The sequence below is a fragment of the Ranitomeya variabilis genome, chromosome 6 (genome assembly GCF_051348905.1).
Source record: "Ranitomeya variabilis isolate aRanVar5 chromosome 6, aRanVar5.hap1, whole genome shotgun sequence".
In the NCBI taxonomy this organism is placed as follows: domain Eukaryota; kingdom Metazoa; phylum Chordata; class Amphibia; order Anura; family Dendrobatidae; genus Ranitomeya; species Ranitomeya variabilis.
In genome coordinates this window covers 447,405,562-447,477,650 of record NC_135237.1, presented here as the reverse complement: position 1 = coordinate 447,477,650, position 72,089 = coordinate 447,405,562, and positions in this window count along the sequence as shown.

The following is a 72,089-nucleotide window of genomic DNA, read 5'->3' as shown; positions in this document are numbered from 1 at the left end:
ATTGTCAAAAATTTCAGAAATGGTCGGTGCTTACTCAATGGAATGAGTGTGCCCTGGCTGCAAATTTCAGAGAAGGTCTTTCTGAAGCCATTAAGAATGTTATGGTGGGGTTCCCCACTCCTGCAAGTCTGAATGACTCAATGGCTTTGGCCATTCAGATTGATCGGCGTTTGCGGGAGCGCAATCTACGCACCATCTGGCGGTGTTTTCTGAACAGAGACCTGAGTCTATGCAATGTGACCGAATTCTGACCAGAATTGAGCGGCAAAATCATAGACGTCAAAATGGGTTGTGCTTTTACTGTGGTGATTCAACTCAGGTTATCTCAGCATGCTCTAAGCGCGTAAAAAAAATCGCTAAATCTGTCACCGTTGGTACTATACAGCCTAAGTTCATTTTGTCTGTTACTTTAATTTGTTCTTTGTCATCCTACTCGGTTATGGCTTTTGTGGATTCAGGTGCTGCCCTGAACGTGATGGATTTGTCGTTTGCCAGGCGCTGTGGTTTTGTCCTGGAGCCTTTGGAATTCCCTATTCCACTGAGGGGTATTGATGCTACACCATTGGCTGAGAATAAGCCTCAGTATTGGACTCAAGTGACCATGTGCATGACTCCTGTACATCAGGAGGTGATTCGCTTTCTTGTGCTGCATAATCTGCATGATGTGGTCGTTTTGGGTCTGCCATGGCTGCATGCCCATAATCCAGTTCTGGATTGGAAAGCTATGTCTGTTTCAAGTTGGGGTTGCCAGGGGATTCATGGCGATGCTCCTTTGGTGTCAATTGCTTCTTCCACTCCTTCTGAGGTCCCTGAGTTTTTGTCGGACTACCAGGATGTATTTGATGAGCCCAGATCCGGTGCCCTGCCTCCTCACAGGGATTGTGATTGTGCTATAAATTTGATTCCTGGTAGTAAGTTCCCTAAGGGACGACTTTTTAATTTGTCTGTACCAGAACATGCCGCAATGCGGAGTTATATAAAGGAGTCTTTAGAGAAGGGACATATTCGCCCGTCCTCCTCCCCTCTTGGTGCAGGATTCTTTTTTGTGGCCAAGAAGGATGGTTCTCTGAGACCTTGTATAGATTATTGTCTTCTAAATAAAATCACGGTCAAATTTCAGTATCCTTTGCCATTATTATCTGATCTGTTTGCTCGGATTAAGGGGTCCAGTTGGTTCACCAAGATAGATCTTCGTGGTGCGTATAACCTTGTGCGTATTAAGCAGGGGGATGAATGGAAAACAGCATTTAATACGCCCGAAGGTCATTTTGAGTACTTGGTGATGCCTTTTGGACTCTCTAATGCTCCTTCTGTGTTCCAGTCCTTCATGCATGACATCTTCCGAGAATATCTGGATAAATTTATGATTGTGTATCTGGATGACATTTTGGTCTTTTCTGAGGACTGGGAGTCCCAAGTGAAGCAGGTCAGGATGGTATTTCAGGTCCTGCGTGCTAATGCCTTATTTGTGAAGGGCTCAAAATGTCTCTTTGGAGTACAGAAGGTTTCCTTTTTGGGTTTTATTTTTTCTCCTTCTACAATTGAGATGGACCCAGTCAAGGTCCAGGCTATTCATGACTGGACTCAGCCTACATCTGCTAATAGTCTTCAGAAGTTCTTGGGTTTTGCTAATTTTTACCGTCGCTTCATTGCTAATTTTTCTGGCGTGGTTAAACCCTTGACTAGTGTTGAGCATTCCGATGCTGCAAGTATCGGGTATCGGCCGATACTTGCTGTATCGGAATTCCGATACCGGGATTCCGATACTCTTGTGGTATCGGGTATCGGGTATCGCAACAACATTAATGTTAAAATGTGTAAAAGAGAGAATTAAAATAAAAAATATTGCTATACTCACCTGTCCGACGCAGCCGGGACTTCAGCGAGGGAACCGGCAGCGTTGTTTGTTTAAAATTCGCGCTATTACTTGGTTACGTGAATTCCCGGCTTGTGATTGGTCAGGTCGGCCACGTTGCCGGGACGCGGACCAATCACAGCAAGCCGTGACGAAATTACGTCACGGCTTGCTGTGATTGGTCCGCGCCCCGGCAATATGGCCGCCCTGACCAATCACAAGCCGTGACGTCACGGGAGGCTGGACACGCGCCCATTTTAAAATGAGCGCGTCCAGCCTCCCGGCTTGTGATTGGTTGACCGCGGCGCAACCAATCACAAGCCGTGACGTCACGGGAGGCTGGACACGCGCCCATTTTAAAATGAGCGCGTCCAGCCTCCCGGCTTGTGATTGGTTGACCGCGGCGCAACCAATCACAAGCCGTGACGTCACGGGAGGCTGGACACGTGCCCATTTTAAAATGAGCGCGTGTCCAGCCTCCCGTGACGTCATGGCTTGTGATTGGTCAGGGCGGCCATATTGCCGGGACGCGGACCAATCACAGCAAGCCGTGACGTAATTTCGTCACGGCTTGCTGTGATTGGTCCGCGTCCCGGCAACATGGCCGACCTGACCAATCACAAGCCGGGAATTCACGTAACCAAGTAATAGCGCGAATTTTAAACAAACAACGCTGCCGGTTCCCTCGCTGAAGTCCCGGCTGCGTCGGAGAGGTGAGTATAGCGATATTTTTTATTTTAATTCTTTCTTTTACACATTTATATGGTTCCCAGGGCCTGAAGGAGAGTTTCCTCTCCTTCAGACCCTGGGAACCATCAGGAATACCGTCCGATACATGAGTCCCATTGACTTGTATTGGTATCGGGTATCGGTATCGGATTGGATCCGATACTTTGCCGGTATCGGCCGATACTTTCCGATACCGATACTTTCAAGTATCGGACGGTATCGCTCAACACTACCCTTGACGGATTTGACCAAGAAGGGTTCTGATGTGACTAATTGGTCTCCTGCGGCCGTGGAAGCCTTTCGGGAGCTGAAGCGCCGGTTTTCTTCGGCTCCAGTTTTGTGTCAGCCTGATGTCTCTCTTCCTTTTCAGGTCGAGGTTGATGCTTCTGAGATTGGAGCAGGGGCTGTTTTGTCGCAGAGAAGCTCTGATTGCTCTGTGATGAAGCCTTGTGCTTTCTTTTCAAGAAAGTTTTCGCCTGCCGAGCGGAATTATGATGTTGGTAATCGGGAGTTGTTGGCTATGAAGTGGGCATTTGAGGAGTGGCGACATTGGCTCGAGGGAGCTAAGCATCGTGTGGTGGTCTTGACTGATCACAAAAATCTGATTTATCTTGAGTCTGCCAAGCGGCTGAATCCTAGACAGGCTCGTTGGTCGTTGTTTTTCTCCCATTTAGATTTTGTGGTCTCGTACCTGCCTGGTTTGAAGAACGTGAAGGCTGATGCTCTTTCTAGGAGTTTTGTGCCTGACTCTCCGGGAGTTTCAGAGCCGGCTGGTATCCTCAGAGAGGGAGTGATATTGTCTGCCATTTCCCCAGATTTGCGACAAGTGCTGCAGAAATTTCAGGCGGATAGACCTGACCGTTGCCCACCAGAGAGACTGTTTGTCCCAGATAGATGTACCAGCAGAGTTATTTCCGAGGTTCATTCTTCAGTGTTGGCAGGCCATCCTGGGATTTTTGGTACCAGGGATTTGGTGGCTAGCTCCTTCTGGTGGCCTTCCTTGTCGTGGGATGTGCGTTCCTTTGTGCAGTCCTGTGGGATTTGTGCTCGGGCTAAGCCTTGCTGTTCTCGTGCCAGCGGTTTGCTTTTGCCTTTGCCTGTCCCGAAGAGGCCTTGGACGCACATTTCCATGGATTTTATTTCGGATCTTCTAGTCTCTCAGAGAATGTCTGTCATCTGGGTGGTTTGTGATCATTTTTCCAAAATGGTCCATTTGGTGCCCTTGCCTAAGTTGCCTTCCTCCTCCGATTTGGTTCCTCTATTTTTTTAGAATGTGGTTCGCTTGCACGGCATCCCTGAAAATATTGTGTCTGACAGAGGATCCCAGTTTGTGTCCAGATTTTGGCAGATCTTTTGTGCTAAGATGGGCATTGATTTGTCTTTTTCGTCGGCCTTCCATCCTCAGACGAATGGCCAAACCGAGCAAACTAATCAGACCTTGGAAACTTATTTAAGATGTTTTGTTTCTGCTGATCAGGATGATTGGGTGACTTTTTTGCCATTGGCCGAGTTTGCCCTTAATAATCGGGCTAGTTCTGCTACTTTGGTTTCGCCTTTTTTCTGCAATTCTGGTTTTCATCCTCGTTTTTCCTTGGGTCAGGTTGAGCCTTCTGACTGTCCTGGGGTGGATTCTGTGGTGGATAGGTAGCAGCAAATTTGGAACCATGTGGTGGACAATTTGAAGTTGTCACAGGAGAAGGCTCAGCGCTTTGCCAACCGCCGTCGCGGTGTGGGTCCCCGACTTCGTGTTGGGGATTTGGTATGGCTGTCTTCTCGGTATGTTCCTATGAAGGTTTCCTCTCCTAAATTCAAGCCTCGCTTCATCGGTCCTTATAAGATTTTGGAAATCCTTAACCCGGTGTCATTTCGTTTGGACCTCCCAGCATCGTTTGCCATTCATAACGCGTTCCATAGGTCTTTGTTGCGGAGGTATGTGGTGCCTGTGGTTCCTTCTGTTGAGCCCCCTGCCCCGGTGCTGGTTGGAGTACGTGGTGGAGAAGATCTTGGATTCTCGTATTTCGAGACGGAGGCTTCAGTATTTGGTTAAGTGGAAGGGCTATGGTCAGGAGGATAATTCCTGGGTTGTCGCCTCTGATGTTCATGCGGCCGATTTGGTTCATGCCTTCCATGTGGCTCATCCTGATCGCCCTGGGGGTTTTGATGAGGGTTCGGTGACCCCTCCTCAAGGGGGGGTACTGTTGTGAACTCTGTTTTTGGGCTCCCTCTTGTGGTCACAAGTGGTACTGTGTGAGTGTTGTCTTTGGGCTCCCTCTGGTGGCTCTTTTGTCATTCTGCAGGTCGGAGGTTGGATCAGCTGTCTCGTTATCTGTTAGCTGGTTCCTATTTAGTTCACCTGGACTCTCAGTGGTTGCCTGCTGTCGTTGTATTCAGTGCTATTCTGATTTCTCCTGTCTACATCCGTTATCAGTCTCTCCAAGAGAAGCTAAGTTTTGTTTGCTTATTTTTGCTCATCTGTGTTCAAGATGTGTCCTAGTATATGATGTGTTTGGTCCAGCTTGCTAATATGTGATTTCCCTGCTTGCTGGTGCTCTGGGGTGCTGAGTTGCTCCCCCCACATCGTTAGTTGGTGTGGGGGTTCTCGCATTCTCTGCGTGGATATTTTTGCATTGGGTTTTTTACTGACCGCACAGATCCCTTGCTATTTTCTGCTATCTAGCGTTAGCGGGCCTCATTTGCTTAACCTGTTTCATCTCTGCGTTTGTCTTTTCCTCTTAACTCACCGTTATTATTTGTGGGGGGCTTCTATATCTTTGGGGTATTTCTCTTAGGCAAGTGAGGTCTTTACTTTCTCTTTAGGGGTAGTCAGTTTGTCAGGCCGTGAAGAGACATCTAGGATTTCAGGAAACGTTCCACGGCTACCTTTAGTGTGTTTGGTTAGAATCAGGTTTGCGGTCAGTCCAGTTACCACATCCCCAGAGCTTGTCCTATTATCTCTGACTTAGCTGGTTAGATTTGTGATCCTAAGCCACTGGGATCATAACAGGTTATCCCTGCAGATTTATCCCGGTTTGTTTTGCGGTTTCCGCTGAGGGTTTACTCCTATACTATTGATGCTGCATATGCAGCAATATGCAGCATCAATAGTAATGTTAAAAATAATTTAAAAAATGGTTTATACTCACCCTCTGACATCCCGATCTCCTCGGCGCTGCACGCGGCGGTCTGGTTCCAAAGATGCTGTGCGAGAAGGACCTTCGTGACGTCACGGTCATGTGACCGCGACGTCACGATCATGTGACCGCGATGTCACCGCAGGTCCTGCTCGCACAGCAACCCTGCGACCGGACGGCCACGTGCAGTGCTGAGAGGTGAGTATATCATTATTTTTTTATTTTATTTCTTTTTTTTTACACAAATATGGTTCCCAGGGCCTGGAGGAGAGTCTCTTCTCCTCCAACCCGGATACCATCTGCACATGATCCGCTTACTTCCCGCATCGTGGGCACAGGCCCATGCGGGAAGTTAGCGGATCAATGCATTCCTATGTGTGCAGAATCACAGTGATTCTGCACAAAGAAGTGACATGCTGCGGAATGTAAACCGCTGCGTTTCTGCGCGGTTTTTCCCGCAGTATGTGCACAGCGGATTGCGGTCTCCATAGGGTTTACATGTAAATGTAAACGCAATGGAAACTGCTGCAGACCCGCAGCTGCAGAAACGCTGCGGATCCGCGGTAAAACCCGCAAAGTGTGAACATGTACAAACAGGAGAAAATAAGGAGCATATAGTATTGCGTATCAAATATCCTTTATTAGTACAAAAAATATATATTAAAAACAGTAATATGTTTCAAATAGATGGTGTCTCCTAATCAAACACGAGAGGGGGAACTCCCCCTATATTGCCCCCATATGTAGATACTGAAATAAACATAAGAGGAGAGCTAGAAAGAAGAACAACAAGCCCCCCACAGTAGAAAATGGAGTTATAAACACACCAGGGTATGTCCTCTGCTAATACGGTAGCCAAAGCAGGGCCACAGTGAAGGTGCATAGTGCATAATAATATAGTGGATACCAAAGGTGAGCTTACCAGTTGAGGGGGCAAAGAAGGGGGGTCGCACCGGAACAAAAGAGCGCCCTGACGCGCGTCTCATGGCTAAACCACGCCGCTTTCTCAAGGGGATAAAGTATGGATGGTGCAGGACCTTTTAATAACCCCCCTGACCCCGGTCACATGTGTGATCCCGGCCAATCCGTGCGGCACCACCGTAAGTAAGTAAAAAAAAAGTAAGTAAGCTTACTTTTAAGATCACTTGTATCTATGCACTCCCTATATGGTTAGACATTTATATGGCCAGACCTTTTCTTCTTTAAATCAGCGGCTGTATTTTTCCTTTCCATAGGCTCACCCGTGTGGCCGTGCGCATCGCGCTGTGTATGGGTGGCTCGGATCTGTGGGCGGGCGTCTCAGTGCCCGATGCGCGATCTCCAGGTCTTTGCCTGGCGCTTGCGCACTGTGTTTGATGCCCGTCCCGCATTCCTGACCCGTCCGTCGCAGTGCGCATGCGCCGGTGGTGCCGCTCAGATTGGCCGGGATCACACATGTGACCGGGGTCGGGGGGGTTATTAAAAGGTCCTGCACATCCATACTTTATCCCCTTGAGAAAGCGGCGTGGTTTAGCCACGAGACGCGCGTCGGGGCGCTCTTTTGTTCCAGTGGGACCCCCCTTCTTTGCCCCCTCAACTGGTAAGCTCACCTTTGGTATCCACTATATTATTATGCACTATGCACCTTCACTGTGGCCCTGCTTTGGCTACCGTATTAGCAGAGGACATACCCTGGTGTGTTTATAACTCCATTTTCTACTGTGGGGGGCTTGTTGTTCTTCTTTCTAGCTCTCCTCTTATGTTTATTTCAGTATCTACATATGGGGGCAATATAGGGGGCAGTTCCCCCTCTCGTGTTTGATTGGGAGACACCATCTATTTGAAACATATTACTGTTTTTAATATATATTTTTTGTACTAATAAAGGATATTTGATACCCAATACTATATGCTCCTTATTTTCTCCTGTTTGTATATGTATTTGATGGAGCTTAATTTGCCTGGAGGCACTTAATATGTATGTGCTTGGATCCAGACTATCGCTATGACTCTGGGAACCCTGTTAATATATTAAGTGTGAACATGGCCTAAAACCTGCAACAAAAACAGCATCAAAAACAGCACCAAAAACTGCATAAAAATCTGCACCAAAAACTGCACCAAAAACCGAACCAAAAACCTGCACCAAAAACTGCACCAAAAACCGCACCAAAACCTGCACCAAAACCTGCACCAAAAACTGCACCAGTTTTTGATGCAGGTTTTGATGCAGTTTTTGGTGCAGTTTTTTTTTTGTGCCGTTTAGATGCGTTTTTGGTGCAGTTTTTTTAAGCAGTTTTTGATGCAGGTTTTGGTGCGGTTTTTGATGCTGTTTTTGATGCAGTTTTTGGTACAGTTTTTGGTGCAGGTTTTGGTGCAGGTTTTTGGTGCAGCTTTTGATGCAGTTTTGATGCAGTTTTGGTGCGGTTTTTGGAAATAAATAAATAAACGGAAGATGTGCATGATTTGAATGGAAACATGCATGAAAAAATGTATTCGGAGGCCGGATTTATCATTTCACATCTCAGTTTCATACGTTTTTTACCGAATCCATGGCTGTGCATTTTATCGTATGTGTTTTCCGTCCGGCGGATACAGCTTTTTTGACGGATCCTGCAAAAAACGGATGAAACGTGTGGCCATTAGGTGCAATCCGGCCCTAATACAACTCTATGAGAAAAAGACGGATCCGGCAGAAAAAAACGGATCCTGCAAATGTGCTCGCAGGATGCGTTTTTTTACCCATAGACTTGTACTAGCAACAGATCACGACGGATGGCCACACGTCGCGTCCATCGTGCAATGGATGCGTTGTGTTTTGGCAGACCGTCGGCACGAAAAAATTTTCAAGTGAACGTTTATTTTGTCCGTCGTGTCCACCATTTTCTACCACGCATGAGAGGATGAAACTCCGCCCCTCCTCCCAGTACTTCAGAATGGGCAGTGGATGCGTTGAAAAACTGTATCTGCTGCCCACGTCATGGACAAATTTCACAACGTGCGTCGGTACGTCAGCCCGACGCATAGCGACGGACCCGTACCGAAGCAAGTATGAAAGAGGCCTTAATGAGCGTTGAATTAAAAAAAAAGAAAAAAAAGCGGAAAAAAATGGCGTGGGCTCCCGTGCAATTTTCTGCAACAGAGGGGGAAAGCTGACGGCCGGGGGCCAATATTTGTAGCCTGGGGTATGAATATCAGCCTGCAGCTGTCTGCGTAGCCTTTACTGACTACTAAAATAGGGGGACCCCCCAAAAAAATGACATGAGGTTCCCCTATATTTTATAGCCAGAAAGGCTATGCAGATGGCTGCGGGATGATATTCATAGCCTAGAGAGGAGCCATGGATATTGCCCCCCCGGCTACAAATACCAGTCCGCAGCTGCCCTGGAAATGGCGCATCTGTAAGATGCACCAATTCTGGCACTTAGCCCCTCTCTATCGTAAGGTGACATTAAGCCAGGTTAATAACGGAGAGGCGTCAATAAGAGGCCTATCCATTATTAATCCAATACTAGTAAAGGGTTAATAAAACACACACACATTAGGAAAAAAGTATTTTAATATTCTTCATTTCACCATACTTACCATACTTCAGCGACTGCAAAAAAACGTAAAATAATAAACCGTATACTACCTGTCCGCCGTAGTCCAATTAATAACGAGTGTCCCACGATGATCTCCCCTATAGAACAGTGACATCGGGTGATGTCACTGCTCTATAGGACCTTCAGTGACACACTGACAGGAGACAATGGCTCCTGCAGTGCATCACTGAACTATAGTAACCTCTGAGTCTTAGTTTATGTCAATTGCTGCGTGGGAAAATTTCTCACACAGCAATGGCATAAAGTGAGACTAGGGACTTTTTTTTTACAGCGGCAGAGGAATACAGTGCGGAAGGATACCTTCCTCCCGTCATTGTGTTCCTGAAGCCCCTAGAGAGCAGTCGCATCAGCTGATGCTGCCGTTCTCCACAGGAGATCGTCGTGGGACACTCGTGGATTTCTGCGGACAGGGAGTATATTTGTTTTTTTGTTATTTTAATCTTTTTTACAGATGACACTGGCTTCGGAGAACAAAGTGTCAAGTGATGGTGAGTATGAACTCTATGTTTAATGTACTTTATGTCTATATGTATTGTGATGCAGTGACCCCTGTAACAGGTAGGGGGCGCTGCATGGTCTCCCCGGTATGTGCACGGAGTCGTGTTGAGGCCGTGAGAATCGACCTGCAGTGATGTCAGGATCACGTGACCAGCCCAGGTGATCCATTACTGTGGGTGTGCTTACGGGTACATAATGTGGCCAGGGTGTGGGTCACATGGTCTTCTGTGTGGTTCCTGTGTGGTTCCAGTGTTTGGACCTGATAGGTCCAAGTGCAAGGTCCTGGAAGCGTGTGCATGGGCTCTGTATGCTCCTGTGTTGGAAGCCCTGGGAGGAGGCTTCCTGTGTATTCACACGGTTTGGACCTGGTGGCCTGGGTGTTGGACTAAGTCCTGAATAGCACCCAGACAGGCCACATGCGTCTGTGTTGAACGGTCCCAGGTGGGATGGACGTTCTGAAGACCACAGTGTGATCATGGTCCTGGACAGTCTGTGGTAGAAGCTCCTGTGAGTGGAGTCTTCTCGGAGCACCTGAGAGACTGTGGACCTGGATGATCTGTGCTGGGGAAGCTACCGGCCTTCGGTGGCTCTGGACTGACTGATGTATGCCGGCCAGGCAAGTTGGTGAACCCCGTAAGGCAGTTTCCCCAGGAGAGAGGACTGACACGGAGTCAGCAGATGGAGCAGGAGCTCCTATAAGGTACCTCCATAAGCTTTTGGTGCTTGTAACAGGAACTGTGTGGTAACCCACGGCAACTGAATGGAGTGAGAGATCCAGCATGTTCAGTGTCCGTGAGTCAAAGCTGTAAATGAAGTGTTTAAAGCTGCAGGTTAATATCACCAGTTGGTGCCTGTTGTGTTTCATGAGATGTACATAAGGAACTGTGCATAACCGGTTTATGATACCTTAATAAACCAAATAGACTGTTTTGTTTTAAAAACCCGTGCCCGTGTGCTGAATATCGCGGTCAAGCGAGTGTCCCCCAATACACTCAGTAGGAATAGTCTTACATTTGGTGGAGAATGCGGGCAACGATCCAGCACGCACACGTGGAGTTGATTGCTGTAACTCGGCGGGGTTACGAAGCTGACAAGCATCTGGCTGTAACTTGGCGGGGTTACGAAGCTGACAAGCATCTGACTGTAACTCGGCAGGGTTACGAAGGGGACAAGCGGCGTCCTGTGGATTGGCGGGTCCACGAAGCCGGTGGTAGAGCCTTGTGGAGCGTAGCTGCAGTGGCAGCAAGAGGTTCCACAGCAGACGGAGCTGCAGTGGCTTGTGGTTGGCAGCCGGAGGTGCCAGTTGTGTGTGACTGCAGCGGGAGCTGTGGCAGTACCAGCAGGAGCTGGTGAAGTGACATATAAAAGAAAAAAAAAAAATTTTTGATTTTTCTTTCTCTCCCTTTTTCTGCCAAGTTGTGCTGACTCTTAAAGGGCCAGTACAAGCCCAGAGACAAAGGGGTGTACTGTGCCAACTGGGGCTTGGGTGCCGTGGGGAAGTCCACGGGGTGTATCCCAGGGTGGGGAGTATCCCTAATAGTGAGCGGTGACCCCAAATGGAGATGGTTGCCCAAAAGGGGGCGGAGTCCCAAAAAGGGGCGGTAACCAGAATAGGGGTAATGGCCCAAAAAGAGGTGGAATCCCGAAGGGGGGCTGAATCCCGAACCAGGGTGGTGTTAAAAAGCGGAGCACTTGCCCAAAAAGGGGGCGGAGCCAAAAAAGGGGCGGCAATCAGTGAGGTGTCACGACTGTGTCCTTTTTGGCTTGATGGAAAGTGTGTGTGCGGGTTGATAGACCCGGGGAGAGAAGCGTCTTTGCTGAGAACCCTTCCAGGAAGTTCTGTGTCACCTGGGGACACTAAATGTCTTCAGGTAGCCACTATCTACATTGTCGCAGCGGAGGTTTCCACATACCATGAGGTGGCTGTAGTCCCGATCTTGCCGTATCCTATGGTAATAGGACAAGATTTGGAAGCACTGTGGGAAAAAGCTGAAGTGTTTGTGGATATAATGTGGATGTCAGTTAGTAATGTTGAGAAGGCGCCCCCTAGAGTTGAAAGTCCTAAGGTAGGCTTGACCAGAGGTAAAGGTGCGACTGCCGAACTAACTGACCTGACGTCGCCTGAAGTGTGCCACAATACGACTGGTAGTGGTCTGGTGGATAAAACAAGTGGAGCTGACACCCAGACAGAGAGTGACTTGCGGGGTCATCGTACTGTGGGGTGTGACACAGACTATGGGGGTGACTGTGACAAGTCATGGCCAGTAACAAGCGCATGTGCCATGGTGACAGGTGGAGGACGGGGTCCAGGACCTGTGGTGACGGGTGGAGGACGGGGTCCAGGACCTGTGGTGACAGGTGGAGGACGGGGTCCAGGACCTGTGGTGACAGGTGGAGGACGGGGTCCAGGACCTGTGGTGACAGGTGGTGGTGACTCCCATTCAGACGGTGATGCCAGTGAGAAAGAGTGCAATAAGGTTGACTCAGGCAAGTCTTCTTCCCGTCGCCGGAGACGTAAAAGAGGCAAAGGGGCTGAACCAGTTGCACCGTGTGAAGAATTGACGGAAGATGCTGAGGACCTGGGGTGTATGAAGTACTCTGAAGTCCCAGGGAAAAGGGACAAACCTAATGATGTCACCGCTGAGACCCAAGAGGGGGCCGACCCTGACAGTGCAGAGTCTGAGGGTGCCGAAGTAGAGGAGGCTACCAAGGAAGTGGTGCTTGAAGTGAATACCTCCTCAAGTGATGGATGTTCCACCAGTCCAGAGGATGGGAAAAGCGTGATAGAATTGATTAAAGAGATGGTGAAAGACCATGTTGAATGAGAAAGGGTCCTGAGACAAGCGGCTGAGCACAGGGTGGATGAGCTGGAGAAGGAAGTCTCTGAGCTCAGTGGTCACCTGTTCACATGGCAAAGTGTGTATCAGACCCTAAAGGAAGACATTGTAGTGCTCAGAGAAGCACTAAAAGGCCCTCTACAAGAGAAAGAGGTGGTGGTCGCAGACTTCCCGTGCCAGTACCAGAGTGGTAACGAGGTGAAGCTGCTAATGCCCATCTTGACCCGGGGTCTGGAAGAGGGTAAAGCTGAAGAGGAGTTGGCGCTAAAAGCAGAACAAGATAGTCACCCGGTTGTGACAGGTGTCTTGATGGAAAGGTCCATGGCAAAGCAGGAGCCATCCGTTCCTGAAGAAAGTGAGACTCCGCTCTTCAAGTGCGTGATAGATGTACCCGAAGAGGCGCAAGATGCATGTACCCGCGAGGGTGTGCATGAGGCCTTTAAAAAGGCAGTAGAAGCGTGTAGTGTGCACTGGGCACTGGAGACGAAACAGTTGGTGATACTGTCTACTAAGGAAGTCACAGTGAAGAGGGTGGCTGTCCTGAGGGACATGCACTTACAGTGCCTCCGCACGAAACAGATGATCCTCTTGAGGAATGATGAAGCCACTCGATGTTTGGAGCAAGCCAGGAAATCTCAAAGTCGTCTTGGCTTGGTAGAGGACACAGTCCAAGTGCCCAAAGCTCTAGTAGCGAAGCTCATTGGCCGATTTGGGAAAGTGATGCAGGAGATGGTGAATATATCCGGTGTGAAGAGACTGAGGATTCCGGCTGATGACGAGGCCCAGGTGGGTGAAGATGGAATGGTGTCATTCCTGGTTGTCGGGTCCAAGGAGAGTCTAGGGAATATCCGGATGCTCCTGAGGTATCGCGTGGCCTACCTGAGAGAAATAGAGCAGCTAAGACTGTACAGATGGCAGGTCAATAAACAGCTGCAGAACATAAGGTGGCGGCCGCCTTCTTCCCAAGGAAAAGGAAACAAAAGGGACATGTACAGTAGTAGACGTAGTGATGGAGGGTCAGACTCTGATCAGTTGCTAGTCTCGACTGTATGTGGGACTAATGACCGCACCAACCGTGGGTGGCGACCCGGGAGAGAAAGGTCGAGTAAAGAGACAAACTTGACTTAGGGTACCGTCACACATTGAAATTTTCATCGCTGCGACGGCACGATTCGTGACGTCGCAGCGTCGTATAATCATCGCTCCAGCGTCGTTGACTGCGGTCACACGTTGCAATCACGGCGCTGGAGCGATGCCGAAGTCCCCGGGTAACCAGGGTAAACATCGGGTAACTAAGCGCAGGGCCGCGCTTAGTAACCCGATGTTTACCCTGGTTACCAGCGTAAACGTAAAAAAACAAATAGTACATACTCACCCGTCGGTGTCCTTCAGGTCCCTTGCCGTCTGCTTCCTGCTCTGAGTGCAGCCGTACAGTGAGAGCAGATCGCAGCACCGCTGCGCTCTGCTCTCACTTTCCGGCCGGCACTCAGAGCAGGAAGCAGACGGCAAGGGACCTGAAGGACACCGACGGGTGAGTATGTACGGTTTGTTTTTTTACGTTTACGCTTGTAACCAGGGTAAACATCGGGTTACTAAGCGCGGCCCTGCGCTTAGTTACCCGATGTTTACCCTGGTTACAAGCGAAGACATCGCTGGATCGCTGTCACACACAACGATCCAGTGATGTCAGCGGGTGATCAAGCGACGAAAGAAAGTTCCAAACGATCTGCTACGATGTACGATTCTCAGCAGGGTGTCTGATCGCAGTAGCGTGTCAGACACAGCGATATCGTAACGATATCGCTAGAACGTCACGAATCGTAACGTCGTAGCGATGGAAATTTCAATGTGTGACGGTACCCTAAAGGTTTGGTGACACAGACAGACTGTGACTTAAAGGCCAAAGCTCAAGGCCTACATGTTGACCGCTGGGGGCGGGGTAAACTCAACAACTGGATGGTTGTGTGTGATGCTCAAAACCGACTGAGACGGTTCTCTCGACAGGTAGGGCAAGGTAACGTACGTGACATATCCCGTGACCCCACGTGTATGACAGGTGTTCAACCCCACAAGCTTGAACAGAGGGGGGGATATGTGATGCAGTGACCCCTATAACAGGTAGGGGGCGCGGCATGGTCTCCCCGGTATGTGCACGGAGTCGTGTTGAGGCCGTGAGAATCGACCTGCAGTGATGTCAGGATCACGTGACCAGCCCAGGTGATCCATTACTGTGGGTGTGCTTACGGGTACATAACGTGGCCAGGGTTTGGGTCACATGGTCTTCTGTGTGGTTCCTGTGTGGTTCCAGTGTTTGGACCTGATAGGTCCAAGTGCAAGGTCCTGGAAGCGTGTGCATGGGCTGTGTATGCTCCTGTGTTGGAAGCCCTGGGAGGAGGATTCCTGTGTATGCACACGGTTTGGACCTGGTGGCCTGGGTGTTGGACTAAGTCCTGAATAGCACCCAGACAGGCCACATGCCTCTATGTTGAACGGTCCCAGGTGGGATGGACGTTCTGAAGACCACAGTGTGATCATGGTCCTGGACAGTCTGTGGTAGAAACTCCTGTGAGTGGAGTCTTCTTGGAGCACCTGAGAGACTGTGGTCCTGGATGATCGGTGCTGGGGAAGCTACCGGCCTTCGGTGGCTCTGGACTGACTGATGTGTGTCGGCCAGGCAAGTTGGTGAAACCCGTAAGGCAGTTTCCCCAGGAGAGAGGACTGACACGGAGTCAGCAGATGGAGCAGGAGCTCCTATAAGGTACCTCCATAAGCTTTTGGTGCTTGTAACAGGAACTGTGTGGTAACCCACGGCAACTGAACGGAGTGAGAGATCCAGCATGTTCAGTGTCCGTGAGTCAAAGCTGTAAATGAAGTGTTTAAAGCTGCAAGTTAATATCACCAGTTGGTGCCTGTTGTGTTTCATGAGATGTAGATAAGGAACTGTGCATAACCCGGTTTATGATACCTTAATAAACCAAATAGACTGTTTTGTTTTAAAAACCCGTGCCCGTGTGCTGAATATCGCGGTCAAGCGAGTGTCCCCCAATACACTCAGTAGGAATAGTCTTACATTATGTATTGTATGTAATGTGTGAATGTATTGTATGTAGTGTGTATGTATGTAGTATGTATGTAGTATGTATGTGGCATGTAGTATGTATGTATGTAGTATGTATGTATGTATCTAGTATGTATGTAGTATGTAGTATGTATGTAGCATGTATGTAGCATATATGTAGCATGTAGTATGTTTGTAGCATGTATGTAGCATGTAGTATGTATGTAGTATGTATGTAGCATGTATGTAGCATATAGTATGTATGTAGCATGTATGTAGTATGTATGTATGTAGTATGTATGTAGCATGTATGTAGCATGTATGCAGCATGTATGTATGTAGTATTTTTTTACATTTAACACATTAGCCGGATGATGGGACTACTACTGTCCCATCATTGGCTAATGTGTCAATCACTGTCACTGTAGCAGGCATTGTCCGATGGGACTTGTATTCCCATCGGACGATGTCTGCACACATGCACACTACCCCGGTAGCCCGCACAGAGCCCCGGCACGCCGCACAGAGCCCCGCACAGAGCCCCGGCAGCCCGCACAGAGCCCCGACACGCCACACAGAGCCCCGGCAGCCCACACAGAGCCCCGGCACGCCGCACAGAGCCCCGCACAGAACCCTGGCACACCACACAGAGCCCCGGCAGCCCACACAGAGCCCCGGCACGCCGCACAGAGCCCCGGCACGCCGCACAGAGTCCCTGTACGCCACACAGAGCCCTGGAAGCCCGCGCAGTGCCCCGGCACGCCGCACAGGGCCCCGGAACACCGCAAAGAGCCCCGCACAGAGCCCCAGCACGCCACACAGAACCCCGTACAGAGCCCCGGCAGGCCGCACAGAGCCCCGGCAGGCAGCACAGAGCCCCGGCAGCCCGCACAGAGCCCCGGCAGCCCGCACAGACCCCCGGCAGGCACGCACAGTCCCCCGGCAGCCCGCAGAGATCCCCGAGACACCTGTACAGATCCCCGGCAGGCACGCACAGACCCCACCCGCACACACAGACACGCACTGCCATCCGCCCACGCACCGCCCACACTCTCCCCCCTCCAGAACAGGATGTAGAAGCACAGAAAGGGCTTATTTACATTCCGATATTTGTTTCCCATTGACTTGTATTGGTATCGGGTATCGGTATCGGCGATATCTGATATTTTTTGGATATCGGCTGATCCAATCCAATACCGATACTTCTGGATATTGGACGGTATCACTCAACACTAGTGATGAGCAAATATACTCGTTACTCGAGATTTCCCGAGCACGCTCGGGTGACCTCCGAGTATTTTTTAATGCTCAGAGATTTAGTTTTCATCGCCGCAGCTGAATTATTTACATCTGTTAGCCAGCATAAGTACATGTGGGGGTTGCCTGGTTGCTAGGGAATCCCCTCATGTAATCAAGATGGCTAAGAGATCTCCGAGCACTAAAAAATACTCGGATGACACCCGAGCGTGCTCGGGAAATCTCAAGTAACAAGTATATTCACTCATCACTACTGGTTACACACCATATTTCAGATGAATGGTACGTTGCTATACTGGAGCCTTGCAATCTAGCAGTTTCACTTCATCATTCACCAGAAGAAGGGCCGTGACCATGGTAATGCTGATGTGTTATCCCAATGCAGATTGGCGCACTCTCAAAAGGGGAAGGTGTGAAGAATATTGGAGATATAATTTCATGCCAATCATTTGCATCCTATGTGACATGGGATTATAAATCCTCCTTCAGTGTGCAGCTGTAATAGAATACCTAAATCTGCAGGAGGTTCAAGAGTCAAAGGCTAAGGGTACCGTCACACATTGAAATTTCCATCGCTACGACGTTACGATTCGTGACGTTCTAGCGATATCGTTACGATATCGCTGTGTCTGACACGCTACTGCGATCAGACACCCTCAGATCAGACACCAGACGGGTGAGTATGTACTGTTTGTTTTTTTACGTTTACGCTGGTAACCAGGGTAAACATCGGGTTACTAAGCGCGGCCCTGCGCTTAGTTACCCGATGTTTACCCTGGTTACCCGGGGACTTCGGCATCGCTCCAGCGCCGTGATTGCAACGTGTGACCGCAGTCTACGACGCTGGAGCGATGATTATACGACGCTGCGACGTCACGAATCGTGCCGTTGCAGCGCTGAAAATTTCAATGTGTGACGGTACCCTAAGAGTGACAGATCTCACACCTTGAGTCAGCTCAGAGCAGAACAAAAGGCTTGCTTGCCATGTGGATACCATGTGGTCTAAACTGCTTTGTTGAGACAGCTCTAGTTTCATATAGGGTTATGGAGATACTATACGTCCTAGCCATGCATCGTTTATATTTTAGAATTCCCCAGAACACGGCAAATGTTCTAACACTCAGAGGCATGGAGCTACATAGAACAGCCAGCAGAAACCAGATAGCAAAACTGTGTTTGGTTTTAATACATTGCAGGGGCCCGGCCAGATCTGATGGTGCCAAAACTGCCTTCCTAAGACATTTATTGAAGAATTATGACTCATTTTAGGATTTGGAGGTTTTAGATGCCAGAGGCATGGGAAGGGGATTTAGCTTAAGCCCAAAGGGCAGGAGGGGAGTGACATAAAGAGGATAAAGGCTAGTGTAAGGCCATATAGTCCCTCTTTCTGTTATGCTTGTGGTCCACTTCGACAGTGGGGGTCATATAGAGTAATGTGCTGTGAAGGCCCTACGAACCAGCCAGCACATGCCCCTTTTGCGGCCCAGAACACCCATGATTTAACATGACCTGGTAATTGACATATATTCTGCTTATATATTTTGTCCTAGCAATATCTTTATTTGCATGTCTGACAATTGTATATATGTAACCATAATGTATATAGTGTATTGTGTATTGTGCCCTTAACCCCTTCCTGACATCCGACGTACTATCCCGTCGAGGTGGGGTGGGCCCGTATGACCGCCGACGGGATAGTACGTCCAGCGCGATCAGCGGCGCTCACGGGGGGAGCGCGGCCGATCGCGGCCGGGTGTCAGCTGCCTATCGCAGCTGACATCCGGCACTATGTGCCAGGAGCGGTCACGGACCGCTCCCGGCACATTAACCCCCGGCACACCGCGATCAAACATGATCGCGATGTGCCGGAGGTGCAGGGAAGCATCGCGCAGGGAGGGGGCTCCCTGCGGGCTTCCCTGAGCCCCCCGCAGCAACGCGATGTGATCGCGTTGCTGCGAGGGTCTTACCTCCCTCCCTGCCAGCTCCAGACCCGGATCCAAGATGGCCGCGGATCCGGGTCCTGCAGGGAGGGAGGTGGCTTCACAGAAGCCTGCTCAGAGCAGGCACTGTGAAGCAGCCTGCACTTCTCTCAGATCGGTGATCTGTCAGAGTGCTATGCAAACTGGCAGATCACCGATCTGTATTGTCCCCCCCTGGGGCAAAGTAAAAAAGTTAAAAAAAAATTTTCCAAATGTGTAAAAAAAAATTAAAAAAAATATTCCAAAATAGTGAAAAAAAAAAAAATTATTCCCATAAATACATTTCTTTATCTAAATAAAAAAAAAAACAATAAAAGTACACATATTTAGTATCGCCGCGTCCGTAACGACCCGACCTATAAAACTGGCCTACTAGTTAACCCCTTCAGTAAACACCGTAAGAAAAAGAAGAAAAAAAAACGAGGCAAAAAACAACGCTTTATTATCATACCGCCGAACAAAAAGTGGAATAACACGCGATCAAAAAGACACATATAAATAACCATGGTACCGCTGAAAGCATCATCTTGTCCCGCAAATAACGAGCCACCATACAGCATGATGAGCAAAAAAATAAAAAAGTTATAGTCCTGAGAATAAAGCGATGCAAAAATAATTATTTTTTCCATAAAATAGTTTTTATCGTATAAAAGCGCCAAAGCATAAAAAAATAATATAAATGAGGTATCGCTGTAATCGTACTGACCCGAAGAATAAAACTGCTTTATCAATTTTACCAAACGCGGAACAGTATAAACGCCTCTCCCAAAAGAAATTCATGAATAGCTGGTTTTTGGTCATTCTGCCTCACAAAAATCGGAATAAAAAGCGATCAAAAAATGTGACGTGCCCAAAAAGTTACCAATAAAAACGTCAACTCGTCCCGCAAAAAACAAGACCTCACATGACTCTGTGGACCAAAATATGGAAAATTTATAGCTCTCGAAATGTGGTAACGCAAAAAATATTTTTTGCAATAAAAAGCGTCTTTCAGTGTGTGACGGCTGCCAATCATAAAAATCCGCTAAAAAACTCGCTATAAAAGTAAATCAAACCCCCCTTCATCACCCCCTTAGTTAGGGAAAAATAAAAAAAATGTATTTATTTCCATTTTCCCATTAGGGTTAGGGTTAGGGCTAGGGTTGGGGCTAGGGTTAAGGCTACAGTTAGGGTTGGGGCTAAAGTTACGGTTAGGGTTTAGATTACATTTACGGTTGGGAATAGGGTTGGGATTAGGGTTAGGGGTGTGTCAGGGTTAGATGTGTGGTTAGGGTTACTGTTGGCATTAGGGTTAGGGGTGTGTTTGGATTAGGGTTTCAGTTATAATTGGGGGGTTTCCACTGTTTCGGCACATCAGGGGCTCTCCAAACGCGACATGGCGTCCGATCTCAATTCCAGCCAATTCTGCGTTGAAAAAGTAAAACAGTGCTCCTTCCCTTCCGAGCTCTCCCGTGTGCCCAAACAGGGGTTTACCCCAACATATTGGGTATCAGCGTACTCAGGACAAATAGGACAACAACCTTTGGGGTCCAATTTCTCCTGATACCCCTGGAAAAATACAAAACTGGGGGCTAAAAAATAATTTTTGTGGGAAAAAAAAGGATTTTTTATTTTCACGGCTCTGCGTTATAAACTGTAGTGAAACACTTGGGGTTCAAAGTTCTTACAACACATCTAGATAAGTTCCTTGGGGGGTCTAGTTTCCAAAATGGGGTCACTTGTGTGGGGCTTCTACTGTTTAGGTACATTAGGGGCTCTGCAAACGCAATGTGACGCCTGCAGACCATTCCATCTAAGTCTGCATTCCAAATGGCGTTCCTTCCCTTCCGAGCCCTCCCATGCATCCAAACGGTGGTTCCCCCCACATATGGGGTATCAGCGTACTCAGGACAAATTGGACAACAACTTTTGGGGTCCAATTTCTCCTGTTACCCTCGGGAAAATACAAAACTGGGGGCTGAAAAATAATTTTTGTGGGAAAAAATTTTTGTTTTATTTTTACGGCTCTGCATTATTAACTTCTGTGAAGCCCTTGGTGGGTCAAAGCGCTCAAAACACATCTAGATAAGTTCCTTAGGGGGTCTACTTTCCAAAATGGTGTCACTTGTGGGGGGTTTCAATGTTTAGGCACATCAGTGGCTCTCCAAACGCAACATGGCGTCCCATCTCAATTCCTGTCAATTTTGCATTGAAAAGTCAAACGGTGCTACTTCCCTTCCGAGCTCTCCCATGCACCCAAACAGTGGTTTACCCCCACATATGGGGTATCAGCGTACTCAGGACAAATTGTACAACAACTTTTGCGGTCCAATTTCTTCTCTTACCCTTGGGAAAATAAAAAATTGGGGGTGAAAAATAATTTTTGTGAAAAAATATGATTTTTTATTTTTACGGTTCTGCATTATAAACTTCTGTGAAGCACTTGGTGGGTCAAAGTGCTCACCACACCTCTAGATAAGTTCCTTATGGGGTCTAATTTCCAAAATGGTGTCACTTGTGGGGGGTTTCAATGTTTACGCACATCAGGGGCTCTCCAAACGCAACATGACGTCCCATCTCAATTCCTGTCAATTTTGCATTGAAAAGTCAAACGGCGCTCCTTCCCTTCCGAGGTCACCCATGCGCCCAAACAGTGGTTTATCCCCACATATGGGGTATCAGCATACTCAGGACAAATTGTACAACAACTTTTGGGGTCCAATTTCTTCTCTTACCCTTGGGAAAATATAAAATTGGGGGTGAAAAGATAATTTTTGTGAAAAAATATGATTTTTTATTTTTACGGTTCTGCATTATAAACTTCTGTGAAGCACTTGGTGGGTCAAAGTTCTCACCACACCTCTAGATAAGTTCCTTAGGGGGTCTACTTTCCAAAATGGTGTCACTTGTGGGGGGTTTCAATGTTTACGCACATCAGGGGCTCTCCAAACGCAACATGACGTCCCATCTCAATTCCTGTCAATTTTGCATTGAAAAGTCAAACGGCGCTCCTTCCCTTCCGAGGTCTCCCATGCGCCCACACAGTGGTTTATCCCCACATATGGGGTATCAGCGTACTCAGGACAAATTGTACAACAACTTTTGGGGTCCAATTTCTTCTCTTACCCTTGGGAAAATAAAAAATTGGGGGCAAAAAATAATTTTTGTGAAAAAATATGATTTTTTATTTTTACGGTTCTGCATTATAAACTTCTGTGAAGCACTTGGTGGGTCAAAGTGCTCACCACACCTCTAGATAAGTTCTTTAGGGGGTCTACTTTCCAAAATGGTGTCACTTGTGGGGGGTTTCAATGTTTAGGCACATCAGGGGCTCCCCAAACGCAACATGGCGTCCCATCTCAATTCCAGTCAATTTTGCATTGAAAAGTCAAATGGCGCTCCTTCGCTTCCGAGCTCTGTCATGCGCCCAAACAGTGGTTTACCCCCACATATGGAGTATCGGTGTACTCAGGACAAATTGTACAACAACTTTTGGGGTCCATTTTCTCCTGTTACCCTTGGTAAAATAAAACAAATTGGAGCTGAAGTAAATTTTTTGTGAAAAAAAGTTAAATGTTCATTTTTATTTAAACATTCCAAAAATTCCTGTGAAGCACCAGAAGGGTTAATAAACTTCTTGAATGTGGTTTTGAGCACCTTGAGGGGTGCAGTTTTTAGAATGGTGTCACACTTGGTTATTTTCTATCATATAGACCCCTCAAAGTGACTTCAATTGAGATGTGGTCCCTAAAAAAAATGGTGTTGTAAAAATGAGAAATTGCTGGTCAACTTTTAACCCTTATAACTTCCTAACAAAAAAAAATTTTGGTTCCAAAATTGTGCTGATGTAAAGTAAACATGTGGGAAATGTTACTTATTAAGTATTTTGTGTGACATATCTCTGTGATTTAAGGGCATAAAAATTCAAAGTTGGAAAATTGCAAAATTTTCAAAATTTTCGCCAAATTTCCATTTTTTTTGCAAATAAACGCAGGTAATATCAAAGAAATGTTACCACTATCATGAAGTACAATATGTCATGAGAAAACAATGTCAGAATCGCCAAGATCCGTTGAAGCGTTCCAGAGTTATAACCTCATAAAGGGACAGTGGTCAGAATTGTAAAAATTGGCCCGGTCATTAACGTGCAAACCACCCTTGGGGGTGAAGGGGTTAAGGCAATAAAATATATAATTTAACCTTGGACTGCTATTTTATCTCGATCCACCAATCCATACGCCCATTCCTCGGTTTAACTTTCCATGCTACTGGGGCTGTCTTCTGGCCCAATATAATTCTGTTAACAGACTGGATTTATATCTAACAAAGAACTAGTGGCAGTCGTACTGGGCTGGCAGCACTCTGTTTCACTGGTGCTAGTGAAAGAGATCTCTCAGCCTGTCAGGGTTGTGAGCGAATGTGGTGCCACATCAGCGACTGTGTGGGCCACATCCTTTCACTCCCCGTGCCTCCCTGGATCTGTGTGGACAGAGGGTGGCTGTGTGTAAAACTGCACCAAGGTGACCTTATGTGTCCCCAGGGGGTGCAGAACATCACGTGGGTGCAAGTTAGGAGACCATACTCTGTGATCTCGATAACATAATAGTGATGTTAGGCGAGGTGGTGAGATGCGTCTTCATCACATGGGGTGGCAGCGGAGAGATTCTGCGTGATCCCTCCGGTGTCATCCTTCACACAGGCATTTTTTGATAATAGCTTAAAAGGAGTTGCTATGACACATTACATATCCAGATGAAACAACTTTTTCTTACTTTAGTAAATATCTGAAAGAACTGTACAGAGCTTACTTAGTTGGGAACATAGTAAGAAGGTGGCAAATGATCATGATTAAATAGAGATGACTGGATTGATCCATGGAGGATCAAGTTTGAGTAAAAATTCCTGAAATTCAGTTTCATGCAAATTTGAATATTTTGAGATTCGCTTCACAGCAAAAAATAAAACTTCCCTGCACAATTTCCCACACTGCTGAAGATTCAGAATGATAGCTAATATCACTCATTTTGCATTGCTGTGGGCCTCCCATTAATGCCCTGCAGTCATGACATCTTTCAGATTATCACACCTTGTTCAATGGTGGTCAGTATCTGGGCCATCACAGATCAGTGGTCCCCAGTTGAGCACAGTTTATACAGCAGAGATGTTCTCCATCTCCAGAGTCACTAGGTAAGAGTGAATTCTATAGTATACAGTTAAGACCAAAAGTTTAGCATTTTTTTAAAGTGTGATTACTTCTGTCAGGTGAGTTTAGTAAACTGGAAGCAAATGGTTGTCAGCTACAAGGATGAAAATTGTGTTCCCTTCAGCTGTTAGTTTTTAACCTTTGTTGAGCCAAATGTTTTGCATATTTTGCTAAGAGTAGCCAAATTTGTCCTAAAATGTTTATTTTTTGTTTGTGTGTTTTTCAGTTAAAACATGGCAAAAACAAAACCAAATTTATCACCAGATGTTAGGAAGCTTATATTTCTGAGAGTGACGTCAGACAAAAGCCAAAAAGAGGAAGCTATGGAATTCTACTGCTCTCAGAGTAAAGTGTAACATATAATAAAGAAAGAAAAAAAAGGTTATGGAACAGATGACAAACCTAGAAGTGGACGACCACAGAAAACTTCCTCCAAAGTTGATCATAATAATAAGAAAAAGTGAGTTTCTGATGTCTATAAAAGTGCTGTACAGATTTCGCACAAAAAGAGCACAATGATGGGATCAAAGTCAGTCGCCAAACTGTGGAGCGATGGCTAAGAGGAGTAGGGTTGTATGCATGAGTCCAGTCAAGAAGCATTTCATCTCTGCAAAGAAACAGAAGTTCCGACTTAAGTGTGCCAAAGAACACAGCCAAAGGAAAGAGACAGATTGGTCTAAAGTGTTGTGGTCGGATGAATCCACGTTTATTCTGTTTAGTAGTGATAGCAAGCAATATATACTGTATACCGAAAAGTCCAGCATGACAATGATCCTAAGCACACATCCAATTTTGTCAAAAGAAGGATAGCAAAGAAAAAATGTTCACCTGTTGCAATGGCCAAGCCAATCACCTGATGTAAACCCTATAGAGCAACTTTGGGATGAATTAGGGCAATGAGTTGGGGCCCGTACCTATAGCAATAAAGATGAAATGTTAGCAGATGTGCTAATGGAATGGAGAAAGATCCCTCAGGATGTTTTGAATACCCAAGTGGTTTCAATGCCCCGTAGTTGTGATGCAGTAATTAAAGCAAGAGGTTATGCTACAAAATACAAAATGTTATGGCATTGTAAATCATGAATAGTTACTCTCCATGTTGTGATTAATAAATAGTATATGCCAAACTTTTGGCAGTGAGCTTTCTTTAATTAAATTATATGCAGTGAGCTTTCTTTAATTAAATTATATTCTAAAACATTTTAGCTAAAAATAAGGTCTTCCATGATGACAACTTCATGCACTTTCAATTCATCACCAGGAAAATGGTATCAAGAACCAGACAGAAATTATCACACTATTTAAAAAAAATGCTAAACTTTTGGTCGCCACTGTATGTTGGAGTTGTGGACTTGCACTTCTGCTGTCATTTTTCCACTTCAAGTTATTTAACTATAACCGGTTTTAAAAACATTTAAGGTGTGAATTCTTTATTCTATTTTATTCTTTCCATAAGTTTGTTTAAACTGTATTTCAGGTCTTCTACCCACTGATGTAAGCAATTTTGCAGAGTCAAAACCGATGTCAAACTCTATTCAAGATAATAAACATTCAATGAAACAAGTTATGAAGAAAGCTATAATAATTTTAATCACTAGTGCATCATGGTGACATGGTGAGTTGTTAGCACTTTTGTCTTGCAGCGTTGGGGTCCTGGATTCAATTCCCATGAAGGACAACATCTGCAAGGAGTTGGCGTCCTCTACCCGTGTCTGCGTGGGTTTCCTCTGGGTATTCTTGTTTTGTCACACACTTCAAAGACATACTGATGGGGAATTTCGATCGTGAACCCCCCCAACAAAAAAAATTGTGATGATGATGTTTATGAAGTGCTGTAGAAATTAATTGAACTACTGTATTTAAGTGAATGGTATAAAGACTCTCCATAAGGAGAAACGTTACCCCTTAGACCCCAGTCCAGAGCCTCTCACCTAGCTTCACACTGACGAGGACCAACAGTGCTCGAAACACCATGTCTGCGAATTGAGATACTAAGTTGGCTTTTATCCTAAGTCATATTACAAGACGTGTTAAAGTGTTGATTTTGACTTGTAGGATCGCTACTTCCAACAGGTGGCGCTATAAAGTTTAAGTCCTCTTTTTCTCAGAAGAGGCAATTTGCATATATGGTATAAAGAAGTAATTCACTGACAGTGAAATGAATATTTCCATGTTAGTGATCTCCTGTTGCTACCGTATGCCATTAATTAGTCATTGCTGGGAGAGAGCATGGAAGGCTAGCACTCGACTGTTGTGAACGCGACGGTGCCAGTGAACGGAGCCAACGGTTCCATCAATCATAAAGCCGTATAATCACTGCACTCGTACTATAGAAGATGCTTATTTCAAGTGAAAAAGTTTATTGCAACAGTGTTGTGGTGGAGCGATAGGCAAAAAACGTTTCAGCCAACCTGTGGCCTTGATCACAATATCGCTGCAACAAACAAAACAAAAAACAATAAATAACTATATACAGAACAGAATTTACCTATATACAGTTTTGAAAGCATGTCAAGACAAATGGCGAAATAAAGTTGTATCAAAAAAAGATGCCGGTGCAAATTAGTACATTATACATCAGGGGTGTCAAACTGCATTCCTCAAGGGCTGCAAACAGGTCATGTTTTCAGGATTTCCTTGTATTGCACAGGTGATCATTTAATCACCTGCACAGAATGATTCCAGCACCTTGTGCAATGAGAAGGAAATCTTGAAAACACGCATGGTTTGAGGCCCTCGAGGAATGCAGTTTGACACCCCTGTTATACATGATGCAAGGACATAAAATATAAAAAATGGGTTACAGGCATACAGGGTACACAGAGATGCTTCACAAGAGACGGTAAAAGCAATTTAGCATACCCTTATTTGAAGTTCCTCTTTTCGATTAATCTACGGTGTTGCTGAGGATATCAGCCAGAGTTAGAAACATACAGTCCTGCAGAGGGCAATAGGGAATAGTGAGCACTAGAAATACAGGTTGAAACAGGCTGAACAAATGGATTGGTCTCTTGGAAAGAGTATATGTAGGGTGGTCTGACATTTGTGTTTATGTGTTAGAGGGCCCAATACCACAAATGGGCTAACCTTATAAAACATGATATACCACGTAGAATATTGCTGTACAATGACCATTGATCATACATGTCCCTAATTGTGATCAGAGCAAGGATGTGGTGGTATATCAACTGTATGTTTCTAACTCTGGCTAATATCCTCAGCAACACCGTAGATTAATCGAAAAGAGGAACTTCAAATAAGGGTATGCTAAATTGCTTTTACCATCTCGTGTGAAGCATCTCTATGTACCCTATATCTCTGCAACCCATTTTTTCTATTTTATGTCCTTGCATCATGTATAACAGGGGTGTCAAACTGCATTCCTCGAGGGCCTCAAACCATGCGTGTTTTCAAGATTTCCTTCTCATTGCACAAGGTGCTGGAATCATTCTGTGCAGGTGATTAAATGATCACCTGTGCAATACAAGGAAATCCTGAAAACATGACCTGTTTGCAGCCCTTGAGGAATGCAGTTTGACACCGCTGATGTATAATGTACTAATTTGCACTGGCATCTTTTTTAGATACAACTTTATTTCGCCATTTGTCTTGACATGCTTTCGAAACTGTATATATGTAAATTCTGTTCTGTATATAGTTATTTATTGTTTTTTGTTTTGTTTGTTGCAGCAATATTGTGATCAAGGCCACAGGTTGGCTGAAACGTTTTTTGCCTATCGCTCCACCACAACACTGTTCCAATAAACTTTTTCACTTGAAATAAGCATCTTCTATAGTACGAGTGCAGTGATTATATGGCTTTATAGTCATTGCTGGGAGTCTGACATCTTGGACCCCCAATTATGCTTCATAGCTGCCTGGAATGGTTGGCCAGAATGCTCCTGTGCAGAGGAAAAACTGAAGAGGACATAGCGCTACAGCTATGCAATTACTGACTGGGTGGAATATTCATTTGATATTTTATTTTATAATATCAGGTAAAACACAATTACAGACATTCTTATTGAAGTCGTAAGATTCCTTCTGAGAGAATACAATGATCCAATGCAGCACTTATGAGCTCACTTCAATACTAAGGAATAATAAGAAAAATGCTGTATGTCATGAACTTTGCTAAACCGACCAGAATACAAAGAATTATACATTCAGAACTATTGTAATTTTATCAGAACAGGTAACCATTGTAATTTCATCAAAATAGGCAACCAAAGACAGCACTTAACAGAAATGTAATTCAATATTCCCAGATTACAAATACACCATGTTTTTCTCTGCCAATACAACAAAAGCTTTTATTAGATATAAATGAAATGATGTCCGAACATTAGAGAACGTATAAATAATAATTCTATCTCTGTCCTTAACAAGCAGGAAGACTCTAATATAATAGTACAGGAGCACATGGGAATTTATATTCTCAGCAGCTACCCCATGAAAAAGTCAGTAGCGCCACAATATTATACACTTGGACAGAAAACACAGGTGAGAATTTATTAGGATTGACATTTCCTACACCAGTCTGAATCTAAAGTGCACTTGGGTAAGGTGAGCCTAATCTATAGGCAAATCTCACTGGCATGAATTTAAAGGGCATCTCCAGTGCTGCTTACTTCTACTATATGTTGTACATCATTATGTAGGAAGTGTGGATAATGTCAAAAGGACACATAATTGCTGGAGTGCATGCACGATCACCAAGTATCATGCACCTATCCATATTCATCACATGTAAATTAGTAGCTATTTGGGCACATGACCCAAACAGTCCGCCATCTTAATACTTCGCTTATTATTCAGAGGTGACATGGAAGAACTGGAAGCAGAAAAATCTACATGTAACTATGACATAGTGTGAATAACCGAGACATGGTTAGATGAAAGCTATGACTGGGCAGTTAACTTACAGGGTTACAGTCTGTTTAGAAAGGATCACAAAATTCAGAGAGCAGGAGGGGTTTGTTTTTATGTAAAGTCCTGTCTAAAGTCCACTTTAAGGGAAGATATTAGCGAAGGGAATAAGGATGTCGAGTCCATATGGGTCGAAATACATGGAGGGAAAAATAATAACAAAATTCTCATTGGGGTCTGTTACAAACTGCCCAAATATAACAGAAATCATGGAAAGTCTACTGCTAAGGCAGATATATCTCTAGTAACTTTGGTTCTGTTATGGTATCTATTTAATAATCTTGGTTCTGATATTGTATTTATATAGTAAGCTTGGTTCTGTTACTGTAACAGAACCAAGTTTTTGCATAAGTACAGGAATAGATCATAATTTAATACATACATAAAGTAACAAAACAAGGTTACTGCATAGATACCTTAACAGAACTTGGTTTACTACATAGATACAGTAAGAGAACAAAGTTTACTGCAGTATATAGCTAGAGTAAAACAACTAAGGGTATTAGATGAACACTTTATTTTCTGGAGCAAATTCACTGAAATGTGCTTGTTAAAAGTAGAGATCGATTGCTATATTTTAAAATCTAATATGCCTAATACTTACAATAGCCATACACCCTAAAAAACTGTTTTATATATACAGTGGGTACAGAAAATATTCATACCCTTTTAAATTTTTCACTCTCTGTTTCATTGCAGTCATTTGGTAAATTAAAAAAAAATAATTTCTTTCTCATTACTGTACACTCTGCATGCCATCTTGACTGAATAAAACAGAAATGTAGTAATTTTTACAAATTTATTAAAAAATAAAAACTGAAATATCACATGGTCATAAGTATTCAGACCATTTGCTCAGTATTGAATAGAAGCACCCTTTTGAGCTAGTACTGATGCAATAAGCTTTTCACACCTGGATTTGGCGATCCTCTGCCATTCTTCATTGCAGATCCTCTCCAGTTCCGTCAGGTTGGATGTTGAACATTGGTGGACAGCCATTTTCAGGTCTCTCCAGAGTTGCTCAATTGGGTTTTGGTCATGGCTCTGGCTGGGCCAGTCAAGAATGGTCACAGAGTTGTTCTGAAGCCACTCCTTTGTTATTTTAGCTGTGTGCTTAGGGTCATTGTCTTGTTGGAAGGTGAACCTTCAGCCAAGTCTAAGGTCCAAATCACTCTGGAAGAGGTTTTCATCCAGGATATCTCTGTACTTGGCCGTATTCATATTTCTGTTGTGAATTTGGATTCTGGGCTCCCCCGGTGGCCGCTTGTGGAATTGGACTTGTCATCCTTTTTCCTGTTTCACCTGGTTCCATCAGTAGTGGGTGTCGCTATTTAAGCTCATTTCTCTGGTGGTTTCTTGCCGGTCAACAATGTTATCTGATGCCTCTCAGTGCTTGTTCCTGCTTCTAGACTACTACTAGATAAGTTGGACTTTTGTCCATGTTTTGTTTTGCCTATTTGTTCCAGTTCACAGCTGAAGTTTTGTTACTGTGTCTGGAAAGCTCTCGTTGATCAGGGATTGCTACTCTGGCGTTATGAGTTAATGCCAGAGTTTAAGGTAATCTCTGGATGGTGTTTTGTTAGTGTTTTTCTGCTGACCATGAAAGTATACTATCTGTCTTCTGCTATCTAGTAAGCGGACCTCAAATTTGCTATGACTATTTTCCTGCTGCGTTTGTTGTTTCATCTGAACTCACCGTCATTATATGTGGGGGGCTACTGTCTTCTTTGGAATATTTCTCTAGAGGTGAGCCAGGTCTTATATTTCCCTCTGCTAGCTATTTAGGTCTTAGGCCAGAGCTGGGCATCTAGCGATAAATAGGAAATGCTACCTGGCTATTTCTAGTTGCGCGGCAGGCTTAGTTCATGGTCAGTATAGTTCCATCTTCCGAGAGCTTGTCCCTCTATAGGCTTGCTATGATCTCTGCCTGCAGAGATCATGACAGTTTGACCGGCCAATAAAGTGTTAAAGACCCAGGTTGAGAAAGGAGAGTTATAAGAAGTCTGCTGGAATTTTTTTTTTTTTTTTTCCTCCAGTCTGCCTTGCTGCAGTCTTTTTTCTCTCTCTCCTCCTAATCTCTGTATGGCTCTGTGTGCACCTGACAATAATGGATCTCCAGAGTGTAACTGCGGGTTTGAATAATCTCATCACGAAAGTACAAAATTTACAAGATTTTGTGGTACATGCTCCGGTATCTGAGCCGAGAATTCCTTTGCCGGAGTTCTTCACAGGGAATAGAGCTAGCTTCCAGAATTTCCGAAATAATTGTAAGCTTTATTTGTCCCTGAAGTCTCGTTCAGCTGGAGACCCTGCTCAGCAGGTTAGGATTGTGATTTCCTTGCTCAGGGGTGACCCTCAAGATTGGGCCTTCTCATTGCCAGCAGGGGATCCTGCGTTACGCGATGTGGATGCGTTTTTTCTGGCCTTGGGCTTGCTTTATGAGGAACCTCATTTGGAACTTCAGGCAGAAAAAACTTTGATGGCACTATCTCAGGGGCAAGACGAAGCTGAAGTTTTCTGCCAAAAATTCCGTAAATGGTCTGTGCTTACTCAGTGGAATGAGTGCGCCTTGGCGGCAACTTTCAGAGAAGGTCTCTCTGATGCCGTTAAGGATGTTATGGTGGGGTTCCCTGTGCCTGCAGGTCTGAATGAGTCCATGACAATGGCTATTCAGATTGATAGGCGTCTGCGGGAGCGCAAACCGGTGCACCATCTGGCGGTGTCTATGGAAAAGACGCCAGAAAGTATGCAGTGTGATAGAATTCTGTCCAGGAGCGAGCGACAGAATTTTAGACGGAAGAATGGATTGTGTTTCTATTGTGGGGATTCTACTCATGTTATATCAGCATGCTCTAGGCGTACAAAGAAGCTTGATAAGTCTGTTTCCATTGGCACCATTCAGTCTAAGTTTATTTTGTCTGTAACCCTGATTTGCTCTTTGTCATCCATTGCCACGGACGCCTATGTTGACTCTGGCGCCGCTCTGAGTCTTATGGATTGGTCCTTTGCCAATCGTTGTGGTTTTGATTTAGAGCCTTTGGAGACTCTTATTCCTCTGAAGGGGATTGACTCCACCCCATTGAATAATAATAAACCACAATACTGGACACAAGTAACCATGCGTATCAATCCGGATCACCAGGAGATTATTCGTTTCCTGGTGCTGTATAATTTACATGACGATTTGGTACTGGGATTGCCATGGTTGCAGTCTCACAACCCAGTCTTGGACTGGAGAGCAATGTCTGTGTTGAGCTGGGGATGTAAGGGTATTCATGGGGACTTACCTTTGGTTTCTATTTCGTCGTCCATTCCCTCTGAAGTCCCTGAGTTCCTCTCTGATTATCAAGACGTCTTTGACGAACCCAAGCTTGGGTCGTTACCTCCGCACCGTGAGTGCGATTGTGCCATAGATTTGATACCGGGTTGTAAATATCCCAAGGGTCGTTTGTTTAATCTGTCTGTGCCGGAACATGCTGCTATGCGGGAATATATAAAGGAGTCTTTGGAAAAGGGACATATTCGTCCATCTTCTTCTCCCTTGGGAGCTGGGTTTTTCTTTGTCTCAAAAAAAGACGGCTCTTTGAGACCATGTATTGATTATCGGCTTCTGAATAAGATCACTGTTAAGTATCAATACCCATTGCCATTGCTTACTGATTTGTTTGCTCGTATAGAGGGTGCTAAGTGGTTCTCTAAAATTGATCTTCGTGGGGCGTATAATTTGGTGCGGATCAGGCAGGGGGATGAGTGGAAGACCGCATTTAATACGCCCGAGGGCCACTTTGAGTATTTGGTCATGCCTTTTGGTCTTTCTAATGCCCCTTCAGTTTTCCAGTCTTTTATGCATGATATTTTCCGCGATTTTCTGGATAAATTTATGATAATATATCTGGATGATATTCTGATTTTTTCTGATGACTGGGACTCTCATGTCCAGCAGGTCAGGAGAGTTTTTCAGGTTCTGCGGTCTAATTCTTTATGTGTGAAGGGGTCTAAGTGCGTTTTTGGGGTCCAGAAAATTTCCTTTTTGGGGTATATTTTTTCTCCCTCTTCCATTGAGATGGATCCCGTCAAGGTGCAAGCTATTTGTGACTGGACTCAGCCCTCCTCTCTTAAGGGTCTTCAGAGATTTTTGGGCTTTGCCAACTTTTACCGCCGATTTATTGCTGGTTTTTCGGATGTCGTTAAACCACTGACTGATTTGACCAGACAAGGCGCTGATGTTGCTAATTGGTCCCCTCATGCTGTAGAGGCCTTTCAGGAGCTTAAGCGCCGTTTTGCCTCTGCCCCTGTGTTGCGTCAGCCTGATGTGAATCTGCCTTTTCAGGTTGAGGTTGACGCTTCGGAGATCGGAGCTGGGGCAGTGTTGTCGCAGAAAGGTTCCGACTGCTCCGTCATTAGGCCTTGTGCCTTCTTTTCTCGCAAATTTTCGCCCGCAGAGCGGAATTATGATGTTGGGAATCGGGAGCTTTTGGCCATGAAGTGGGCGTTTGAGGAGTGGCGCCATTGGCTCGAGGGGGCTAGGCATCAGGTGGTGGTATTGACTGACCACAAAAATTTGATTTATCTTGAGACTGCCAGACGCCTGAATCCTAGACAGGCGCGCTGGTCTTTATTTTTTTCTCGCTTTAATTTTGTGGTGTCATACCTACCGGGTTCTAAGAATGTTAAGGCAGATGCCCTTTCTAGGAGTTTTGACCCGGACTCTCCTGGTAATTCTGAACCCACAGGTATCCTTAGGGAGGGAGTAATTTTGTCGGCCGTTTCTCCTGATCTGCGGCGGTCCTTGCAAGAGTTTCAGGCGGATAGACCGGATCGTTGTCCGCCTGATAGACTGTTTGTTCCGGATGATTGGACCAGCAGAGTCATCTCTGAGGTACATTCTTCTGCATTGGCAGGTCATCCCGGAATTTTTGGTACCAGGGATTTGGTGGCAAGATCCTTCTGGTGGCCTTCCCTGTCACGAGATGTGCGAGTCTTTGTGCAGTCATGTGACGTTTGTGCTCGGGCTAAGTCTTGTAGTTCTCGGGCTAGCGGACTGCTGTTGCCCTTGCCTATTCCTAAGAGGCCTTGGACACACATCTCGATGGATTTTATTTCAGATCTGCCTGTTTCCCAGAAGATGTCTGTCATCTGGGTGGTCTGTGACCGTTTCTCTAAAATGGTCCATTTGGTTCCTCTGCCCAAGTTGCCTTCTTCTTCTGAGTTGGTTCCTCTGTTTTTTCAGAATGTTGTCCGATTGCACGGTATTCCTGAGAATATTGTTTCTGACAGAGGTACCCAATTTGTGTCTAGATTTTGGCGGGCATTCTGTGCTAGGATGGGCATAGATTTGTCTTTTTCATCTGCTTTTCACCCTCAGACTAATGGCCAGACCGAGCGGACTAATCAGACCCTGGAGACATATCTGAGGTGTTTTGTCTCTGCTGACCAGGATGATTGGGTTGCTTTTTTGCCATTGGCAGAGTTCGCCCTCAATAATCGGGCCAGCTCTTCCACCTTAGTGTCCCCGTTTTTCTGTAATTCGGGGTTTCACCCTCGATTTTCCTCCGGTCAGGTGGAATCCTCGGATTGTCCTGGAGTGGATGCGGTGGTGGAGAGATTGCATCACATCTGGGGGCAGGTTATGGACAATTTGAAGTTGTCCCAGGAGAAGACTCAGCGTTTTGCCAACCGTCATCGTCGTGTTGGTTCTCGGCTTTGTGTTGGAGATTTGGTGTGGTTGTCTTCTCGTTTTGTCCCTATGAGGGTCTCTTCTCCTAAGTTTAAACCTCGGTTCATCGGCCCTTATAGAATATTGGAGATTCTTAATCCTGTTTCTTTCCGTTTGGACCTCCCTGCGTCCTTTTCCATTCATAACGTTTTTCATCGGTCGTTATTGCGCAGGTATGAGGTACCTGTGGTACCTTCAGTTGAGCCTCCTGCTCCGGTGTTGGTTGAGGGTGAGTTGGAGTACGTTGTGGAGAAAATTTTGGACTCTCGTGTTTCCAGACGGAGACTCCAGTATCTGGTCAACTGGAAGGGTTACGGCCAGGAGGATAATTCGTGGGTCAATGCATCTGATGTTCATGCTTCTGATCTTGTTCGTGCCTTCCATAGGGCTCGTCCTGGTCGCCCTGGTGGATCTGGTGAGGGTTCGGTGCCCCCTCCTTGAGGGGGGGGTACTGTTGTGAATTTGGATTCTGGGCTCCCCCGGTGGCCGCTTGTGGAATTGGACTTGTCATCCTTTTTCCTGTTTCACCTGGTTCCATCAGTAGTGGGTGTCGCTATTTAAGCTCATTTCTCTGGTGGTTTCTTGCCGGTCAACAATGTTATCTGATGCCTCTCAGTGCTTGTTTCTGCTTCTAGACTACTACTAGATAAGTTGGACTTTTGTCCATGTTTTGTTTTGCCTATTTGTTCCAGTTCACAGCTGAAGTTTTGTTACTGTGTCTGGAAAGCTCTCGTTGATCAGGGATTGCTACTCTGGCGTTATGAGTTAATGCCAGAGTTTAAGGTAATCTCTGGATGGTGTTTTGTTAGTGTTTTTCTGCTGACCATGAAAGTATACTATCTGTCTTCTGCTATCTAGTAAGCGGACCTCAAATTTGCTATGACTATTTTCCTGCTGCGTTTGTTGTTTCATCTGAACTCACCGTCATTATATGTGGGGGGCTACTGTCTTCTTTGGAATATTTCTCTAGAGGTGAGCCAGGTCTTATATTTCCCTCTGCTAGCTATTTAGGTCTTAGGCCAGAGCTGGGCATCTAGCGATAAATAGGAAATGCTACCTGGCTATTTCTAGTTGCGCGGCAGGCTTAGTTCATGGTCAGTATAGTTCCATCTTCCGAGAGCTTGTCCCTCTATAGGCTTGCTATGATCTCTGCCTGCAGAGATCATGACATATTTCCTTCAATGACAACCAGTCGTCCTGTCCCTGCAGCTGAAAAACACCCCCATAGCATGATGCTGCCACCACCATGTTTCACTGTTAGGATTGTATTGGACAGGTGATGAGCAGTGCCTGGTTTGCTCTACACATACCACTTAGAATTATCACCAAAAAGGTCTATCTTCATCTCATCAGACCAGAGAATCTTATTTCTCATAGTGTGATAGAAATATATATATCATGTAGATCTCACTTGCATGTATACTCCTCTATAATCAAATATATACTTATATGCTCACATCTAATATATACATTATAGTAAATGGTTTAAAATGTCTGACACGAACTAATATAACCCAGACAGATCATATGGGGTTTTCCATCCCTAAAAGCAGAACAGAGTCAGATGTTTGGTGACTGCTGATCAGGTGTCTCCACTTTGTCCTAGACACAGAACTCAAGTTTGGTTGCTTAATCAGCAGTCATATGAGCATTAATCACAATATTCCATATATGTTGAGATAACCAATGACAGAGGAGCTAGACAATATGGTAATTAACTAACCACACCTGACAACCCCTAACCACTCCTTTCTATGTGAAAATATAAAACTATGTATGTACAATAAAGATTCAGTATTGATGGAATGTTGTTCTGTCACAGTTGTGTACAGTCCATTCTTGATGAGCGCTCAAAATACTCAGTCTAATTGGGAGCGGCCGCAGCACACACAGGGATATATTTATCCAACCCTAATATTTCCATAACTAAATGGCCCCCAACAGCGAGGCACGGATGAAACGCACTGGATCCTTCTAACCGGAGATACGGAAGTTGTAGCCGTGGCCTTGGCACAGGGGCAGGAGACTGCGCAGCTCCATAAGTAAGGTAAGAAAATGTTATCATCTTACCTGAAAGTCCCCTGTGCCCAGTCCTTGTCTATGCCTCTTGCCGGTCAGATGTGGTCATCAATTCCCAGGTAGTGTAAAAAATCCGTAGCCACGAATCCACCCTGGGAGGTGTCTGCTGTGTACCGTGTATATGTTTTGTGTAAAATCCGAGAGAAGAAGGAAAAAGTGACTTTTGTTTGTGGTTGCTGGGAAACAGACCGCAGGAGGTCAAATCGCTCGATAAGTTATTGCAGGATTCCCATGCATAGGAGAGATAGGAGGTCTCGGGACAGGCAGTCCCATGTTCCAGGCACGGGTAGTGATAACTTAGAGGGCTACTGCAGATTCCCGTAGTGCCGGCGATCCAGTCAGGACGTCCGGACCGGGGTGGTAGATTTCCCGCTTGTTGTGCTACTCAGGCAGCCCGGGCGCAGGTGCGTCCAGTGCGATTGGCAGTAGTCTGTTCCCAGCGCAACCTGCATGTGTCACAGAATTTAAAAGGGCATCTCTCGGATTGTCTATCTGTTTCTGTTTGTGTCATGTACTATTGCCGCTTTAAGAAGCAGAAATAGTTCTCTTAAACTTCCTCTTTTTTCAGCTGAAGCGGAGATATGCATTGTAAATCAAACTGTCACATCTGTTTTTTTCTGACTGTTTTCAGCTGCAATGCTGGCTATGTGTAGTTTTTTTTGTGTGAAGAAGTGAAATTTAAATTGTATCTATCATTTTTGATGTGACATAAGTGTTTTCAGAAACGTGATTTTAGTGACATTTGATATTATTGCAATGGCATACGGAATAAAAGAGGAAGTGTGTCTCTGACTGCATTTGAGCGCAGAGATTCTAAAAAAAAAAGAGAAGAGAAAAGCCGTTTTAATTTTTAATTTTTTTTACTCTCTTAAAGGGTCTTTTTCTTTTTGCGGCATTTTAAAGTTTTTAATTAAGTTTTCCTCAATCTTCAATCTCTTTACCTTTTTGTTTTTTATTTATTTTATTTTTGAAAAAAGTTTTTTCCTCTTGTATCAAAGTTTTGAGGTTTTGGTTGTGAACTAAGTTTTTGACGGTTTTTCTTATCGTTTTGGGTTTTTCTTAGAGTTTTATATACTCATTTTTAGAAGTTTTTTTAGTACTGTTTTCTTTTTTTCATTTTTGTGTGTTTTTCATTTTCATTTTTTTGCTTTTGCCATGGGGAATAAAGTGGCCGAGCAACAGGAAAGTCTTTTTACTTCCTGATGAGAAAACAGCCCCTAGATAGTGGCAGAATACGAAGGTGTTAAGTATGTGAAGATTTTGGAAGGTATAAAGTACGTGAAATTCATTAGAATGGCAGACTTCAACCTGCGGAGTGGCATGACGTAGAAAGTAAAATAAAGGAAGTTAGCTGATGTTAGATTGCTGAATACTAATACATGGTATGAAGTGGCAGCAGAGCTTACATCGTTTAGGTGGTACAGAAAGTTATGTGAGCAAACCAGGAAGTGATTTTTGTGGGTATAAGACAGGAGAATCTGCGCAGTCTGCTTTTAGCAGAATCCATGGTATAGGTATTTATTTTTGCACAGTATGTGGCGCGCCCCGTCTCTCCCTACAGGGAGAAGGCATAATTGCTCCTCTCTATTATTCTTGTTGTTCTCATCTATCCTCTTTTTTCTCTGTCAGTCTTTTCTCTCCACATTCTCTCTCCTTTCCTCTCCTCTTCCTCCACATTTTTTTCTCTTCTCTCTCTTCCCCTCCTTCTCCACTCTCTCTCCACATTCTCTCTCTCTCTCTCTTCCCCTCTCTATCTCTCTCCTCCATACCCTCCATCTTCTCCTCCCTCCTTCTCCACTCCCCCACACCTTTCTCCTCCTTCTTTTCCTTCTCCACACCCATCTCTCCTCCCTCTTCTCCTCACCCTCTTTCTCCCCTCCGTCTCTCTCCCCTCTTCTCCTCCCTCTCTCTCCACATTCTCTCTCCCCTCCTACTATTCCTTTGTCTCACTCATCAACCCCTCCTCCTTCTTCTTCTTCCTCTTTTTCCCTCCTTGTTGCCGGCTGGGCCAACGCCCAATTCAAACAATATGGTGCTTACAGCACAAGGTTCCCTTTCCATGTCCCTGGCACAGTCTAGCCATTGCCATTTGTGATATCAGGGAAAGAAGGTGAAAGCCCCCCCTACAGTGGGCAGCCCTAGACATATCAGGCAGCAGACAGCTCAGCCCTGGGTGCAGAGGGGGGAGGAATGATATCAGAACGAGCTCACTGACAGATCCTCCGTTACCTCATTTCACAGTCAACAATATTGTAACCCTTAAGGTTTTACATGAACTCTGATATCACCATGTATTGATAATGTACAGCTTCAGCACCGGTCAGAGCTGCCTACATCCACATTCACACCAACATGAAACTATAAGCCTAATCCATCATAGCTTCAGCAAGGGGGGAGACATCCTCACACAAAAAAGCAACTTCTAAGTCCAAAATCAGTCAGTGTACGACCCCAGTACAAGCTATCACAACTATTCCTCTGATGAAGATGAAGAGGGAACATCATACATGCTGTCTAGTACTAGAAAAGAAACTCACAGGCACCAAGAATGCAGGGGCAGATAGAGGCACCACCATTACACTATGTGCACTGCACTTCAAGTCAGGTGACAATCTTCCAGACCCAGGGATGCATCCCATGCCATTTTACTGAAGAATGTAGCAGAAGCAGCAAACATATGCAGCCACCTGGAATGATCTCTGGGCCATGAATGAAAATAGAAGCAGGTGATGCACTCTGGCCAATCATGAAGGAACAATTCAAACTTCCAGCAGAATCAGACGTACACGCTTGGGAGTCAGGGCCACAGCTAATTGAACAGCTCAGAGAGTGGGCCAAAGGCAGATTGGCAGGACAAGCCATGACATGAGCTAAGATAAGACAGAGTCTGTAAAGAAGTTTCATGGCAGAGTAATACAAGTATCCCAAGACTTGGGCTTTACCATTCATGACCAGATACACAGGCAAATGTTGGCACAGGACATTGGGCATGGACTGAGACAGCCAATCAGGAAACCACTGATAGTGGCTAGGCCTAGGAACAGGTCAATAGCAGTGGACTGACCCAGAAAAAATGTTTTATGTGCACCTAGGAGACAGTTTATTGCCAATTGTCACCAAAACTGCCGCCATTATAGCACCACAAAGAGCGCAAAGAAGGAAAAGGGTGCCGTGCTGCTGAGAACGCCAGAAGGGGAGCCAGAGGTGAAGACGCTGCAAAGTGCCGACCAACACACCAGAAGAACCGCTGCAGACTCCAGAGAGGAGACACCGACCTCAATAAGGTTAGCAAAGGGGAGAAGCTATGTCGGAGCAGGAGGAAGAAGTGATGGCAGATGCAGCCACAGCCCCTGTAATGCCCCAAGACCTTGGGTTGGATGCAGCCGCCGGTCTCATGGCACCCCCGGGCCTCGCCACGAATGCACCTGCAGGCCCCGTCTTACCACCGCAGCTTCAATCAGCAGGCCGGACCCCGCTGCTGCTACAGTACCCATCATGCCGTTGTCCACAGTAGCCAAAAGGATTGAGTCTCAACCAGGGGTGCAGAAGACAGCCCCTCTCATGGTGACCACTGACCTGGAAGAGTAACCACCCTACAAAGACAGAAGAAGTGTCAAGGGTTACATCTGTGGCAAGTTTGGCCATTACCAGAACCAGTGCAAAAGCACCCACGCCCCCGAAGAGACTGGACCCATGCAACCCAAGAGTTGGTCCAGAGAAACAGGTCAAGGGAGAAGTGCAGAAAGCAGTGAAGTACCCCATCCAAAGGACAGGGGCAAGCAAGCCAGGTTCGCAAGACACTACGCTCCTGACATGTAAAACTTCATCTGCAGGACCAATACCTCAAATTACCTTTAAAGTGGATGGCGTTGTCAGATCCAAAGTGGTGCAGCCAGAAGTGTGATGACACCTGTGGAACTCGCTGATCCCACCTGCCTATCAGAATCCTCTGTGTCTCGCATGGGCATTGATGGTCAAGTCAGACATTCTCAGCTTACAAAGCCACTGAGCGTGTGCACTCAGCCAGGACACTCTATCCTGTCCCAGTTTGTGGTGTAAAGGACCTGCCACTCAACCTGCTGGGAGCGAACCTACTGCAGAAGCTGAAGGCAACCACAGTGTTCCACGAAGATGGGATAGTGACACTTTCTTCATCCCTGACCCAAGAAGAGTCATGCTGGCGGCCCTACAAGAACATTAAGCAACCGATGAGGCCTACTCAAGGAGGTACTGGACGTAGTACCAGAAAGTCTATGGTCTAAGGGACCCCAGCACGTGAGAAAACCTCAAGTTGCCCCAGTACGATTGTCACTCAAGCCATGTACCCCATACCCTCGTAAGGCCCAGGCCAGGCCTAGAGTCAAGCTGCCTCTGACTAACTGAAGGTCTACCTGCAAATAGGAATCATTGTTCCTCGCACATCGCTTTGCAATACCCCGCTTTTCCCCGTCAAGAAAAAGACTGTAAAAGGAGAGCAAGCCAAGTCAGAATGGTACATGACCTGAGAGCTGTGAATGACGCCACGATGTTTGAAACTGCAATTTGTGCCGAATCCGCACACTCTGCTCTCAAATGTGCCTGCCACAGCAAAAGTGTTCACAGTGAACAACCTGGCTAATGTTTTCTTCAGTGTTCCCCTTCATCCGGAAGACCAGTTCCTGTTTGCCTTAATGCACCAGGGGGGACACCACACATGGACAGTGATGCCACAGTGGGCCCAGAACAGCCCTTCACAGTTCACCAAAGCAATGTCGACAGTTCTCACCAACTGAGTCACAGAACAAGCAGAAGTAACCCTGCTACAATACATGGACAATTTACTCCTTTGTGCAGTTGACTTTGACACGTGTAAAGCCCTTTCCTTGTATCTCCTACTCTACCTGGAGCAGCACTGCAAGATCTCAAAGAACAAAGTCCAGTGGTGTCTGAAGCAAGTTACGTTCCAGAGACACTGTATTGCTCACCAGGCGAAACACCTGACAGATGACCGGAGGACCACAGTGGAGAAGATGGTTCCTCCAACAACTCCAAAGGTGCTACAGGCCTTCTTTGGTCTAGTTTCGTATTGCAGAGCCTGGATCCCTGATGCTTCCGTCCTAATGCAGCCTCTGTGTGAATACGTCAGCGTGACCCCGTTCCTCCTGACAGATGCAGCCTTCAGTTCATTCAGGAAGTTAAAAGGCTCTGTAGTCTCTGCCAGCACTAGGCCTATCCGACTACGAGAAGCCATTCCATCTCTACTTGATGAGAAAAGAAGGCCTTGCTACTGGAGTCCTGACACAGCTTCAGGGGGGAGAGCAGAGACTTTCGGACTACTTTTCAGCTTGCCTGGATCCAGTTGCAAGGGAAGCCTCTTCCTCCCGCATGAGAGCAGCAGTTGCAGCACACGCCCTCCTGGACAGGACTACTGACATCAGTGGAAAAACCATGGGAAATCCTGGCTCTGCATGACATCTCAGCAATCCTCAACCAAACCCAGCTAAAACATCTCTCCACCGCCAGGCATCTTCGCCTCCAGTGCTCTCTACTCCTGCCCAACAATGTCACCATCTCCAGATGCACAGTCCTCAATCCGCCCACTCTACTCCCACTCCCAAGGGGGGATACAGATACGGATCCTCAGATAAAAAGTCTGATCAAAATCTGCATGATACCTTCTGCAGGGATCTGAATTTGCTCCGGACGGATGACCATGATTGCTTCAGCATCATGCAACAGGAAACAGCAGGACTACCCAAGGTGGCAGAAGAGTCACTGACCAACCCAGAGTTGATCCTCTATGTGGATGGCTCCAGATTTGCAGATGATGAAGGAAGATCATATGAAATTTTGTTTGTGTCCAGTCCCAGGTTAGGGGTATCCTTTCCCTCAGTAGCTGACTATGTATTATGATACTTTGTCTGCTTATGTAATTGAAATCACCAAGAAACTTGCTAACATCCATTCTCCAGTTTTTTCTTCATTGCCAGATCCAGATTCAGTGTCCGGTATGCACTCCTAGAAGCCAGGAGACTGGGTGTTGGTGAAAAAGTTTGTAAGGAGAACACCACTCGATCCCAGATTTGATGGTCCTGCTCAAGTGCTGCTGATGACACCAAACTCTGTGAAACTGGAGGGAAGACTCGCTTGGATCCACTCATCGCATGGCAAGAAAGCTCCCCTACCAGAAGATGACACCCAAGCCAGAATGATGTTGCGGCCTGAACGAAAAGATGACCTACCTGATAAAGACTACACATCGCTCACTACACATGCTATTGACTAAGAGACTGATTGCAACGAACCCCCGTTAGGGACAGATCTCCTGACCGCCCATTTGCGAAAAGTCTGTATGGAGTGGGGCACAGGCGTTAGGCTTGTGTCAGTTCGCCGACAGCACAAAAGAGTTGCAGCGCTTTGGGACAGGAGGCTAGGATTAGGGCAAGTGATATCTAAGGGGGGCTTGTGATAGAAATATATATATCATGTAGATCTCACTTGCATGTATACTCCTCTATAATCAAATATATACTTATATGCTCACATCTAATATATACATTATAGTAAATGGTTTAAAATGTCTGACACGAACTAATATAACCCAGACAGATCATATGGGGTTTTCCATCCCTAAAAGCAGAACAGAGTCAGATGTTTGGTGACTGCTGATCAGGTGTCTCCACTTTGTCCTAGACACAGAACTCAAGTTTGGTTGCTTAATCAGCAGTCATATGAGCATTAATCACAATATTCCATATATGTTTAGATAACCAATGACAGAGGAGCTAGACAATATGGTAATTAACTAACCACCCCTGACAACCCCTAACCACTCCTTTCTATGTGAAAATATAAAACTATGTATGTACAATAAAGATTCAGTATTGATGGAATGTTGTTCTGTCACAGTTGTGTACAGTCCATTCTTGATGAGCGCTCAAAATACTCAGTCTAATTGGGAGCGGCCGCAGCACACACAGGGATATATTTATCCAACCCTAATATTTCCATAACAATAGTCTGGGAGTCCGTCATGTGTTTTTTATTTATAACTCTATGCAGGCTTTCATATGTCTTGCACTGAGGAAAGGCTCCCATTGGGCCACTCTGCCATAAAGGCCCGACTGGTGGAGGGCTGCAGTGATAGTTGACTTTGTGGAACTTTCTCCCATTTCCCTACTGCATCTCTGGAGCTCAACCACAGTGATCTTGGGGTTCTTCTTTACCTCTCTCACCAAGGCTCTTCTCCCATGATTGCTCAGTTTGGCTGGATGGCCAGGTCTAGGAAGACTTCTGGTGGTCCCAAACGTCTTCCATTTAAGGATTATGGAGGCCATTGTGCTCATAAGAACCTTGAGTACTGCAGAAATTCTGTTGTAACCTTGGCCAGATCTGTGCCTTGCCACAATTCTGTCTCTGAGCTCCGTGGCCAGTTCCTTTGACCTCAGGATTCTCATTTGGTCTGCCATGAACTGTGATCTGTGTGGTCTTATATAGACAGATGTGTGCCTTTCCAAATCAAGTACTATTCCTTTAATGAAACACAGCTGGACTCCAATGAAGAAGTAGAACCATCTCAAGGAGGATCACAAGGAAATGGACAGCATGTGGCTTAAATATGAGTGGCTGAGCAAAGGGTCAGGTGCCAGGAAAGGTCAGAGAGGCCCGGTGCCTGCGCACTGCAGTACTTTGCTCTGCCCTCAACATGTCAGACAAAGTACGCCTGCGCCGGAGCCGCTGTGTGAAGACAAGAAGAGGAAGTCATCCTATGAAGATAGGAGGCCCCAGACCGCAACGCCCATCGGACTGGACCGCCCCCCCAGGTGAGTATAATATAACCTCTTTTTCTCATCTTTCAGGATACATCGCGGGCTTATCTACAGCATTACAGAATGCTGTAGATAAGCCCCTGATGCTGGTGGGCTTAGCTTATCTTCGATTTTGGGGGTGACAGGTTCCCTTTAAAGATTTTTCTGTATTTTCATGACTATGAAAATTGTAAATTCACACTGAAGGGATCAAAACTATGAATTAACACATGTGGAATTATATACTTAACAAAAAAGTGTGAAATAACTGAAAATATGTCTTATATTCTAGGTTCTTCCATTTCAATATAATCACTTGCACAATGCTCCATGGGATGTTTAAAGTTTTGGAAATCATTTTGAATGCAAATCCGGCTTTAAGCTTCTCCACAACAGTATCACGGACCTGCCTGTTGTGTTCCTTGGCCTTCATGATGCTCTCTGTGCTTCAAACAGAACCCTGAGACTACCACAGAGCAGATGCATTTATACAAAGACTTGATTACACACAGGTGGATTATATTTATCATCATTAGGCATTTAGGACAACATTGGATCATTCAGAGATCCACAATGAACTTCTGGAGTGAGTTTGCTGCACTGAAAGTAAAGGGGCCTAATAATATTGCACGCCCCACTTTTCAGTTTTTGAATTTCCACAAAAATTTAAAATAACCAATAAATTTCATTCAACTTCACAACTGTGTTCCACTTGTTGTTGATTCTTCACCAAAAATTTACATTTGGTATCTTTATGTTTGAAGCATGATATGTGGGAAAAGGTTGAAAAGTTCCAGGGGTCCGGATACTTTCGCAAGGCACTGTATATAATATATGAGATTCACTTTTTGTATTGAAGAACTGAAATAAATTAACTTTTTGATGATATTCTAATTTTGTGAGAAGCATATATATATATATATATATATATATATATATATATATATATATATATATATATATATATATATATATATATATATATATATATACACACTCACCGGCCACTTTATTAGGTACACCATGCTAGTAACGGGTTGGACCCCCTTTTGCCTTCAGAACTGCCTCAATTCTTCGTGGCATAGATTCAACAAGGTGCTGGAAGCATTCCTCAGAGATTTTGGTCCATATTGACATGATGGCATCACACAGTTGCCGCAGATTTGTCGGCTGCACATCCCAAAGATGCTCCATACAAGGCAGGATGGATCCATGCTTTCATGTTGTTTACGCCAAATTCTGACCCAACCATCCGAATGTCGCAGCAGAAATCGAGACTCATCAGACCAAGCAACGTTTTTCCAATCTTCTACTGTCCAATTTCGATGAGCTTGTACAAATTGTAGCCTCAGTTTCCTGTTCTTAGCTGAAAGGAGTGGTACCCGGTGTGGTCTTCTGCTGCTGTAGCCCATCTGCCTCAAAGTTCGACGCACTGTGCGTTCAGAGATGCTCTTAGGCCTACCTTGGTTGTAACGGGTGGCGATTTGAGTCACTGTTGCCTTTCTATCAGCTCGAACCAGTCTGCCCATTCTCCTCTGACCTCTGGCATCAACAAGGCATTTCCGCCCACAGAACTGCCGCTCACTGGATTTTTTTTCTTTTTCGGACCATTCTCTGTAAACCCTAGAGATGGTTGTGCGTGAAAATCCCAGTAGATCAGCAGTTTCTGAAATACTCAGACCAGCCCTTCTGGCACCAACAACCATGCCACGTTCAAAGGCACTCAAATCACCTTTCTTCCCCATACTGATGCTCGGTTTGAACTGCAGGAGATTGTCTTGACCATGTCTACATGCCTAAATGCACTGAGTTGCCGCCATGTGATTGGCTGATTAGAAATTAAGTGTTAACAAGAAGTTGGACAGGTGTACCTAATAAAGTGGCCAGTGAGTGTATATATATATATATACTGTATCTATATGTATATATTTATTTTCAATTCACAGTTACTCCTCCAGACTACGACAATCAAACAATATATATACCATACATTATTTGTATGGAATATCTTAACAGAGGAAAAAATAAAAGAAAAAACCTCCCCTTTACCTTCCTTCCACTTCATGGTGGTGGAGGATGTAAAGTTTGATAAGTATGTTTTTATTACACACCCGATGAAGGCTGTAAGCAGCCAAAATGGACTGTGTAAACTAGTGTTTTAATAATCTTATTTTTAAATAAATGGTCATTGAAGCAATCCATAAGGTCCTGTCCTTGATTCAATTGTGGCAACAGAAGACAGCACTGATCCTGGTCTTCATTTTTGATACATACCGCACATATATATGTCTATGTTAGCACCTCATCTTAGGGTGATATCATCTTACGGTGATATCAAAGCATCAAGGAAGTTCAAATTTATGCCTGATCCTTAGTTATTTTGGCATCTAATATAAGAAGCAATTTCAGACACTTTCCTAAATATTTTATCCACTGGTCTTGCTAAAATTGATGGGCTTGTTCAACTTTTTTGACACATTTGTGTGCACTTTAAGTATTTGTTACACCAAATCATTTCAATCCTGTTTACCCTATAGATCCAAAAAGCTGAGTCTATATACCGTATTTTTCAGATTATAAGATGCTCCGGACCATAAGATGCAACCCAAATTTTCAGAAGAAAAATAGGGAAAAAACTTAATGTGTCAAATGAGGGTCCATCTTACAGTCCGAATTATTCAGCTTCACTGGGGGTAGGGTGTGGAGCAGGGTCTTAGGAGGTGGTCTGGCTTAACCCAGGCTGGTGCAGCAGGCTCGGTGGTGCGTGGGCTCCGCCATTTTGTGAAAGCCCCCACACATCCATCCCATGCTGATGTGCGGCAGCTTGGCAGATGATCGGTGGTGCGGGGGCTCCGCCGGCTTTTGTGGAAATCCTGGAGCCCCTGCACATCAATCCCGGGCTGGTGCGCGGTTCTTTTGTGCATGCGCCGCCCCGGCGGTCATTTTCATGAAGATCAACTCATCATTACAGCAATGGAATTGTAGGGGCTCCGGCCTTTCACAAAAAGCCGGTGGAGCCCCCACATCACCGATCATCTGCAAAAGTACCGGCACCAGCCCAGGATGGATGTGCAGGGGCTCCTGGATTTCCACAAATTCTGGCGGAGCCCCCTCACCACTGATCATCTGCAAAAGTACCACGCGCCAGCCCGGGATGAATGTTCGGGGGCTCCGGGATGTGTCTCCTGGCAAGTACATCCCGAACATAAGACGCATCCCCATTTTCCCAAAAAAAAAATTTTGGGGAAAAAAGTGCGTCTTATGGTCCGACAAATACGGTAGCTGAATTTATGGGAGAAATATAATGTGAACATAGCAATAGCCTATATATATACGATATATAGATTTTTGCAGCTATTTTATTCTTACATATGAAAAAGTAAAACAGATCTCTGTGTGATCCTATATGTGTACAAACACTGAATATATGTAATTTAACTAGTTCATGAATGTGCTCATTTGCTCACTTCCTGATGTACATTTTTATTTTTTTTTCTACTACATGCACTTTTAATGGCTCTCAAAAAAAATTTTTGTTCTGATATTCAAACACATTTTGCCCTTTTTTCATGACAAATAGGGTCTAATTTTTATGTAATTTTTATATTCCTCTTTTTATATAATGGAAAATGTAAAGAAAAATAGGAAATTCATGTTTAATTTTCATTTATTTATTTTTTTTCATTACCACAAATGACATCTAAAAATATTTTAAATTGTGTTCCCCTTTCTATAGAAATATATTTTATATATAATACATAGTTCTTTTCATTGGTGGTAGGAATAGGTACAGTGATTCAGACTGACATTTTGATTTTTAGTTTAGTTTTATTTATTTTTTTCTATTTAACTTTTACTGTTTTTATTTATTTATTTCTCCCCTTTATTTTACATACTGTGCCTATTATAAGCTCTGAAAAGACCTTTGGGGACATTTTAACGTATTAGTAAAAAATGTTATGGCTGATTTCCCCTGTAACTAGGCCTGGTATATTAGTACCAGTCAAAGAGAAATTTCAACTTCCTATCTGTATAGGCGAAATTATTGGGTCTGCTAAGACCCAGCAGCTCCTTCTCCATATTTCATACCAATAGTAAAGTGTTTACTGGATCCAGAGGAGGAAGTGCAGTCAATGCTACTGTTTCCTACTCTATATATACAAATGCTGGTTCAGTGCTGTGTGTACAGATATCCAGAAGGTAAAAATAGCAATAAATCATGATTACCTTTTCTTAGAGAAATCTGACTGTATCTGACAACCATTTTCCCACCCACACAGTTGTGTGATCTTCTACAAGATGCTTACACTAATTTGACATGTTAGACTGCCAATGTAAAGTAATGTGCGGCCTGCCCACTTTGTGGGCAGTAAAGATGTAAATTTCATCACTGGCATACATAATATATTTAAAATTAGTGTACTTGGCACACAAATTAGCCAATTTGTTTGTGCACACTATACAAGACAAAGTGACCATATTTTTTATGGGACATTAACCCTTTCTATCAGACATAATTTCCCTCTGCAAAAACTCTACAGTCTAAAGACTTTTTGCCTAGGAGTGTTATATTTGATTGAAAAGGTTAGGCTCCCATAAAAAAAATATGGTCACTTTGTTGTGGCTGGTGGGCATACACAAATTGGCTAATTTGTATGCTAGGTACTTTAGCTTATAAGTAAATTTTATAAGGCAGTAATGCAGCTTAAATTTGATATATTCAATGTTTTTACAAATATTGGCTCTCAAAGTGTGCTGTTGCACTTTTTGGTATGTACTGAACCTAATCCCACTTGCTTCATTGTTTTAGGAAGTGCTGATCAGTTTTTTGTTTCTTCATTTTATTTTTGCAGTGCAGCAAAAATTCTGAAAGCAATAATGTAATAGTTTTGATAAAAAATTGTCCATCTACCTATACAATTGCTTTGAGTGTACAAATGCAGAAATATTTTTTTCTACAGTAACAGACTACAAACAAACCCTAATTGTGATACTAAATTCATACTCTCTTTTAACATCGTTTATCAAAAATATGATAAATGTATATTTAGTATTAGAATTATATCTAAAAACATTGTTACATTTTTTTTAAGTAAATTCACATATTTGTTAAGTGTTGTTATAACACAAACACCAGCCACACACTTTACTATAACACAGAAATCTTTATTCTGAAAAAAAAATCTGAAACATATTGGGAAATTCGATATGCACATATGTTTCTTGAGGGAGAAAAACAAGGCATAATAGAATGGATCTGTCTTAAAAAGCAGGGATGAAACAATGAAAAAAACATTGGCCGTGCCCAGAAGACCTATATAGGCCCTGTCCTTAAGAGGTTAAAGAAAACAATGTAGATTGGAAAATTAACTTATGTAATACAAATATAGTTTCAAAAACTGTAAAATTTCACTGACTGCCACAGACTGTCCTTTATGTAGTACTTTTTTCCATGCCCTCAGTTCCATGTCATCTTTTCTACACCTATAGATCTTTCCTATACCTCACACAGCATTGGCTTGTTTTCACACCACTTTGGCTTGTTTTCTGAACTACAATCGATAACGTTTCCTACTTATTCTCCTTCTCCCTTTTCTATTTCTTCAAGCTGCAAAGGTCAGCAGGAGGTGAATTGAAAAGAAGGATTGATTTGTGGCTTAGGCAGTTGGAATTCAGCCGATCAATTAGAGAGCATGGAGGTTAAAGCTCTCCACCTTGAGTCTGACACAATTCACTAACTGCACAGGTGAGAGTTAGTAAGGATGACAAGATTAATCTTTAGGTCCCACTGACCAAGAAAGCAGAAGCAAGAGGACACCAATGATACACTAGGATAATGCACTTGGGAACTGTTTTATTAAATCTGTATCAATACAGGAAAAATACTTTTAAATATAGTATAAAACATACAAATTAAGGAACAAGTGTGCAATAATGTTTAAAATGTGTAGTCTAATTTTGCACCATTTATTTTTTTAGTTTACTTTTGAATCAAAAATTTAGTTCAAAATTTTGGTGCATTTTTTTTGCCACACAGTGTCAACACGTTAGGCCATACACCTTTCCCATCAAACCACTCACTTTTTCAGAATGTGTTCCAAAATGGTGTGACCAATGTTAAAAAGTGTCTAAAGCTCATAATAAATATGGAGCAAGTCATGGATGACAGTTATTTGGCTCATATCATAGTAGAATTCTGGTGCATTTAGTTTAAACAAATATGCACCAAGGAGTTGGATCATACATGAGTTGTGCATAGTTACCCATGAAATAATGATGTTAATAACCCTTTTCTGCCATCTAGCATACTATCCCAGCCATGTACCCTGGACCGGTCTGGCCATGGACGGGATACTAAGTCATCGGCGATCGGCCGCTCACACAGGTGCTGTGCGGCTGATCAAGGCCGGTTGTCAGCTGATTCTCACAGCTGACACCCGACACTAAGTTCCAGGAGTGGTCACAGACCACTCCTGGCACTTTAACCTCTGGAACACTGTGAACAAACAAGATCGCAGTGTTCCGATGCCGGCAAAGGCATGGAGAAGCATCGCGCAGGGAGGGGGCGTGCTTCCCTCAGAACAACGTGATGTGATCGCATTGTCCTGAGGTTCTCCTTTCAGACTCCCAGCTCCAAGATGGCTGCGGGGTCCTTCTGGGTCCTGCAGGGAGGTGGCTTCTCAGTGCTTGCTGATAGCATGCAACGGCAAGCCTCCATCACTACCTGTCAGATTGCTGATTTGATACAGTGCAGTACAAAGTGTCAGATCAGCGATATTTATATTTATAAAGTTTTAAAAATTCCTAAATGAAGAAAATAATTTTTTTACAATAAATACTGTATATACTCGAGTATAAGCTGAGAATTTCAGCCCACTTTTTTAGGCTGAAATTGCCCCTCTCGGCTTATACTTGAGTTATTCCCAGGGGTCAGCAGGGGAGGGGGAGTGGCAGCTGTCTAATAATACTCACCTGCTCCTGACGCGGTCCCTGCAGGTCCCTGGTTCTCCGGGCGCTGACAGCTTCTTCCTGTATTGAGCGGTCACATGGTACATGGTACCACTCATTACAGTAATGAATATGGACCCGACTCCACTCCCATAAGGGTTGGAGCCACATATTCATTACAGGAATGAGCGGTATCATGTGATCGCTCAATAGAGGAAGAAGCTACCATGCTCAGAGAACCAGGGACCTGCAGGGACCGTGCCAGGAGCAGGCGAGTGTAATGGGGGCATATTCACATGTCCCATTTTCCACCATCAGCGCCGCTCCATCTTCCGCGTCCTCTGCATGACGCTCAGGTCAGAGGGCGCGATGATGCGATTAGTGTGTGCACCGCCTCTGCTTGAACAGTCAGTGCAGAGGACGCGGAAGACACAGCGGCGCTCAGCGGTGGAACAGGAAAGGTGAGTACAGCAAGTGCCGGGGCCTGAGCGACGAGAGGTGAGCATGTGATTTTTCGCAGCAACAGCATAAGGCTCAAATATCTCTATGGAGCATCTTATGGGGCAATGTGCACATTATATGGGGGCAAATATCTCTATGGAGCATCTTATGGGGCCATGTGTAGTGTTATATGGGGCAAATATTTCTATGGAGCATCTTATGGGGCCATGTGTAGCGTTATATGGGGCAAATATTTCTATGGAGCATCTTATAGGGCCACAATCAGCATTTGTGCAGCATTATATGGGGTAAATATCTCTATGGAGCATCTTATGGGGCCATTATCAGCATTTGTGCAGCATTATATGGGGGCAAATATCTCTATGGAGCATCTTATGGGGCCATGTGCAGCGTTATATGGGGCAAATATCTCTATAGAGCATCTTATGGGGCCACAATCAGCATTTGTGCAGCATTATATGGGGTAAATATCTCTATGGAGCATCTTATGGGGCCATTATCAGCATTTGTGCAGCATTATATGGGGCAAATGTGTCTATGGAGCATCTTATGGGGCCATAATCAGCATTTGTGCAGCACTATATGGGGCATATTTTAATATAGAGCATCTTATGGGGCCCATCATAAACTATATGGAGCATTATATGGGGCGTATTTTGCATGGAGCATTATATGGGGCCCATCATGAACTGTATGGAGCATTATATGGGGCTCCTGTTTCAATATGGATATTCAAAAACACTTAACCTACTGATTAGTGTTGAGCATTCCGATACCGCAAGTATCGGGTATCGGCCAATACTTGCGGGTATCGGAATTCCGATACCGAGATCCGATACTTTTGTGGTATCGGGTATCGGTATCGAAACAACATTAATGTGCAAAATAAAGAATTAAAATAAAAAATATTGCTATACTCACCTCTCTGACGCAGCCTGGACCTCACCGAGGGAACCGGCAGCGTTCTTTGCTTAAAATGCGCGCGTTTACTTCCTTCCGTGACGTCACGGCTTGTGATTGGTCGCGTGCCGCCCATGTGGCCGCGACGCAACCAATCACAGCAAGCCGTGACGTAATTTTCAGGTCCTCAATGCCTAATTCTAGGCATTCAGGATTTTAAAATTACGTTCCGGCTTGTGATTGGTCGCGTCGCGGTCACATGGGCGACGGGACCAATCACAAGCCGTGATGTCACGGGAGGCAGGAAACGCGCGCATTTTAAAATTACATCACGGCTTGTGATTGGTTGCGAGCCGCCCATGTGACCGCGACGCGACCAATCACAGCAAGCCGTGACGTAATTTCAGGTCCTGAATGCCTAATTCTGCATTCAGGACCTGAATATTACGTCACGGCTTGCTGTGATTGGTCGCGTCGTGGTCACATGGGCGGCACGCAACCAATCACAAGCCGTGACGTAATTTTAAAATGCGCGCGTTTCCTGCCTTCCGTGACGTCACAGCTTGTGATTGGTCGCGTCGCCCATGTGACCGCGACGCGACCAATCACAAGCCGGAACGTAATTTTAAAATCCTGAATGCCTAGAATTAGGCATTGAGGACCTGAAAATTACGTCACGGCTTGCTGTGATTGGTCGCGTCGCGGCCACATGGGCGGCACGCGACCAATCACAAGCCGTGACGTCACGGAAGGAAGTAAATGCGCGCATTTTAAGCAAAGAACGCTGCCGGTTCCCTCGGTGAGGTCCAGGCTGCGTCGGAGAGGTGAGTATAGCAATATTTTTTATTTTAATTCTTTATTTTACACATTAATATGGATCCCAGGGCCTGAAGGAGAGTTTCCTCTCCTTCAGACCCTGGGAACCATCAGGGATACCGTCCGATACTTGAGTCCCATTGACTTGTATTGGTATCGGGTATCGGTATCGGATTAGATCCGATACTTTGCCGGTATCGGCCGATACTTTCCGATACCGATACTTTCAAGTATCGGACGGTATCGCTCAACACTACTACTGATGTCTCAATTATTTTTACTTTTATTGGTACCAATTTTTATTTTTCACATTTACCGGTAGCTGCTGCATTTTCCACCCTAGGCTTATACTCGAGTCATTAAGTTCCCAGTTTTTTGTGGCAAAATTAGGGGTCTCGGCTTATACTCGGGTCAGCTTATACTCGAGTATATAGGGTACATTTCTTTATGTAAATAAAAAAAAAACATAAAAGTACACATATTTAGTATCGTCGCGTCCATAATGACCTGACCTATAAAACTCCCACTAGTTAACCCCTTTAGTGAACCCCATTAAAAAAACAAGGCAAAAAACAATGCTTTATCACCATACTGCCGAACAAAAATTGGAAAAACATGTGATCAAAAATACGGATATAAATAAACATGGTAGCGCTGGAAATGTCATCTTATCCCACAGAAAACGAGCCATCATGCAGCGTCATCAGTGAAAAAAAAAAAGTTATAGCTCTCAGAATAAAGCGATGCAAAAATAATTATTTTTTATATAAAATAGTTTTCATTGTATAATAGTGCCAAAACTTTAAAAAAGACACACATGAGGTATCGCTATAATCGTACTAACCCGAAGAATAAAACTGCTCTATCAATTTTACCACACATGGAACGGTATAACCCCCCCAAAAGAAATTCATGAATTGCTGGATTTTGATCATTCTGCCTCACCAAAAAATCGTAATAAAAAGCGATCAAAAAATGCCATGTGCCCGAAAATGGTACCAATAAAAACATCAACTCGTCCCACAAAAAACAAGACCTCACCTCTGTGGGCCAAAATATGGACAAATTATAGCTCTCAAAATGTGGTGATGCAAAAACTATTTTTTGCAATAAAAAGCGTATTTCAACATGTGACAGCTGCCAAATGTAAAAACCCGCTATAAATAGTAAATCAAAGCCCCTCTTTGTCACCTTTTAGTTAGAGAAAAATAATAAAATAAAAAAAAGTATTTATTTCTATTTTCCCATTAGGGTTAGGGTTACGGTTAGGGATAAAGTTAGGTTTAGGGTTGGGGCTAAAGTAAGGGTTAGGGTTATGGTTAGGGCTTGGATTAGGGTTAGGGGTGTGTTGGGTTTAGGGTTGTAGTTAGAATTGGGGGTTCCACTGTTTAGGCACATCAGGGGCTCTCCAAAGGCGACATGGCGTCCGATCTCAATTCCAGCCAATTATGCATCGAAAAAGTCACACGGTGTTGCTTCCCTTCCGAGCTCTGCCATGCGCCCAAACAGTGGTTTACCTGCATATATGGGGTATCAGCGTACTCAGAACAAATTCTACAACAACTTTTGGCTTCCAATTTCTCCTGTTACCCTTGGTAAAATGAAAAAAAAAATGGATCTGAAGTATGTTTTTTGTGAAAAAATGTTCATTTTTTGAAACATTCCAAAAATTCTTGTGAAGCACCTGAAGGGTTCATAAACTTCTTGAATGTGGTTTTGAGCACCTTCAGGGGAGTAGTTTTTAAAATGGTGTCACTTTTGGTTATTTTCTATCATATAGACGCCTCAAAGGGACTTCAAATGAGATGTGGTCCCCCCCCCATAAAAAAAATGGTGTAAAAATGAGAAATCACTGCTTAATTTTAACCCTTGTAACTTCCTACCAAAAAAAAAAAATGGTTGCAAAATTGTGCTGATGTAAAGTAAACATATGGGAAGTGTTATTGTTTGTTATGTATTTTGTATGACATATCTCTGTGATTTAAGGCCAAGAAAATTCAAAGTTGGAAAATTGCGAAATTTTCTAAGTTTTCACCAAATTTCCATTTTTTTCACAAATAAATGCAAGTCATATCAAAGAAATGTTACCACTGTCATGAAGTACAATATGTCATGAGAAAACAATTTCAGAATTACCAGGATCCATGGAAGCGTTCCAGAGTTATTATAAAGTGACAGTGGTCAAAAGTAAAAATTGGTTCGGTCATTAACATGCAAACCACCCTCAGGAGTAAAAGGGTTAATAATAATATTTGTTTAGAGCTGATGTGTGAACATATTTTATAGGATTACCAAGCAATCAGAATAAAAAAACATGAATAGCAGTCATATAATGCCTATGTCCTGAAATAATGTTTCTAACAAACAACAACAGATGGAAAGAAATTTAGCATTTACTTTTGCATATCTGTGTGAATAAATAATTTTCATCTATACCTCGAGCAGTTTTATTATAAAAGTTCTAGGAATGATTTTAATGATTTCTAAACAATTGTCATGCTGCTGGATTCGAACGCTTGATTTTGTGTTTGGTGTCTATTTCCGCTGAGCCACAACAGATATACATTCTCTATCGGTTATTCTGTTCTGTTATCTTTGTTAATGTTGGTTTTGGGTAATAGGTGATTATTAGTGTTGAGCGATACCGTCCGATACTTGAAAGTATCGGTATCAGAAAGTATCGGCCGATACCGGCAAAGTATCGGATCTAATCCGATACCGATACCCGATACCAATACAAGTCAATGGGACACCAAGTATCGGACGGTATTCTGTATGGTTCCCAGGGTCTGAAGGAGAGGAAACTCTCCTTCAGGCCCTGGGATCCATATCAATGTGTAAAAGAAAGAATTAAAATAAAAAATAGGGATATACTCACCTCTCCGATGCAGCCTGGACTTTACCGCCGTAACCGGGAGCCGTTGTACCTAAGAATGCGCGCTTGAAGGGCCTTAGATGACGTCACGGCGCTCTGATTGGTCCGTAGCGGTTGTGTGACTGCTACGCGACCAATCACAAAGCCGTGACGTCACCTAAGGTCTTTCAAGCGCTTGAAATACCTTAGAAGACGTCCGCAGCTTCTGATTGGTCGCGTAGCAGTCGCGTGACCACTACGCGACCAATCACAAAGCAGTGACATCACCTAAGGTCTTTCAAGTGCTTGAAAGACCTTAGGTGACGTCACTGCTTTGTGATTGGTCACGTAGCGGTCACACGACCGCTACGGACCAGAGCGCCGTGACGTCATCTAAGGCCCTTCAAGCGCGCATTTTTAGGTACAACCGCTCCCGGTTACGGCGGTAAAGTCCAGGCTGCATCGGAGAGGTGAGTATATCCCTATTTTTTATTTTAATTCTTTCTTTTACACATTGATATTAGTCCCGATACCGATTCCCGATACCACAAAAGTATCGGATCTCGGTATCGGAATTCCGATACCGGCAAGTATCGGCCGATACCCGATACTTGCGGTATCGGAATGCTCAACACTAGTGATTATCATTTACTCTGTTTGTATGTTCTTTCAGGTGGAGATTTAAATACCTTCTACTACTGGTGTTTCCTGCTGGCACTAGACTTTGTTGTATTCATTCACTTTGCTGTATTTTGTGTTGGTTTCAGTTATTTTGTGTGTGTGATCCCTTTAAACATCAGCAAATTCTCCAGGTATTTAGCTTCTGTTATCCTTGCTCCAATCTCTTCAGGGTAATAGGTGTTTTTATTTATTCAGTCTGATTTGGATGTCCATAAGTGCAGAGTTTGCACCAGGTGTAAAGCCTCTTGTTAGGCACGGGAGAATTTCATTTCCATAATGAGGTTCCGTCCCAACCTTGGACTCATTTATCCATGGATTTTGGCACAGATTTGCCTAAATCTTGTGGCAATACTGTGGTATACATGGAGGTGGACCATTTCAGCAATGTGGTTTGCTTGGTTCCTCTGCCTTCAGCTAAAGGTACCTTCACACTAAGCGACTTTGCAGCGAGAACGACGACGATCCATGACGTTGCAGCGTCCTGGATAGCGATCTCGTTGTGTTTGACACGCAGCAGCGATCTGGATCCCGCTGTGATATCGTTGGTTGGAGCTAGAAGTCCAGAACTTTATTTCGTCGCTGATCACCCGCTGTCATCACTGGATCGGTGTGTGTGACACCGATCCAGCGATGTGTTCACTTGTAACCAGGGTAAATATCGGGTTACTAAGCTCAGGGCCGTGCTTAGTAACCTGATATTTACCCTGGTTACCATTGTAAAAGTAAAAAAAAAACACTACATACTCACCTTCTGATGTCTGTCACGTCCCCCGCCGGCGGCTAACCTGCACTGAATGTGTCAGCGCCGGCCGGCCGTAAAGCAGAGCACAGCGGGGGGCCGGCGGGGGATGTGACAGACATCCGAAGGTGAGTATGTACTGTTTTTTTTTTTACTTTTACAATGGTAACCAGGGTAAATATCGGGTTACTAAGCGCGGCCCTGCGCTTAGTAACCCGATGTTTACCCTGATTACCCGGGTGCTGCAGGGGGACTTCGGCATCGTTGAAGACAGTTTCAATGATGCCGAAGTCGTTCCCCTGATCGTTGGTCGCTGGAGAGAGCTGTCCGTGTGACAGCTCCCCAGCGACCACACAACGACTTACCAACGATCGCATCGCTGGTCGTGATCGTTGGTAAGTCGTTTAGTGTAACGGTACCTTAAGAGTTTAGCTACATTGTTTGTCTCTCGCATTGTTAAGGAAAGATATTTTTGACTAACATCTGGATTGAAGTTTAAAAAGGTCTTTTGACAACTTGCAATCAGACCAAGAGAATTGCAAAGCGCAAACTTAGAAGGGCCCTGTCTTTGAGGTGGGAGATTTTGTTTGACTATCCTAAAAAATCTTCATCTTACAGTTCCATGAAGAAAATGTTCTCCTATACTTATTGGTTTGTTTAAGGTAATTAAGATCATTAATCCTGTGACGGTCAAACTCCAACTCCCAGTTGCGTGGAGAATTAATAATGCCTTCCATTCATCTCTTCTTAAAATGTTTGAGGAGATGACGGGCCCTCAGGACATCCTTGAGGTTGACATGGAGAAGTACAAGGAATAGAAGAAGGAGGTAGAGCAAGTTTTGGGTTCCAGATGTCGACTGCAATATCTCATTAAATGGCAAGGTTTCAGTCTGGAGAATAATTCCTAGGCTGATGCAGAAGATTTGAAATCAGATCACCTAGTGATGGAGTTCTGTCAGTGGTGTCAGTAGCTGGGGACCACAGTGGGTCCAGTAGCCCCTCGTAGAAGGAGGGGTATTAGCATGTTCTTTTTTGGTTGGCTTCTCTGTTCAGTGAGCCACAGCAGATACACCTTTTCTTCGAGTATTTAGTTTCTGTTATCCTTGCTTCACTCTTTTAAGAGTAACAGGTGTTTTCATTTACTCATTTGTCTGCCATATCACATTTTCGGTGCTCATGCAGCAACCAGTAGGGACTTTGGGGGTCAGGATCTTTAGTCTGTAAAAGAGCGACAGGGACAGTTGCAGTTTTTAGTGTGTTTACCTATTTTTCCCAAGTGAGTTGCTACACTATCATAATACTTGCCTAATCAGTGCTTGGTTTATTACAATGTCTGTGCTTAAATTTGTCCACCTGCTCTTTTGGGAGTTTCCTAGCCATGGACCAAAAAAATCACTGCTTTGTTCACCAAGTCATTTAGTTCTCATTTTTGCTTTGTGACATAGTGTGCCATCAAGCTGGAAAGAGCAGTATTCATCATCAAATTTCTCCTGGATAGTTGTGAGAATTTCCTCCGGGAGGATATTTAGATACCATTCGCTATCCATGGAAGTGTTCTTTGGTGGCTATCATAGTGTATGAGGGCTTTGAGGTCCATTACAATGTGTTGAGTGATTTGGAGGCATCACACTGTCTGTGAGGTCTGTGGCAGTGTCATGCTGTGAGGTCTTTATGTGGGCATTATACTGCCAAGAGTCACAGTGGGAGCATTATACTCTGGGGACTTGCTGTAGTATAGTCATACTGTGCATGGTATGTCCCATTGTTTTTGGGAAGCACTTATACTCTATGGGTGCTATTAAGTGGATCAGTAGTAGGGACATTATTTGTGTGTACTGTACATGCCACAATAAATGTCCTCTCCCTTTGTTTAAAATCTGGATGATATGCTCTTCTATGACTGCAACTATGTGCCATGACCTCCTGTATTCCTCAAAATATTTGTTTTGGCCTGGCCCTAATAAGGACTCTTACTATGAAACCCCATGATTTCTATATACTTTCATGCAAGAAAGGTTCTGTTTTACCTTTTTTTTTATCTAAATATAGTTATTTTATCTATCAGTAATGTAACTGTACATTTGTACATTCTTGATGTGTAATCATCATATCTGGTGATCTTGGTTATCCTGCTGCTGCCTGCTGCCTTTTTCTTAAGGTACCTTCACACTAAACGACTTTGCAACGATAACGATAGCGATCCGTGACGTTGCAGCGTCCTGGATAGCGATATCGTTGTGTTTGACACGCAGCAGCGATCTGGATCCTGCTGTGATATCGCTGGTCGTTGCTGAAAGTCCAGAACTTTATTTGGTCGTCAGATCGGCGTGTATCGTCGTGTTTGACAGCAAAAGCAACGATGCCAGCAATGTTTTACAATGGTAACCAGGGTAAATATCGGGTTACTAAGCGCAGGGCAGGGCAGCTCACAGTCAGTGCGGGAAGCAGACGGCCAGGGCACTGACGGACATCAGAAGGTGAGTATGTAGTGTTTTTTTTTACATTTACAATGGTAACCAGGGTAAACATCAGGTTACTAAGCGCGGCCCTGTGCTTAGTAACCCGATCTTTACCCTGGCTACCCGGGGACTTCGGCATCGTTGGTCGCTGGAGAGCTGTCTGTGTGACAGCTCTCCAGCGACCACACAGCGACGCTGCAGCGATCGGCATCGTTGTCGATATCGCTGCAGCGTCGTTTAGTGTAAAGGTACCTTTAGCCCTATGGAACTTTCTTTTGTGAAAGGGTTATGCAATGGTTTTAGAGAACACTGTCGAACTATGCCTCTACTGCCTGTGCTCTGACATGGATTGGACTAATGCCAATAAATTGTAATGAGATGTGATAACACTGCTTCAGAAATGTACAGTAAAATTTATTTATGGGGAGTTGGGCAATGGCATAACTTAAAACCCATGCTCTTCAATGCAAAACCATCAAAAGTGGCTTGAACTGTCATGGGTCTTTAATAGTACTGATTTCGTCATATAGGTCAAAATACCTTTTGGAAACAATTATACTCTAGGGTCCAGGTGAATTGCAAATGCAACCTACACAACCTTTGTAGTTACGCCTTTATTGAATGGTTACTGTATTGAAGTGGAGTTCAACATTAATAAACTAAGCTTTCATCTCCTAGAAAAAAGGCACCCTTACTTAAAAATCAGGGCTTCAAGTGGAAGATATATATTAATTTGTAGCACAACGGATTTCCGCTATGTCCTACACTGTTCATAAATGGATCCTAAAAAGTAGCCAAGCAAACAACTTTGAAAAAACATATAAGTCGGTAAGAAATTCTTAAAATGCTACTTACTATTCACTAAGGGATATATTGTATTTAAGATTGCAACTGAACATCCACTTTAAAGTAACGATTCATTGTAAGGAAACAGAATACAAATGAAACCCATTTAAAAAAAGCTGGCAGATTGCACTGGTGAAACTTTGAAAAAGATCATGTCCTTGGTATTCAATAGTACATTTTATGAGATAACCTGATGAATCGTAAACTTGCCGATGGACCTATTATGTGAATGAAGTGGAAAATGCAGATTACTCATTCGCATTTAAACCATCCTTTTGTGTATTTAGAACTTAAATTAAATGCTAACAGTACACTGTGTTTTGCCTCATTTGCAACAGCTCAAAAAAATTATTTTTCATGTCGCATATTTTAGTCTAAGAAGCCATGTGTATTTTCCCAAGCTTGTTCACAAAGAGTGTATATGAATAATTCATTTGCTTAAAGAAAAATATAAAAGGATTAGCCTGGATGTTCTTTCCTGCCGCATAATTGTAACAAATTAGTTAGGTTAATGCTGATGAAGCTCTTCTCAGGTATCTGGTATATTTCATAGAAATAGGTCAACGTAATACATAAAGTCCAAACACAATGTTAGGTATTTAAGGGGAACTCAGTTATACTAAATGCATGATGCAACCATTCAAGTTGTATTTTTCAAGTATGGAAAGGGCTGCCGTCTGACACTTTTTGAACATTATAGGTGAAAATGAGTCTTCAGTGGGTGATTCCTTCTTGTTGCGCTAATGGTACATGGATGTCTTAATTCCTCTGATGATAAGTGCAACTGCCACAGGGTCACATAGAAAAGTTGCAAAAAAACAAATGCCAATCTGAACTCCAAATTTTAAGATTCAGAGGCGTAGCTAGGGTTTTTGTTTCAGGTGGGCGAATCTTCTGAGTGGGCTCCTAACTAGGTAACCTTGATTACAACTGGATGACGCACCCTAATAGTGGATGTAAAAGAACCTCAGCAGGTCACGGCGCTGTTGCTGAAAATAATCTCTATACAGCGTCCAACATTGATATTACCGCCATATTATCAGAGGTAGATACCAGTCCCGCAGAACATATAAGATATCACAGCACAGTTAAAGATGGTTACTTACAGCTGTCGTTCTTTCTGGTGGAATTGTTCACTTTTCCTGTCTTTTCCATCTGGCCCAGACCGATATGACAGCTTCTTCTAGCCAGGACTCGGCTGCAGAGATTAAAAGAAAGACACATTTCACATCTCATACTTTCAGTACAGTCTCCATTAGTATTGAGCATTCCGATACCGCAAGTATCGGGTATCGGCCGATACTTGCGGGTATCGGAATTCCGATACCGAGATCCGATACTTTTGTGGTATCGGGAATCGGTATCGGGATTAATATCAATGTGTAAAATAAAGAATTAAAATAAAAAATAGGGATATACTCACCTCTCCGGCGGCTCCTGGACTTTACCGCCGTAACCGGGAGCCGTTGTACCTAAGAATGCGCGCTTGAAGGGCCTTAGATGAGGTCACTGCGCTCTGATTGGTCCGTAGAGGTCGCGTGACCGCTACGCGACCAATCACAAAGCAGTGACATCACCTAAGGTCTTTCAAGCGCTTGAAATACCTTAGAAGATGTCACTGCTTTGTGATTGGTCACGTAGCGGTCACGCGACCGCTACGCACCAATCAGAAGCTGCGGACGTCTTCTAAGGTATTTCAAGCGCTTGAAAGACCTTAGGTGACGTCACTGCTTTGTGATTGGTCGCGTAGCGGTCTCGCGACCGCTACGGACCAATCAGAGCGCAGTGACCTCATCTAAGGCCCTTCAAGCGCGCATTCTTAGGTACAACGGCTCCCGGTTACGGCGGTAAAGTCCAGGCTGCGTCGGAGGGTGAGTATATCCCTATTTTTTATTTTAATTCTTTCTTTTACACATTGATATGGATCCCAGGGCCTGAAGGAGAGTTTCCTCTCCTTCAGACCCTGGGAACCATACAGGATACCGTCCGATACTTGGTGTCCCATTGACTTGTATTGTTATCGGGTATCGGTATCGGATTAGATCCGATACTTTGCCGGTATTGGCCGATACTTTCCGATACCGATACTTTCAAGTATTGGACGGTATCGCTCAACACTAGTCTCCATCTATTCCCAACCTGCACAAACTCCTTATCATGCTAATACCCCAATGCTGGCCACTGATGTGTGTTCCTATTACTACACCTACTGTGTAGTTCTGTGTGCCCTCTAGATCAGGAGTGTCAAACTGCATTCCTCGAGGGCCGCCAACAGGTCATGTTTTCAGGATTTCCTTGTATTGCACAAGTGATAATTTAATCACCTGCACAGAATGATTCCAGCACCTTGTGGAATGCTAAGGAAATCCTGAAAACATGACCTGTTGGCAGCCCTCGAGGAATGCAGTTTGACACCTCTGCTCTAGATGATAAAGCAAACTCTAGAATATAGTAATGCCCTGTGCAAGTGCCCTAGAAAACAGTGCCCACATTTTTCCCCTAGAAAGTAATAATGTCCTGTGTGTGCCCCTTTGACAGTCATGACAGACCTGAGTTCCCTATAACAATAAGTGTCCACCTTACAATTAATAATGTCCCGAGTCTCCCCCCTGTACAACCTTCCTAAACACAATATGTTAGGAAACAAGAGAATCAGAACAAAATACATTGCTATAACATGTCAAATATAGTTCCCTGCTTGAATTTCTAGGACATGAGTGATACCCATATGGACACTCCTCATCAATATGAAAAACAGAAAATCCTGGAGTAAAAAATCCAAGAAAAAAATGTACTAAAAAAGTTTTACTTTATTACAAAAAGGCACATTAAATGACAAAATTGTATCATGACAAAAATAGTTTATACAGAGAGGGATGGAGAACAAAACAGGTGGGTCTAAAAAAAAACATGTAATAAGATGGGCACAGCATTCATGAAAAGCATATAAAGTGCTAGTGCTTAAATAGACAGGTGCATTACCATGGCTCAATATTAGTTATACACAATCATTAACAATCGGGATCCATAAAGTGCCATATGCTAGTATATTATATCACGGCTACCTGAATCATAAATAGAGGAATGCTCTTACCCACAGTAACTCTTTAAGACACCACAAATGCAGCCCTTACGAGCATTTCGCGATGGCTTCTTCGGGGGGCCATGTTTGAGGTATGTCCCAGCAATCCTTATATAGAGCTCTTAATATATGTACCAGTGCTTGGGCATTCTCGGCACATGTGTCTCATCAATCGTGCTAGGAAATGCATCACACTCAGAAGCCCATGGCAGTGCGAGTCACGGGGAAGTCCCCGATGATGTCATTGACCCGCACACGTCACTGTTAGGCACTGAGTGAGATGCTCCAGCCTTCAAAAGATGGGGAAACATGAGCACCTCCCACTTCCTGTCACCGGCACCACTGCTTACACTGATGCCATATTGAGTAAGCGCACATAAAAGGGCATTATACTTCTCCATTAATCTTATATTAAGATACAGGTACAAAAGAAAATGGTAAGGAAAGGGGATTAAAAATCGCACACAATATGTTGCTGTCTTATACACAGTATAATGCCCCATCACTGTACAGTACCCCCACACAGTATACTGACCCCTTAATAGCCCCCAAACTGTATTATGGTTCCAACACTGTATGATGGCCCCCTCACTGTAATCTCCATACTGTATGATGGCCCTCTAGATTATCTGCATATAGTATAATGCACCAGATAGTCCCCAATAAAGTATAATGCACTCCCCATTGGCCACCATATGGTATAATGTACTCCCCATAGGCTTCCATATAGTATAATGCACTCCCCATAGGCAGACTCTACATAGTATAACGCACCCCCAAAGGTAGACTCTTTATAGTATAATGCACTCCCCATAAGCAGACTCTACACTGTATACTTCACCCCCATAGGCAGACTATATTGCAAAATACACCCCCATAGGCAGAATCTATACTGTATAATGCAACCCCATAGGCAGACTCTGTAGTATAAGGCACCCCACATAGGCAGACTTGTATAATGCACTCACCATAGGCCTCTATATAGTATAATGCACTCCCCATAGGCAGGCTCTACATTGTATAATGCACCCCCATAGGCAGACTCTATATTGTATAATGCACTCCCCATAGGTAGACTCTATATAGTATAATGCACCCCCCATAAGCAGACTTTATACTGTACAATGCACTCCCCATAGGCAGAATCTATATAGTATAATACACTCCCCATATGCAGACTCTCTATAGCAGAGGTGTCAAACTGCATTCCTCGAGGGCCGCCAACAGGTCATGTTTTCAGGATTTCCTTGTATTGCACAGGTGATAATTTAATCACCTGCACAGAATGATTCCAGCACCTTGTGGAATGCTCAGGAAATCCTGAAAACATGACCTGTTGGCGGCCCTCGAGGAATGCAGTTTGACACCTCTGCTCTATAGCATAATACACCTCCATAGGCAGACTCTATAGAATAATGCACCCTCATAGGCAGACTCTATATAGTATAATGCACCTCCATAGGCAGACACTATATAGTATAATGCACCACCATAGGCAGACTCTATATTGTATAGTGCACCCCATATGCAGACTCAATATAGTACAATACACTCCCAATAGGCTGACTCTATATAATATAATGCACTCAATATAGGCAGACTCTATATTGTATAATGCACTCCCCATAAGCAGACTTTAGAGAATGATACACCCCCATAGTCAGACTCTATAGTATAATGCACCTCCAAAGGCTGACTCTATAGTATAATGCACCCCCCATAGGCAGACTCTATATAATATAAAGAACCCCATAGCAAAAAATAATAAATCCAATATTCACCTCTCCTTCACGTTCCTATGCTGCTCTGAGCCCCCTTCACATCTCCAGATAGTGAGCTCCGAGTAGTGACATCATCAAGATTCCCTTTCAGTGTCTGCATCAGGGAAGACAGGCGCTTAGAGGGGGATGATGGGAGAAGGAGCTTGTCACTCCCTCTCTCAATGCGGTCAACTGTATAGGCATCCAGCCAACACAGTTGAACTTGAGATGGCAGGCATGGGGTTCAATGCTGGCATCAAGCTCACCTCCTGCTCAGAGGCCCCATAGCGGCTGGGTGGTAGGGCAGGGAGATCGATTCTCCCTGCTCTGCTGCAGAACATAACTGTATAGGTGTGCTATGTACACCGATACAGTAACAGTAACGTAGCTACGAGTGGACCCCCTCAGATCACGGAGTCCAGGGCAACCGCACCCTCTGCCCCTCCAGTAGCTACATTACTGTTTTGTATCACATTCTGATAAACTATATGTAGAGTGCTATTGACACATACTGTACCCCAGAGTCTAGTATGCTTCTTGCTACATCAAATGCCACATTGCAGATGTTTTTTCGCCTAGCATTTCTTCGAAAAGAGAATATGTTACTTCGCAGAAGAATCAAATGGCAACATTAACTGCCCTCAGCTCCATAATATATAGATCCACTGTGATAACAAATCTAATTTCTGCCCTTTAAAAACTTTGGTGCATCTTCCAGCTGTCTAGGTGCCACAAAATGCAATCTGACTGCTATGAGCTGTCAATAATTTTCACTATAATTTTCAACAACTTTAAGTATAAATTATACTTCAACTGTGTCTACTTTTTTAAAAAGTAACAAAAGACATAAAATAGTAAAACCACAAATTTTTGCACACAAAAGGCGTCAAAAATAGAGACTTTTTGCTGCTAAAGTTCCTCTTTGTACTTTTTCCATGACTGCTTCTGGTTTAACCCATTCCCGACATGGACACTTTCCATTATTTCATTTTCGTTATTTCCTCTCCTGCTTCCAAGAGCTATAACTTTTTTTATTTTTCTATGCACATAGACATATGAGTGCTTGGTTTTTGCAGGATTACTTATACTTTTGAATAACACCATTCATTGTACCATATAGTATACTGGAAAAAAAGGGAAAATCATTCAAAGTGTTGAAAAAAACCCTCAAATCTGACATTGTTTTTTGGGAAATGTTTTTGTGGCATTCATTGTGTGGTAAAAATAATAATAATAATAGTCTTTATTTTTAACATAGCGCTAACATATTCTGCAGCGCTTTACAGGTCGCACACATTATCATCGCTGTCCCCGTTGGGGCTCACAATCTAAATTCCCTATCAGTATGCTTTTGGAATGTGGGAGGAAACTGGAGTACCCGGAGGAAACCCACGCAAACACGAGACCATACAAACTCTTTGCAGATGTTGTCCTTGGTGGGGTTTGAAGCCAGGACTCCAGCGCTGCAAGGCTGCTGTGCTAACCACTGCACCACCATGCTGCCTGGTAATGGCCTGGTAATATCAGTACAATTACAGTGATACCAAATGTGTTCAGTTTCTTTATTATTTTAGTGGTGAAAAAAAAATTAAATTTGAAAAATAAATTTTGGATTGAGTCGTCAATTTCTGAGACCTTTAGCGCTTTCACTTTTTAGTTGATGGAGCTGTGTGAAAGTTTATTTTTTGCAGGGCACGACACCATTTTAATTTACACTATTTTGAGTTAGATATAACATTTTGATTGCTGTTTACAGCATTTTTGTAGTATTGCAGAGACAAAATAATCCAATTTTGAAGTTTTGAATTTATTCATTTATGGTTTTTACCAACCGGAATAGTTATTGTTATATTATGACAGATCCGACATTTCCGGATACAGTGAAATAACATACAGCATGTGTATTATAATTTTTTTATTATTTTTAATGGGGGAAAGTAGGGTGATTTTAACTTATGTTTTTATAATTTTTTAAACTTTTTTTTTCACATTTCTGCTGCCACATGCTAGGTTTCAATGAGGCTGTGACAGCAATCCAACTGCGCCCTGTGATCTCATCCAGAAGATGCTGGCGCTGTTAATGTCACTGTCAGAGTTTGATAACAGTATAAGGGTATGTTTCCATGTTCAGATAACGCTGCGTGTTTGACGCTGCACAGAGCCGCAGCATCAAACACGCAGCGTCCAGATGTTACTGCATAGTGGAGGGGATTTTATCAAATCCCGTCTCCACTATGCACGGTAACAAGCACCCGGCGGCCCTGCAATTCCGGACATGCTGCGCGTCTTTTAAGATCGCAGCATGTCCGTTTACCTTGCGGCACCGCTGCGCCGCTGCAAGGTAAAACACAGGGCTCTATGTGAGGGGTGCGATGATGCCGGATGTGTGCAATGAACACATCTGGCATCATCGTGTCACAGAAGGGGCGGAGCTTAGGGCGGAGCGGGTTTGCCGCTCCGTCCAAATCACCAGCCATCCTGAAGATGGACACGTACCCTTATAGTTGCAGGCAGAGCTCTGGTCCACCCACGGCTATTAGAGGAAAGTCTGGACTACATGTTACAGCCATTACCTGCTGAGTAGGGGTTACGCTTACAACATGAGCCCACTCCATACACCCCCTTCATACTTGCTCCGTACATGTAAGATGGATGTCGGCAAGGAGTTAAGCTGTGGAGATTCCTTACTCTCATCTCTTCCAGCCCTTTATATGAACTATCTTCGGAGGCAAGGTCTGCTGCAAACTTGTATGATGAAAGGTTGGAAAAGTTGGACTTGTTTAGCTTAGAAAAAAGACACCTGAAAGGGGATCTCATTTACATGTATAAATATATGTATGGTCAGTACAGAGGACTGGCACATGACTTATTCCTTCAAAAGACCATACTGAGGACTAGGGGGCATTCATTATGGGTGGAAGAAAGACGATCTGGCAGCTAAATAAGAAAGGGTTCTTTACAGTTAGAGCAGTCAGACTGTGGCATGCCCAACCACAAGAGGTAGTAATGGCAGACACTATAACAGCTTTTAAAAAAAGACTGGATGATTTCTTTGATACACATAACATTGCGGGTTATAGTTAAATTAGTATTCAATAAAGTTTAGTCAAGCCGCACCCAATACTGACGTAGTCTCCACGGACATCAGGGCGCACGTCCACACCAGGGGGTCCGTCCCAGTAGAAGAAATCCACAATACGAATTGAGAAAGGACAGCGCCACATCAGGAAGTGGTAGACAGCAATATACTTTATTCTGCCTCCTGCGGCAACGTTTCGGTCCGAGGACCTTTTTCAAGCTTGAAAAAGGTCCTCGGACCGAAACGTTGCCGCAGGAGGCAGAATAAAGTATATTGCTGTCTATCACTTCCTGATGTGGCGCTGTCCTTTCTCAATTCGTATTATAGTTAAATTAGTGTCTAATTGTTCAATTTGTGGAGAAAGGTTAAACTTCATGGACCGAGGTCTTTTTTCAACCTATGTAATTATGTAACTATGTTTCCTAAGACAGGAAGTAGTTAATGATAAGCGAATAGTGAAATTCAAATGGAAGTCAATGGGAAAGCCGAATATTTTTCTGCGGGACCCAACAAATAGGTCTGGGGGCATGAGAAAAAAGCTGAAATGGATGGGATAGATATAGATGAAAAGCCAGCAATACATCTGTCAGGTACAGTAAAATCACAGTGTGACAGGTTAGAATAAAATAGATAGAATAAATACATACACATAAAATAGATAGCTATATAGATGTCAGTGACACACACATATATTTGCAGTATGTATATACACGGCTCAAAAAAATAACGGGAACACTTAAACAACAGAATATAACTCCAAGTAAATCAAACTTCTGTGAAATCAAACTGTCTACTAAGGAAGCAACACTGTTTTACGATTAATTTCACATGTTTTTGTGTAAATGGAATAGACAACAGATGGAAATTATTGGTAATTATCAATACACAATAAAGGAGTGGTTCTGCAGGTGGGGACCACAGACCACATCTCAGTACTAATGCTTCCTGGCTGATGTTTTGGTCACTTTTGAATGTTGGTTGTGCTTTCACACTCGTGGTAGCATGAGATGGACTCTACAACCCAAGTGGCTCAGGTAGTGCAGCTCATCCAGGATGGCCCATCAGTGCAAGCTGTGGCAAGAAGGTTTGCTGTGTCAGCGTAGTGTCCAGAGGCTGGATGCGCCAACAGGAGACAGGCCAGTACACCAGGAGACATGGAGGGGGCCATAGGAAGGCAACAACCCAGCAGCAGGACCTCTACCTCAGCCTTTGTGCAAGGAGGAACAGGAGGAGCACTGCCAGAGCCCTGCAAAATGACCTCCAGCAGGCCACAAATGTGCATGTGTCTGCACAAATGGTTAGAAACCGACTCCATGAGGATGGTGTGAGTGCCTGACGTCCAGAGAGGGGGGTTGCGCTCATAGCCTAACACCGTGCAGGCATTTACCACAGAACACCAGGATTGCAAATTCACCACTGGTGCCCTGTGCTCTTCACAGATGAAAGCAGGTTCACACTGAGCACATGTGACAGATGTGACAGAGTCTGGAGACTCCGTGGAGAGCGATCTGCTGCCTGCAACATCCTTCAGCATGACCGGTTTGGCAGTGAGTCAGTAATGGTGTGGGGTGGCATTTCTTTGGAGGGCCGCACAGCCCTCCATGTGCTCGCCAGAGGAAGCCTGACTGCCATTAGGTACCGAGATGAGATCCTCAGACCCCTTGTGAGACCATATGCTGGTGCGGTTGGCCCTGGGTTCTTCCTAATACAGGACAATGCCAGACCTCATGTGGCTGGAGTGTGTCAGCAGTTCCTGCAAGATGAAGGCATTGAAGCTATGGACTGGCCCGCCCGTTCCCCAGACCTGAATCCGATTGAACACATCTGGGACATCATATTTTGCACCATCCACCAATGTCACGTTGCACCACAGACTGTCCAGGAGTTGGCGGATGCTTTAGTCCAGATCTGGGAGGAGATCCCTCAGGAGACCATCCTCCGCCTGATCAGGAGCATGTAAAGGCAATGTAGGGAGGTCATACAGGCACATGGAGGCAACACACACAACTGAACATAATTTCCTTGTCTTGAGGCATTTCCACTGAAGTTGGATCAGCCTGTAATTTAATTTTCCACTTTGATTTTGAGTATCATTCTAAATCTAGACCTCCATATGATATTCATTTTGATTTACATTGATCATTTTTATGTTTTATTGTTCTCAACACATTCCACTATGTAATGAATAAAGATTTGCAACTGAAATATTTCATTCAATGATATCTAGGATGTAGTATTTTAGTGTCCCCTTTATTTTTTTGAGCAGTGTATATTACATCTATCTATCTATAAATCTAAGAAAACCCAAGAATTCAGCAGTCGCGTACTGTAAAATCAGAGCAGGAGCCGACAGCATAGAATAGATGGATTACATACAGTATATACACATAGAATAGATATTTATACAGATTTCAGTGACACATACTATTAGTGCAGCATGTGTGCAGCTTATTGTACATGTATTTAACTATTGAAAAATTATTTTTCAGAAAAAGTGGCATTAGCTCCCTCGTAATTTTCTGAACCAACAGAGGGAAAGCTGATGGCTGGGGGGAGATCTTTATTGCCTGGGAAGGGAGTTCTCACAATGATCTACGGTGAAGTCACTGAGCTTGAACTGTGGTACTAGATGTGCCTTTTCTAAGCAGCTGCAAGCTGCTATTTTCAGGCTAGAGGGCCAATATCCATGGCCCCTTACCAGCCTGAGAATACCAGCCTCCAGCTGTCTGCTTTAGCAAGGCTGGTTCTCAAAAATGGGGGGACACCACACCTTTATTAAAATTATTTTTTTAAATAATGCAAAAATATGGTGTGGGGACCCCTCTATTCTTGATAACCAGCC